Raw genomic sequence first — 72,089 nt, forward strand, 5'->3', positions numbered from 1 at the left:
AATGTAATGATGCTGCTGAGGTAATGATGCTGCTGAGGACCCTGCTGAGGTGATGATGCTGCTGAAGGGAAATGCTGCTGAGGGTGATGATGCTGCTGAGGGGATGATGCTGCTGAGGTGATGATGCTGCTTAGGTGAATTTGCTGCTGAGTTAAGGATGCTTCTCAGGTGATGCTGCTGAGGGGATGATGCTGATGAGTGTATGATGCTGCTGAGGCGATGATGCTGCTGAGGCGATGCTGCTGAGGTGATGATGCTGCTGAGAGGATGATGCTGCTGAGGGGATGCTGCTGAGGGGATGATGCTGCTGAGATGATGCTGCTGAGGGGATGATACTGCTGAGGTAATGATGCTGCTTTGGCGATATAGCTGCTGAGGGTATCATGCTTCTGCTGAGGTGATGATGCTGCTGAGGTAATGATGCTGCTGAGGGAATGATGCTGCTGAGGTAATGATGCTGCTGAGGTGATGTAGCTGCTGAGGGGATGATGCTGCTGAGGATTCTACTGAGGTGATGACCCTGCTGACGGGATTTTGCTGATGAGGGGATGATGCCTCTGATGTTATGAAGCTGCTGAGGTGATGCTGCTGCTGAGGTGATGATGCTGCTGAGTTAATGGTGCTGCTGAGGGGATGATGCTGCTCAGGTGTTGATGCTGCTGAGGGGATGATGCTGCTGACGTAATGGTGCTGCTGAGGTGATGATGATGCTGAAGTAATGGTGCTGATGCTGAGGTGATGATGCTGATGAGGTGATGATGCTGCTACTGAGGTGATGATGCTGCTGAGGTGATGATTCTGCTGAGGGGATGATGCTGCTGAGGTAATGATGCTGCTGAGGTGATGATGCTGCTGAGGTGAGGAAACTGCTGAGAGAATGATGATGCTGAGGGGATGATGCTGCTGAGGTAATGATGCTGCTGAGGGGATAATGCTGCTGAGGAAATGATGCTGCTGAGGTAATGATGCTGCTGAGGGGATGATGTTGCTGGTGAGGGCATGATGCTGCTGCTGAGGTGATGATGCTGCTGAGGGGATGATGCTGCTACTGAGGGCATGATGTTGCTGAGGTGATGATAATGCTGCTGAGGGGATGATGCTGCTGAAGTGATGTTGCTGCTGCTGAGGTGATGATGCTGCTGAGGTGATGAAGATGCTGCTGAGGTCTTGATGCTGCTGATGGGATGATGCTGCTGCTGAGATGATGATGCTGCTGAAGTGATGATGCTGCTGCTGAGGTGATGATTCTGCTGGGGAGATGATGTTGCTGCTGAGGTGATGCTGCTGCTGAGGGGATGATGCTGCTGCTGAGGGGATGATGCTGGTGCTGTTGTGATGATGCTGCTGAATGGATGATGCTGCTGCTGAGGGGATGATGCTGCTGAGGAGATGATAATGCTGCGGCGGGAATGATGCTGCTGAGGTGATGATGTTGCTGCTGAGTTGATGATGCTGCTGCTGAGGACACGATGTTGCTGAGGGGATGATGCTGCTGCTGAGGGGATGATGCTGCTGAGGGGATGATATCGTTGAGCGGATGCTGCTGCTGAGGTGATGAGGCTGCTTAGGTGATTATGCTGCTGAGGTAGTGATGCTGCTGACGTAATTTTGCTGCTGAGTGCATGATTCTGTTTAGTTGATGATGCAGCTGGGGTAATGATGCTGCTGATGTGATGCTGCTGAGGGGATGTTGCTGCTGAGGGGATGCTGCTGAGGGGATGATGCTGCTGAGGGCATGCGCTGCTGAGGGGATGATGCTGCTGAGGTAATGATGCTGCTGAGGTAATGGTGCTGCTGTCAGGATGCTGCTGAGGGGATGATGCTGCTGATGTAATGGTGCTGCTGCTGAGGTTATGATGCTGCTGAGGTAATGGTGCTGCTGTAAAGATGCTGCTGAGGGATTGATGCTGATGAAGTGCAGGAGATGCTGCAGAGATGATGATGCTGATGAGGTGATGATGCTGCTGCTGGGGTGATGATGCTGCTGAGGTGATGCTGAAGCTGAGGGGATGATGCTGCTGAGGTAATGATGCTGCTGAGGTGATGATGCTGCTGAGGGGATGATGCAGCTGAGGGGATGATGCTGCTGAGGTCATGATGCTGCTCAGGTGTTGATGAAGCTGAGGGGATGATGCTGCTGATGTAATGGTGCTGCTGCTGAGGGGATGATGCTGCCGAGCTAATGATGCTGCTGAGGTGATGATGATGCTGAAGTAATGGTGCTGCTGCTGAAGTGATGATGCTGATGAGGTGATGATGCTGCTGCTGAGGTGATGATGCTGCTGAGGGGATGGTGCTGCTGAGGGGATGATGCTGCTGAGGGGATGCTGCTGAGTGGATGTTGCTGCTGAGATAATGCTGCTGAGGGGATGATACTGCTGAGGTGATGATGCAACTGCTGAGGTGATGATGCTGCTGAGATGATGATGCTGCTGAGGGGATGATGCTGCTGAGGTAATGATGCTGCTTAGGTGATGAAGCTGCTGAGGGGATGATGCTGCTGAGGATTCTGCTGAGGTGATGACCATGCCGAGGGGATGTTGCTGCTGAGGGGATGATGCCTCTGAGGTGATGATGCTGCTGAGGTGATGATGATGTTGAAGTAATGGTGCTGCTGCTGAAGTGATGATGCTGATGAGGTGATGATGCTGCTGCTGAGGTGATGATGCTGCTGAGGGGATGATGCTGCTTAGGGGATGATGCTGATGAGGGGATGCTGCTGAGGGGATGTTGCTGCTGAGATGATGCTGCTGAGGGGATGATAATGCTGAGGTGATGATGCAGCTGCTGAGGTGATGATCCTGCTGAGATGATGATGCTGCTGAGGGAATGATGCTGCTGAGGTAATTATGCTGCTTAGGTGATGAAGCTGCTGAGGGTATGATGCTGCTGAGTATTCTGCTGAGGTGATGACCATGCCGAGGGGATGTTGCTGCTGAGGGGATGATGCCTCTGAGGTGATGATGCTGCTGAGGTGATGCTGCTTCTGTGGTTATGCTGCTAAGGGGATGACGCTGCTGAGGGGATGATGCTGCTGAGGAAATGGTGCTGCTGAGGTGATGATGCTGCTGAGGTGATGATGCTGCTGAGGCGATGATGCTGCTTCTGAGGTGATGATGCTGATGAGGTGATGATGCAGCTGCTGAGGTGATGATGCTGCTGAGGGGATGCTGCTGCTGATGTAATGGTGCTGCTGCTGAGGTGATGATGCTGATGAGGTGATGATGCAGCTGCTGAGGTGATGATGCTGCCGAGGTAATGATGCTGCTGAGGTGATGATGATGCTGATGTAATGGTGCTGCTGCTGAGGTGATGATGCTGATGAGGTGATGATGTTTCTCCTGAGGCGATGATGTTGCTGAGGTGATGATGTTGCTGAGGTGATGATGATGCTGCTGAGGTCTTGATGCTGCTGATGGGATGATGCTGCTGCTGAGATGATGATGCTGCTGAAGCGATGATGCTGCTGCTGAGGTGCTGATGCTGCTGGGGAGATTTTGTTGCTGCTGAGGTGATGCTGCTGCTGAGGGGATGATGCTGCTGCTGCGGGGATGATGCTGGTGCTGTTGTGATGATGCTGCTGAGGGATGATGCTGGTGCTGTTGTGATGATGCTGATGAGGGGATGATGCTGCTGCTGAGAGGATGATGCTGCTGAGGAGATGATAATGCTGCGGTGGGGATGATGCTGCTGAGGTGATGATGTTGCTGCTGAGGTGATGATGCTGCTGCTGAGGAGATGATGCTGCTGAGGGGATGATATCGTTGAGCGGATGCTGCCGCTGAGGTGATGAGGCTGCTTAGGTGATGATGCTGCTGAGGTAGTGATGCTGCTGACGTAATTTTGCTGCTGAGTGCATGATTCTGTTTAGTTGATGATGCAGCTGAGGTAATGATGCTGCTGATGTGATGCTGTTGAGTGGATGTTGCTGCTGAGGGGATGCTGCTGAGGGGATGATGCTGCTGAGGTAATGGCGCTGCTGAGGGAATGATGCTGCTGAGGGGATGATGCTGCTGAGGTAATGGTGCTGCTGTAAAGATGCTGATGAGGTGATGATGCTGCTGCTGAGGTGATGATGCTGCTGAGGTGATGCTGAAGCTGAGGGGATGATGCTGCTGAGGTAATGATGCTGCTGAGGTGATGATGCTGCTGAGGGGATGATGCTGCTGAGGGGATGATGCTGCTGAGGTGATGATGCTGCTCAGGTGTTGATGAAGCTGAGGGGATGATGCTGCCGAGCTAATGATGCTGCTGAGGTGATGATGATGCTGAAGTAATGGTGCTGCTGCTGAAGTGATGACGCTGATGAGGTGATGATGCTGCTGCTGAGGAGATGATGCTGTTGAGGGGATGATGCTGCTTAGGGGATGATGCTGCTGAGGGGATGCTCCTGAGGGGATGTTGCTGCTGCGATGATGCTGCTGAGGGGATGATACTGCTGAGGTGATGATGCAGCTGCTGTGGTGATCTTCCTGCTGAGATGATGATGCTGCTGAGGGGATGATGCTGCTGAGGTAATGATGCTGCTTAGGTGATGAAGCTGCTGAGGGGATGATGCTGCTGAGGATTCTGCTGAGGTGATGACCATGCCGAGGGGATGTTGCTGCTGAGGGGATGATGCCTCTGAGGTGATGATGCTGCTGAGGTGATGCTGCTTCTGTGGTGATGCTGCTAAGGGGATGACGCTGCTGAGGGGATGATGCTGCTGAGGAAATGGTGCTGCTGAGGTGATGATGCTGCTGAGGTATGATGCTGCTGAGGCGATGATGCTGCTTCTGAGGTGATGATGCTGATGAGGTGATGATGCAGCTGCTGAGGTGATGATGCTGCTGAGGGGATGCTGCTGCTGATGTAATGGTGCTGCTGCTGAGGTGATGATGCTGATGAGGTGATGATGCAGCTGCTGAGGTGATGATGCTGCCGAGGTAAAGATGCTGCTGAGGTGATGATGATGCTGAAGTAATGGTGCTGCTGCTGAGGTGATGATGCTGATGAGGTGATGATGTTTCTGCTGAGGCGATGATGCTGCTGAGGTGATGATGCTGCCGAGGGGATGATGCTGCTGTGTTAATGATGCTGCTGAGGTGATGCTGCTTCTGAGGGGATGATGCTGCTGAGGTGATGATGCTGCTGAGGGGATGATGCTGCTTAGGGGATGATGCTGCTGCTGAGCTAATGCTGCTGAGGGTGATGATGCTGCTGAGGTAATGGCGCTGCTGAGGGAATGATGCTGCTGAGGGGATGATGCTGCTGAGGTAATGGTGCTGCTGTAAAGATGCTGATGAGGTGATGATGCTGCTGCTGAGGTGATGATGCTGCTGAGGTGATGCTGAAGCTGAGGGGATGATGCTGCTGAGGTAATGATGCTGCTGAGGTGATGATGCTGCTGAGGGGATGATGCTGCTGAGGGGATGATACTGCTGAGGTGATGATGCTGCTCAGGTGTTGATGAAGCTGAGGGGATGATGCTGCCGAGCTAATGATGCTCCTGAGGTGATGATGATGCTGAAGTAATGGTGCTGCTGCTGAAGTGATGACGCTGATGAGGTGATGATGCTGCTGCTGAGGAGATGATGCTGTTGAGGGGATGATGCTGCTTAGGGGATGATGCTGCTGAGGGGATGCTCCTGAGGGGATGTTGCTGCTGCGATGATGCTGCTGAGGGGATGAAACTGCTGAGGTGATGATGCAGCTGCTGTGGTGATCTTCCTGCTGAGATGATGATGCTGCTGAGGGGATGATGCTGCTGAGGTAATGATGCTGCTTAGGTGATGAAGCTGCTGAGGGGATGATGCTGCTGAGGATTCTGCTGAGGTGATGACCATGCCGAGGGGATGTTGCTGCTGAGGGGATGATGCCTCTGAGGTGATGATGCTGCTGAGGTGATGCTGCTTCTGTGGTGATGCTGCTAAGGGGATGACGCTGCTGAGGTGATGATGCTGCTGAGGAAATGGTGCTGCTGAGGTGATGATGCTGCTGAGGTATGATGCTGCTGAGGCGATGATGCCTCTTCTGTGGTGATGATGCTGATGAGCTGATGATGCAGCTGCTGAGGTGATGATGCTGCTGAGGGGATGCTGCTGCTGATGTAATGGTGCTGCTGCTGAGGTGATGATGCTGATGAGGTGATGATGCAGCTGCTGAGGTGATGATGCTGCCGAGGTAAAGATGCTGCTGAGGTGATGATGATGCTGAAGTAATGGTGCTGCTGCTGAGGTGATGACGCTGATGAGGTGATGATGCTGCTGCTGAGGAGATGATGCTGTTGAGGGGATGATGCTGCTTAGGGGATGATGCTGCTTAGGGGATGCTCCTGAGGGGATGTTGCTGCTGCGATGATGCTGCTGAGGGGATGATACTGCTGAGGTGATGATGCAGCTGCTGTGGTGATCTTCCTGCTGAGATGATGATGCTGCTGAGGGGATGATGCTGCTGAGGTAATGATGCTGCTTAGGTGATGCAGCTGCTGAGGTGATGATGCTGCCGAGGTAAAGATGCTGCTGAGGTGATGATGATGCTGAAGTAATGGTGCTGCTGCTGAGGTGATGATGCTGATGAGGTGATGATGTTTCTGCTGAGGCGATGATGCTGCTGAGGTGATGATGCTGCTGAGGGGATGATGCTGCTGTGTTAATGATGCTGCTGAGGTGATGCTGCTTCTGAGGGGATGATGCTGCTGAGGTGATGATGCTGCTGAGGGGATGATGCTGCTTAGGGGATGATGCTGCTGCTGAGCTAATGCTGCTGAGGGTGATGATGCTGCTGAGGGGATGATGCTGCTGAGGAGATGATGTTGCCGAGGCAATGATGCTGCTGAGGTGATGATGATGCTGAAGTAATGGTGCTGCTGCTGAGGTTATGATGCTGATGAGGTGATGATGTTTCTGCTGAGGTGATGATGCTACTGAGGTGATGATGCTGCTGAGTGTATGATGCTGCTGAGGTAATGATGCTGCTGAGGTGATGATGCTGCTGAGGGGATGATGCTGCTGAGGGGATGATGCTGCTGAGGGAATGCTGCTGCTTAGGGGATGATGCTGCTGCTGAGCTGATGCTGCTGAGGTGAGGATACTGCTAAGAGGATGATGCTGCTGAGGGGATGTTTCTGCTGAGGAGATGATGCTGCTGCTGATGGGATGATGCTAGTGCTGAGGTGATGATAATGCTGCTGAGATGATGATGCTGCTGATTTGATGTTGCTGCTGCTGAGGTGATGATGCTGCTGGGGAGATGATGTTGCTGCTGAGGTGAAGCTGCTGCTGAGGGGATGATGCTGCTGCTGAGGGTATGATGCTGCTGAGGAGATGATAATGCTGCTGTGGGGATGATGCTGCTGAGGTAATGATGCTGCTTAGGTGATGAAGCTGCTGAGGGGATGATGCTGCTGAGGATTCTGCTGAGGTGATGACCATGCCGAGGGGATGTTGCTGCTGAGGGGATGATGCCTCTGAGGTGATGATGCTGCTGAGGTGATGCTGCTTCTGTGGTGATGCTGCTAAGGGGATGACGCTGCTGAGGGGATGATGCTGCTGAGGAAATGGTGCTGCTGAGGTGATGATGCTGCTGAGGTATGATGCTGCTGAGGCGATGATGCCTCTTCTGTGGTGATGATGCTGATGAGCTGATGATTCAGCTGCTGAGGTGATGATGCTGCTGAGGGGATGCTGCTGCTGATGTAATGGTGCTGCTGCTGAGGTGATGATGCTGATGAGGTGATGATGCAGCTGCTGAGGTGATGATGCTGCCGAGGTAAAGATGCTGCTGAGGTGATGATGATGCTGAAGTAATGGTGCTGCTGCTGAGGTGATGATGCTGATGAGGTGATGATGTTTCTGCTGAGGCGATGATGCTGCTGAGGTGATGATGCTGCTGAGGGGATGATGCTGCTGTGTTAATGATGCTGCTGAGGTGATGCTGCTTCTGAGGGGATGATGCTGCTGAGGTGATGATGCTGCTGAGGGGATGATGCTGCTTAGGGGATGATGCTGCTGCTGAGCTAATGCTGCTGAGGGTGATGATGCTGCTGAGGGGATGATGCTGCTGAGGAGATGATGTTGCCGAGGCAATGATGCTGCTGAGGTGATGATGATGCTGAAGTAATGGTGCTGCTGCTGAGGTTATGATGCTGATGAGGTGATGATGTTTCTGCTGAGGTGATGATGCTACTGAGGTGATGATGCTGCTGAGGGTATGATGCTGCTGAGGTAATGATGCTGCTGAGGTGATGATGCTGCTGAGGGGATGATGCTGCTGAGGGAATGATGCTGCTGAGGGAATGCTGCTGCTTAGGGGATGATGCTGCTGCTGAGCTGATGCTGCTGAGGTGAGGATACTGCTAAGAGGATGATGCTGCTGAGGGGATGTTTCTGCTGAGGAGATGATGCTGCTGCTGATGGGATGATGCTAGTGCTGAGGTGATGATAATGCTGCTGAGATGATGATGCTGCTGATTTGATGTTGCTGCTGCTGAGGTGATGATGCTGCTGGGGAGATGATGTTGCTGCTGAGGTGAAGCTGCTGCTGAGGGGATGATGCTGCTGCTGAGGGTATGATGCTGCTGAGGAGATGATAATGCTGCTGTGGGGATGATGCTGCTGAGGCGATGATGCTGCTGCTGAGGTGATGATGCTGCTGCTGAGGAGACGATGCTGCTGAGGGGATGATGCTGCTGCTGAGGGGATGATGCTGCTGAGGGGATGATATCGTTGAGCGGATGCTGCTGCTGAGGTGATGAGGCTGCTTAGGTGATAATGCTGCTGAGGCGATGATGCTGCTTCTGAGGTGATGATGCTGATGAGGTGATGATACAGCTGCTGAGGTGATGATGCTGCTGAGGGGATGCTGCTGCTGATGTAACGGTGCTGCTGCTGAGGTGATTTTGCTGATGTGGTGATGATGCAGCTGCTGAGGTGATGATGCTGCCGAGTTAATGATGCTGCTGAGGTGATGATGATGCTGAAGTAATGGTGCTGCTGCTGAGGTGATGATGCTGATGAGGAGATGATGTTTCTGCTGAGGCGATGATGCTGCAGAGGTGATGATGCTGCTGAGGGGATGATGCTGCCGAGTTAATGATGCTGCTGAGGTGATGCTGCTTCTGAGGGGATGATGCTGCTGAGGTGATGATGCTGCTGAGGGGATGATGCTGCTTAGGGGATGATGCTGCTGCTGAGCTGATGCTGCTGAGGGTGATGATGCTGCTGAGGGGATGATGCTGCTGATGAGATGATGTTGCCGAGGCAATGATGCTGCTGAGGTGATGATGATGCTGAATTAATGGTGCTGCTGCTGAGGTTATGATGCTGATGAGGTGATGATGTTTTTGCTGAGGTGATGATGCTGCTGAGGTGATGATGCTGCTGAGGGGATGATGCTGCTGAGGTAATGATGCTGCTGAGGTGATGATGCTGCTGAGGGGATGATGCTGCTGAGGTGATGATGCTGCTGAGGGAATGCTGCTGCTTAGGGGATGATGCTGCTGCTGAGCTGATGCTGCTGGGTTGAGGATACTGCTGAGAGGATGATGCTGCTGAGGGGATGTTTCTGCTGAGGAGATGATGCTGCTGCTGAGGGGATGATGCTAGTGCTGAGGTGATGATAATGCTGCTGAGATGATGATGCTGCTGAAGTGATGATGCTGCTGCTGAGGTGATGATGCTGCTGGGGAGATAAAGTTGCTGCTGAGGTGATGCTGCTGCTGAGGGGATGATGCTGCTGCTGTGGGGATGATGCTGCTGAGGAGATGATAATGCTGCGGTGGGGATGATGCTGCTGATGCGATGATGCTGCTGCTGAGGTGATGATGCTGCTGCTGAGGAGACGATGCTGCTGAGGGGATGATGCTGTTGCTGAGGGGATGATGCTGCTGAGGGGATGATATCGTTGAGCAGATGCTGCTGCTGAGGTGATGAGGCTGCTTAGGTGATGATGCTGCTGAGGTAGTGATGCTGCTGACGTAATTTTGCTGCTGAGTGCATGATTCTGTTTAGGTGATGATGCAGCTGAGGTAATGATGCTGCTGATGTGATGCTGCTGAGGGGATGGCGCTGCTGAGGGAATGATGCTGCTGAGGTAATGATGCTGCTGAGGTAATGGTGCTGCTGTAAAGATGCTGCTGAGGGGATGATGCTGCTGATGTAATGGTGCTGCTGCTGAGGTTATGATGCTGCTGAGGTAATGGTGTTGCTGTAAAGATGCTGCTGAGGGGATGATGCTGCTGAAGTGCTGGTGATGTTGCAGAGATGATGATGCTGATGAGGTGCTGATGCTGCTGCTGAGGTGATGATGCTGCTGAGGTGATGCTGAAGCTGAGGGGATGATGCTGCTGAGGTAATGATGCTGCTGAGGTGATGATGCTGCTGAGGGGATGATGCTACTGAGGGGATGATGCTGCTGAGGTGTTGATGCTGCTCAGGTGTTGATGAAGCTGAGGGGATGATGCTGCTGATGTAATGGCGCTGCTGCTGAGGGGATGATGCTGCCGAGCTAATGATGCTGCTGAGGTGATGAAGATGCTGAAGTAATGGTGCTGCTGCTGAAGTGATGATGCTGATGAGGTGATGATGCTGCTGCTGAGGAGATGATGCTGCTGAGGGGATGATGCTGCTTAGTGGATGATGCTGCTGAGGGGATGCTCCTGAGGGGATGTTGCTGCTGAGATGATGCTGCTGAGGGAATGATACTGCTGAGGTGATGATGCAGCTGCTGAGCTGATGATCCTGCTGAGATGATGATGCTGCTGAGGGGATGATGCTGCTGAGGTAATGATGCTGCTTAGGTGATGAAGCTGCTGAGGGGATGATGCTGCTGAGGATTCTGCTGAGGTGATGACCATGCCGAGGGGATGTTGCTGCTGAGGGGATGATTCCTCTGAGGTGATGATGCTGCTGAGGTGATGCTGCTTCTGTGGTGATGCTGCTAAGGGGATGACGCTGCTGAGGGGATGATGCTGCTGAGGAAATGGTGCTGCTGAGGTGATGATGCTGCTGAGGTGATGATGCTGCTGAGGCGATGATACTGCTTCTGAGGTGATGATGCTGATGAGGTGATGATGCAGCTGCTTAGGTGATGATGCTGCTGAGGGGTTGCTGCTGCTGATGTAATAGTGCTGCTGCTGAGGTGATGATCCTGATGAGGTGATGATTCAGATGCTGAGGTGATGATGCTGCCGAGGTAATGATGCAGCTGAGGTGATGATGATGCTGAAGTAATGGTACTGCTGCTGAGGTGATGATGCTGATGAGGTGATGTTGTTTCTGCTGAGGCGATGATGCTGCTGAAGGTAATGATGCTGCTGAGGGGTTGATGCTGCTGAGGTGATGATGATGCTGAAGTAATGGTGCTGCTGCTGAGGTTATGATGCTGATGAGGTGATGATGTTTCTGCTAAGGTGATGATGCTGCTGAGGTGATGATGCTGCTGAGGAGATGATGCTGCTGCTGAGGGGATGATGCTAGTGCTGAGGTGATGATAATGCTGCTGAGATGATGATGCTGCTGAAGTGATGATGCTGCTGCTGAGGTGATGCTGCTGCTGAGCGGATGATGCTGCTGCTGAGGGGATGATGCTGCTGAGGAGATGATAATGCTGCGGTGAGGATGATGCTGCTGAGGCGATGATGCTGCTGCTGAGGTGATGATGCTGCTGCTGAGGAGACGATGCTGCTGAGGGGATGATGCTGCTGCTGAGGGGATGATGCTGCTGAGGGGATGATATCGTTGAGCGGATGCTGCTGCTGAGGTGATGAGGCTGCTTAGGTGATGATGCTGCTGAGGTAGTGATGCTGCTGACGTAAGTTTGCTGCTGAGTGCATGATTCTGTTTAGGTGATGATGCAGCTGAGGTAATGATGCTGCTGTGGTAGTGATGCTGCTGACGTAATTTTGCTGTTGAGTGCATGATTCTGTTTAGGTGATGATGCAGCTGAGGTAATGATGCTGCTGATGTGATGCTGCTGAGGGGATGTTGCTGCTGAGGCGATGCTGCTGAGGGGATGATGCTGCTGAAGGGATGGCGCTGCTGAGGGAATGATGCTGCTGAGGTAATGATGCTGCTGAGGTAATGGTGCTGCTGTAAAGATGCTGCTGAGGGGATGATGCTGCTGATGTAATGGTGCTGCTGCTGAGGTTATGATGCTGCTGAGGTAATGGTGCTGCTGTAAAGATGCTGCTGAGGGGATGATGCTGCTGAAGTGCTGGTGATGTTGCAGAGATGATGATGCTGCTGAGGTGATGATGCTGCTGCTGAGTTGATGATGCTGCTGAGGTGATGCTGAAGCTGAGGGGATGATGCTGCTGATGTAATGATGCTGCTGAGGTGATGATGCTGCTGAGGGGATGATGCTACTGAGGGGATGATGCTGCTGAGGTGATGAAGCTGCTCAGGTGTTGATGAAGCTGAGGGGATGATGCTGCTGATGTAATGGTGATGCTGCTGAGGGGATGATGATGCTGAAGTAATGGTGCTGCTGCTGAAGTGATGATGCTGATGAGGTGATGATGCTGCTGCTGAGGAGATGATGCTGCTGAGGGGATGATGCTGCTTAGGGGATGATGCTGCTGAGGGGATGCTCCTGAGGGGATGTTGCTGCTGAGATGATGCTGCAGAGGGGATGATACTGCTGAGGTGATGATGCAGCTGCTGAGGTGATGATCCTGCTGAGATGATGATGCTGCTGAAATAATGATGCTGCTTAGGTGATGAAGCTGCTGAGGGAATGATGCTGCTGAGGATTCTGCTGAGGTGATGACCATGCCGAGGGGATGTTGCTGCTGAGGGGATGATGCCTCTGAGATGATGATGCTGCTGAGGTGATGCTGCTTCTGTGGTGATGCTTCTAAGGGGATGACGCTGCTGAGGGGATGATGCTGCTGAGGAAATGGTGCTTCTGAGGTGATGATGCTGATGAGGTGATGCTGCAGCTGCTGAGGTGATGATGCTGCTGAGGTGTTGCTGCTGCTGATGTAATGGTGCTACTGCTGAGGTGATGATGCTGATGAGGTGATGATGCAGATGCTGAGGTGATGATGCTGCCGAGGTAATGATGCTGCTTTGTTGATGATGATGCTGAAGTAATGGTGCTGCTGCTGTGGTGATGATGCTGATGAGGTGATATTGTTTCTGCTGAGGCGATGATGCTGCTGAGGGTGATGATGCTGCTGAGGGGATGATGCTGCTGAGGTGATGATGATGCTGAAGTAATGGTGCTGCTGCTGAGGTTATGATGCTGATGAGGTGATGATGTTTTTTCTGATGTGATGATGATGCTGAGGTGATGATGCTGCTGAGGGGATGATGCTGCTGAGGTAATGATGCTTCTGAGGTGATGATGCTTCTGAGGGGATGATGCTGCTGAGGTGATGTTGCTGCTGTGGGAATGCTGTTGCTTAGGGGATGATGTTGCTGCTGAGCTGATGCTGCTGAGGTGAGGATACTGCTGAGAGGATGATGCTGCTGAGGGGATGTTTCTGCTGAGGAGATGATGCTGCTGCTGAGGGGATGATGCTGGTGCTGAGGTGATGCTGCTGCTGAGGGGATGATGCTACTGCTGAGGGGATGATGCTGCTGTGCTGATGATGCTGCTGAGGTGATTCTGCTGAAGAAATGATGCTGCTGAGGTAATGATGCAGCTGAGGGGATGAATCTGCTGATGTAATGATGCTGCTGAGGTAATGATGCTGCTGAGGATTCTGATGAGGTGATGATGCTGCTGAAGGGAAATGCTGCTGAGGGTGATGATGCTGCTGAGGTGATGTAGCTGCTGAGGGGATGATGCTGCTGAGGATTCTACTGAGGTGATGACCCTGCTGACGGGACTTTGCTGATGAGGGGATGATGCCTCCGAGGTTATGAAGCTGCTGAGGTGATGCTGCTGCTGAGGTGATGATGCTGCTGAGTTAATGGTGCTGTTGAGGGGATGATGCTGCTCAGGTGTTGATGCTGCTGAGAGGATGATGCTGCTGACGTAATGGTGCTGCTGCTGAGGTGATGATGCTGATGAGGTGATGATGCTGCTGCTGAGATGATGATGCTGCTGAGGCGATGATGCTGCTGATGGGATGATGCTCCTGAGGTAATGCTGCTGCTGTGGTGATGTTGATGCTGAAGTAATGGTGCTGATGCTGAGGTGATGATGCTGATGAGGTGATGATGCTCTTACTGAGGTGATGATGCTGCTGAGGTGATGATTCTGCTGAGGGGATGATGCTGCTGAGGTAATGATGCTGCTGAGGTGATGATGCTGCTGAGGTGAGGATACTGCTGAGAGAATGATGCTGCTGAGGGGATGATGCTGCTGCTGAGGTGATGCTGCTGAGGATGATGCTGAGGGGATGATGCTGCTGAGGTAATGATGCTGCTGAGGGGATAATGCTGCTGAGGAAATGATGCTGCTGAGGTAATGATGCTGCTGAGGGGATGATGTTGCTGATGAGGGCATGATGCTGCTGCTGAGGTGATGATGCTGCTGAGGGGATGATGCTGCTGCTGAGATGATGATGCCGCTGAAGTGATGATGCTGCTGCTGAGGTGATGATGCTGCTGGGGAGATGATGTTGCAGCTGAGGTGATGCTGCTGAGGTGATGATGCTGCTGGGGAGATGATGTTGCAGCTGAGGTGATGCTGCTGCTGAGGGGATGATGCTGTTACTGAGGGTATGATGCTGCTGAGGAGATGATAATGCTGCGGTGGGGATGATGCTGCTTAGGTGATGATGCTGCTGCTGAGGTGATGATGCTGCTGCTGAGGAGACGATGCTGCTGAGGGGATGATGCTGCTGCTGAGGGGATGATGCTGCTGAGGGGATGATATCGTTGAGCGGATGCTGCTGCTGAGGTGATGAGGCTGCTTAGGTGATGATGCTGCTGAGGGGATGATGCTGCTGAGGTGATGATGCCGCTGAGGGGATGATGCAGCTGAGGATTCTGCTGAGGCGATGATGCTGCTGAGGGGATGTTGCTGCTGAGGGGATGATGCCTCTGAGGTGATAATGCTGCTGAGGTGATGCTGATCCTGAGCTGATGCTGCTGAGGGGACGATGCTGCTGCTGAGGGGATGATGCTGCTGCTGAGGGGATGATGCTGCTGAGGGGATGATGCTGCTGAGGGGATGATAATGCTGAAGTAATGGTGCTGCTGCTGAGGTGATGATGCTGATGAGGTGATGATGATGCTACTGGGGTGATGATGCTGCTGAGGTGATGATGCTGCTGAGGGGATGATGCTGCTGAGGTAATGATGCTGCTGAGGTGATGATGCTGCTGAGGGGATGATGCTGCTAAGGGGATGAGTCTGCATTGGGGATGATGCTGCTGCTGAGCTGATGCTACTGAGGTGTGGATACTGCTGAGAGAATGATGCTGCTGAGGGGATGATGCTGCTGCTGAGGTGATGCTGCTGAGGATGGTGCTGAGGGGATGATGCTGCTGAGGGAATGATGCTGCTGAGGTAATGATGCTGCTGAGGGGATGATGCTGCTGATGAGGGCATGAGGCTGCTGCTGAGGTGATGATGCTGCTGAGGGGAAGATGCTGCTGCTGAGGGGATGATGTTGCTGAGGTGACGATAATGCTGCTGAGCGGATGATGCTGCTGAAGTGATGTTGCTGCTGCTGAGGTGATGATGCTGCTGTGGTGATGATGCTGCTGCTGAGGTCTTGATGCTGCCGATGGGATGATGCTGCTGCTGAGATGATGATGCTGCTGAGGTGATGATGCTGCTGCTGAGGTGATGAGGCTGCTGAGGGGATGAAGTTGCTGCTGAGGTGATGATGCTGCTGAGGGGATGATGCTGCTGCTGAGGGTTTGATGATGGTGCTGAGGTGATGATGCCACTGAGGGGAAGATGCTACTGCTGAGGGGATAATGCTGCTGTGCTAATGATGCTGCTGCTGATGTGTTGCCGCTGAGGTGGTGATGCTGCTGAGGTGATGATGCGGCTGAGGGTGATGATGTTGCTGAGGGTGATGATGCTGCTGAGGGGATAATGCTGCTGAGGGAATGATGCTGCTTAGGTGATTATGCTGCTGAGTTAAGGATGCTCCTCAGGTGATGCTGCTGATGGGATGATGCTGATGAGCGGATGATGCTACTGAGGTGATGCTGCGGAGGTGATGATGCTGCTGAGAGGATGATGCTGCAGAGGGGATGCTGCTGAGGGGATGATGCTGCTGAGATGATGCTGCTGAGGGGATGATACTGCTGAGGTGATGATGCAGCTGCTGAGGCGATGATGCTGCTGAGGTGATGATGCTGCTGCGGGGATGATGCTGCTGAGGTAATGATGCTGCTTAGGTGATGAAGGTGCTGAGGGTTGATGCTGCTGAGGATTCTGCTGAGGTGATGACCATGCCGAGGGGAAATTGCTGCTGAGGGGATGATCCCTCTGAGGTGATAATATTGCTGAGGTGATGCTGCTGCTGAGGTGATGCTGCTAAGGGGATGATGCTGCTGAAGGGATGGCGCTGCTGCGGAAATGGTGCTGCTGAGGTGATGATGATGCTGAAGTAATGGTGCTGCTGCTGAGGTGATGATGCTGATGAGGTGATGATGTTTCTGCTCAGGTGATGATGCTGCTGAGGTGATGATGCTGCTGAGGGGATGATGCTGCAGAGGTAATGATGCTGCTGAGGTGATGATGCACTGAGGGGATGATGCTGCTGACGTGATGATGCTGCTGAGGGGAAGATGCTGCTTAGGGGATGATGCTGCTGCTGAGCTGATGCTGCTGAGGTGAGGATACTGCTGAGAGGATGATGCTGCTGAGTGGATGTTTCTGCTGAGGAGATGATGCTGCTGCTGAGGCGATGATTCTACTGCTGAGGGGATGATGCTGCTGAGGGGATGATGCTACTGCTGAGGGGATGATGCTGCTGTGCTGATGATGCTGCTGAGGTGATTCTGCTAAGGTGATGATGCTGCTGAAGTGATGATGCAGCTGAGGGGATGAATCTGCTGATGTACTGATGCTGCTGAGGTAATGATGCTGCTGAGGATTCTGCTGAGGGTGATGATGCTTTTGAGGGGATGATGCTGCTGAGGTAATGATGCTGCTGAGGTGATGATGATGCTGAATTAATGGTGCTGCTGCTGAGGTGATGATGCTGATGAGGTGATGATGTTTCTGCTGAGGTGATGATGCTGCTGAGGTGATGATGCTGCTGAGGGGATGATGCTGCTGAGGTAATGATGCTGCTGAGGTGATGATGCTGCTGAGAAGATGATGCTGCTGAGGGGATGTTTCTGCTGATGTGATGATGCTGCTGCTGAGTGGATGATGCTGGTGCTGAGGTGATGATGCTGCTGAGGGGATGATACTACTGCTGAGGGGATGATGCTGCTGTGCTGATGATGCTGCTGAGGTGATTCTGCTGAGCTGATGATGCTGCTGAGGTGATGATGCAGCTGAGTGGATGAATCTGCTGATGTAATGATGCTGCTGAGGTAATGATGCTGCTGAGGATTCTGCTGATGTGATGATGCTGCAGAAGGGAAATGCTGCTGAGGGTGATGATGCTGCTGAGGGGTTGATGCTGCTGAGGTGATGATGCTGCTTAGCTGAATATGCTGCTGAGTTAAGGATGCTCCTCAGGTGATGCTGCTAAGGGGATGATGCTGATGAGCGGATGATGCTGCTGAGGGGATGATGCTGCTGAGGTGATGCTGCTGAGGTGATGATGCTGCTGAGAGGATGATGCTGCTTAGGGGATGATGCTGAGGGGATGATGCTGCTGAGATGATGCTGCTGAGGGGATGTTACTGCTGAGGTAATGATGCTGCTGAGGTGATGTAGCTGCTGAGGGTATGATGCTGCTGCTGTGGTGCTGATGCTGCTGAGGTAATGATGCTGCTGAGGTGTTGATGAAGCTGTGGGGATGATGCTGCTCATGTAATGGTGCTGCTGCTGAGCTGATGATGCTGATGAGGTTTTGATGCAGCTGCTGAGGTGATGATGCTGCTGAGGGGATGATGCTGCTGATGTAATTGTGCTGCTGCCGAGGTGATGATGCTGATGAGGTGATGATGCAGCTGCTGAGGTGATGATGCTGCCGAGGTAATGATGCTGCTGAGGTGATGCTGCTGAGGTGAGGATACTGCTGGGAGGATGATGCTGCTGAGGGGATGTTTCTGCTGAGGAGTTGATGCTGCTGCTGAGGGGATGATTCTACTGCTGAGGGGATGATGCTGCTGAGGGGATGATGCTACTGCTGAGGGGATGATGCTGCTGTGCTGATGATGCTGCTGAGGTGATTCTGCTGAGGTGATGATGCTGCTGAAATGATGATGCAGCTGAGGGGATGAATCTGCTGATGTACTGATGCTGCTGAGGTAATGATGCTGCTGAGGATTCTGCTGAGGTGATGATGCTTTTGAGGGGATGATGCTGCTGAGGTAATGATGCTGCTGAGGTGATGATGATGCTGAATTAATGGTGCTGCTGCTGAGGTGATGATGCTGATGAGGTGATGATGTTTCTGCTGAGGTGATGATGCTGCTGAGGTGATGATGTTGCTCAGGTGTTGATGAAGCTGAGGGGATGATGCTGCTGATGTAATGGTGCTGCTGCCGAGGTGATGATGCTGATGAGGTGATGATGCTGCTGAGTGGATGATGCTGCCGAGCTAATTATGCTGCTGAGGGGATGATGCCTCTGAGGTGATGATGCTGCTGAGGTGATGCTGCTGCTGTGGTGATGCTGCTAGGGGGATGTTGCTGCTGAGGGGATGATGCTCCTGAGGAAATGGTGCTGCTGATGTAATGATGCTGCTGAGGGGATGATGCTGCTGAGGTGATGATGCTGCTGAGGTGTTGATGAATCTGAGGGGACGATGCTGCTGATGTAATGGTGCTGCTGCTGAGGTGATGATGCTGATGAGGTGTTGATGCAGCTGCTGAGGTGATGATGCTGCTGAGGGGATGATGCTGCTGATGTAATGGTGCTGCTGCTGAGGTGATGATGCTGATGAGGTGATGATGCAGCTGCTGAGGTGATGATGCTGCCGCGGTAATGATGCTGGTGAGGTGATGATGATGCTGAAGTAATGGTGCTGCTGCTGAGGTGATGATGCTGATGAGGTGATGATGTTTCTGCTCAGGTGATGATGCTGCTGAGGTGATGATGCTGCTGAGGGGATGATGCTGCAGAGGTAATGATGCTGCTGAGGTGATGATGCACTGAGGGGATGATGCTGCTGACGTGATGATGCTGCTGAGGGGAAGATGCTGCTTAGGGGATGATGCTGCTGCTGAGCTGATGCTGCTGAGGTGAGGATACTGCTGAGAGGATGATGCTGCTGAGGGGATGTTTCTGCTGAGGAGATGATGCTGCTGCTGAGGCGATGATTCTACTGCTGAGGGGATGATGCTGCTGAGGGGATGATGCTACTGCTGAGGTGATGATGCTGCTGTGCTGATGATGCTGCTGAGGTGATTCTGCTAAGGTGATGAGGCTGCTGAAGTGATGATGCAGCTGAGGGGATGAATCTGCTGATGTACTGATGCTGCTGAGGTAATGATGCTGCTGAGGATTCTGCTGAGGGTGATGATGCTTTTGAGGGGATGATGCTGCTGAGGTAATGATGCTGCTGAGGTGATGATGATGCTGAATTAATGGTGCTGCTGCTGAGGTGATGATGTTGATGAGGTGATGATGTTTCTGCTGAGGTGATGATGCTGCTGAGGTGATGATGCTGCTGAGGGGATGATGCTGCTGAGGTAATGATGCTGCTGAGGTGATGATGCTGCTGAGAGGATGATGCTGCTGAGGGGATGTTTCTGCTGATGTGATGATGCTGCTGCTGAGTGGATGATGCTAGTGCTGAGGTGATGATGCTGCTGAGGGGATGATACTACTGCTGAGGGGATGATGCTGCTGTGCTGATGATGCTGCTGAGGTGATTCTGCTGAGCTGATGATGCTGCTGAGGTGATGATGCAGCTGAGTGGATGAATCTGCTGATGTAATGATGCTGCTGAGGTAATGATGCTGCTGAGGATTCTGCTGATGTGATGATGCTGCAGAAGGGAAATGCTGCTGAGGGTGATGATGCTGCTGAGGGGTTGATGCTGCTGAGGTGATGATGCTGCTTAGCTGAATATGCTGCTGAGTTAAGGATGCTCCTCAGGTGATGCTGCTAAGGGGATGATGCTGATGAGCGGATGATGCTGCTGAGGGGATGATGCTGCTGAGGTGATGCTGCTGAGGTGATGATGCTGCTGAGAGGATGATGCTGCTTAGGGGATGATGCTGAGGGGATGATGCTGCTGAGATGATGCTGCTGAGGGGATGTTACTGCTGAGGTAATGATGCTGCTGAGGTGATGTAGCTGCTGAGGGTATGATGCTGCTGCTGTGGTGCTGATGCTGCTGAGGTAATGATGCTGCTGAGGTGTTGATGAAGCTGTGGGGATGATGCTGCTCATGTAATGGTGCTGCTGCTGAGCTGATGATGCTGATGAGGTTTTGATGCAGCTGCTGAGGTGATGATGCTGCTGAGGGGATGATGCTGCTGATGTAATTGTGCTGCTGCCGAGGTGATGATGCTGATGAGGTGATGATGCAGCTGCTGAGGTGATGATGCTGCCGAGGTAATGATGCTGCTGAGGTGATGATGATGCTGAAGTAATGGTGCTGCTGCTGAGGTGATGATGCTGATGAGGTGATGATGTTTCTGCTCAGGTGATGATGCTGCTGAGGTGAGGATGCTGCTGAGGGGATGATGCTGCTGAGGTAATGATGCTGCTTATGTGATGATGCTGCTGAGGGGATGATGCTGCTGACGTGATGATGCTGCTGAGGGGATGATGCTGCTTAGGGGATGATGCTGCTGCTGAGCTGATGCTGCTGAGGTGATAATACTGCTGAGAGGATGATGCTGCTGCGGGGATGTTTCCCCTGAAGAGATGATGCTGCTGCTGAGGGGATGATGCTGGTGCTGAGGGGATGATGCTGCTGTGCTGATGATGCTGCTGAGGTGATTGTGCTGAGGTGATGATGCTGCTGAGGTGATGATGCAGCTGAGGGGATGAATCTGCTGATGTACTGATGCTGCTGAGGTAATGATGCTGCTGAGGATTCTGCTGAGGTGATGATGCTGCTGAAGGGAAAGGCTGCTGAGGGTGATGATGCTGCTGAGGGGATGATGCTGCTGAGGGGATGATGCTGCCGAGGTAATGATGCTGCTGAGGTGACGATGATGCTGAGGTAATGGTGCTGCTGCTGAGGTGATGATGCTAATGAGGTGATGATGTTTCTGCTGAGGTGATGATGCTGCTGAGGTGATGATGCTTCTGTGGGGATGATGCTGCTGAGGTAATGATGCTGCTGAGGTGATGATGCTGCTGAGGGGATGCTGCTGCTGAGGTGATGATGCTGCTGAGGGGTTGCTGTTGCTTAGGGGATGCTGCTGCTTAGGGGATGATGCTGCTGCTGAGCTGATGCTGCTGATGTGAGGATACTGCTGAGAGGATGATGCTGCTGAGGGGATGTTTCTGCTGAGGTAATGATGCTGCTGAGGTGATGATGCTGCTGAGGGGATGATGCTGGTGCTGAGGTGATAATGCTGCTGAGGGGATGATGCTACTGCTGAGGGGATGATGCTGCTGTGCTGATGATGCTGCTGAGGTGATTCTGCTGAGGTGATGAAGCTGCTGAGGTGATGATGCAGCTGAGGGGATGAATCTGCTGATGTAATGATGCTGCTGAGGTAATGATGCTGCTGAGGATTCTGCTGAGGTGATGATGCTGCTGAAGTGAAATGCTGCTGAGGGTGATGATGCTGCTGAGGGGATGATGCTGCTGAGGTGATGATGCTGCTTAGGTGAATATGCTGCTGTGTTAAGGATGCTCCTCAGGTGATGCTGCTGAGGGGATGATGCTGATGAGCGGATGGTGCTGCTGAGGGGATGATGCTGCTGAGGTGATGCTGCTGAGGTGATGATGCTGCTGAGAGGATGATGCTGCTGAGGGGACGCTGCTGAGGGGATGATGCTGCTGAGATGATGCTGCTGAGGGGATGATACTGCTTAGGTAATGATGCTGCTGAGGCGATGTAGCTGCTGAGGGGATGATGCTGCTGCTGAGGTGATGCTGCTGCTGAGGTAATGATGCTGCTGAGGGAATGATGCTGCTGAGGTAATGATGCTGCTGAGGTAATGCAGCTGCTGAGGGGATGATGCTGCTGAGGATTCTACTGCGTGTTGAACCTGATAACGGGATTTTGCTGATGAGGGGATGATGCCTCTGTGGTTATGAAGCTGCTGAGGTGATGCTGCTGCTGAGGTGATGATGCTGCTGAGTTAATGATGCTGCTGAGGGGATGATAATGCTGAAGTAATGGTGCTGCTGCTGAGGTGATGATGCTGATGAGGTGATGATGCTGCTACTGAGGTGATGATGCTGCTGAGCTGATGATGCTGCTGAGGGGATGATGCTGCTGAGGTAATGATGCTGCTGAGGTGATGATGCTGCTGAGGGGATGATGCTGCTGAGGTGATGATGCTGCTGAGTGGATGATGCTGCTTTGGGGATGATGATGCTGCTGAGCTCATGCTGCTGAGGTGAGGATACTGCTGAGAGAATGATGCTGCTGAGGGGATGATGCTGCTGCTGAGGTGATGCTGCTGAGGATGATGCTGAGGGGTTGATGTTACTGCGGTGATGGTGCTGCTGAGGGGATAATGCTGCTGAGGGAATGATGCTGCTGAGGTTATGATGCTGCTGAGGGGATGATGCTGCTGCTGAGGGGATGATGTTGCTGAGGTGATGATAATGCTGCTGAGCGGATGATACTGCTGAAGTGATGTTGCTGCTGCTGAGGTGATGATGCTGCTGAGGTGATGAGGATGCTGCTGAGGTCTTGATGCTGCTGATGTGATGATGCTGCTGCTGAGATGATGATGCTGCTGAAGTGATGATGCTGCTGCTGAGGTGATGATGCTGCTGGGGAGATGATGTTGCTGCTGAGGTGATGCTGCTGCTGAGGGGATGATGCTGCTGCTGCGGGGATGATGCTGGTGCTGTTGTGATGATGCTGCTGAGGGATGATGCTGCTGCTGAGGGGATGATGCTTCTGAAGTGATGATAATGCTGCGGTGGGGATGATGCTGCTGAGGTGATGATGCTGCTGCTGAGGTGATGATGCTGCTGCTGAGGAATCGATGCTGCTGAGGGGATGATGCTGCTGCTGAGGGGATGTTGCTGCTGAGGGGATGCTGCTGAGGGGATGACGCTGCTGAGGGGACGGCGCTGATGAGGGGATGATGCTGCTGAGGTAATGATGCTGCTGAGGTAATGGTGCTGCTGTAAAGATGCTGCTGAGGGGATGATGCTGCTGAAGTGCTGGTGATGCTGCAGAGATGATGATGCTGATGAGGTGATGATGCTGCTGCTGAGGTGATGATGCTGCTGAGGTGATGCTGAAGCTGAGGGGATGATGCTGCTGAGGTAATGATGCTGCTGCTGAGGTGATGATGCTGCTGAGGGGATAATGCTGCTGAGGGGATGATGCTGCTGAGGTGATGATGCTACTCAGGTGTTGATGAAGCTGAGGGGATGATGCTGCTGATGTAATGGTGCTGCTGCTGAGGTGATGATGCTGATGAGGTGATGATGCAGCTGCTGAGGTAATGATGCTGCTGAGGTGATGATGCTGCTGAGGGGATGATGCTGCCGTGCTAATGATGCTGCTGAGGTGATGATGATGCTGAAGTAATGGTGCTGCTGCTGATGTGATGATGTTGCTGAGGTGATGATAATGCTGCTGAGGGGATGATGCTGCTGAAGTGATGTTGCTGCTGCTGAGGTGATGATGCTGCTGAGGTGATGATGATGCTGCTGAGGTCTTTATGCTGCCGATGGGATGATGCTGCTGCTGAGATGATGATGCTGCTGTGGTGATGATGCTGCTGCTGAAGTAATGGTGCTGCTGCTGACCTGATGATGCTGATCAGGTGATGATGCTGCTTAGGGGATGATGCTGCTGAGGTGATGATGCAGCTGCTGAGGGGATGATGCTGCTGAGATGATGCTGCTGAGGGGATGATACTGCTGAGGTGATGATGCAGCTGCTGAGGTGATGATGCTGCTGAGATGATGATGCTGCTGAGGGGATGATGCTGCTGAGGTAATGATGCTGCTTAGATGATGAAGCTGCTGAGGGGATGATGCTGCTGAGGATTCTGCTGAGGTGATGACCATGCTGAGGGGATGTTGCTGCTGAGGGGAATATGCCTCTGAGGTGATGATGCTGCTGAGGTGATGCTGCTTCTGTGGTGATACTGCTAAGGGGATGACGCTGCTGAGGGGATGATGCTGCTGAGGAAATGGTGCTGCTGAGGTGATGATGCAGCTGAGGTGATGATGCTGCTGAGGTGATGATGCTGCTGAGGTGTTGATGAAGCTGAGGGGATGATGCTGCTGATGTAATGGTGCTGCTGCTGAGGTGATGATGCTTTTGAGGTGATGATGCAGCAGCTGAGGAGATGATGCGGCTGAGGGGATGATGCTGCTGATGTAATGATGCAGCTGCTGAGGTGATGATGCTGCCGAGGAGATGATGCTGCTGAGGTGATGATGATGCTGAAGTAATGGTGCTGCTGCTGAGGTGATGATGCTGCCGAGGTAATGATGCTGCTGAGGTGATGATGCTGCTGAGGTGATGATGCTGCCGAGGAGATGATGCTGCTGAGGGGATGATGCTGCTTTGGAGATGATGCTGCTGAGGTAATGATGCTGCTGAGGTAATCGTGCTGCTGTAAAGATGCTGCTGAGGGGTGATGCTGCGGAAGTGCTGGTGATGCTGCAGAGATGATGATGCTGATGAGGTGATAATGCAGTTGCTGAGGTGATGATGCTGCTGAGGTGCTGATGATGCTGAAGTAATGGTGCTGCTGCTGAGGACATCATGCTGATGAGGTGATGATGCAGCTGCTGAGGTGATGATGCTGCTGAGGGTATGATGCTGCTGATGTAATGATTCAGCTGCTGAGGTGATGATGCTGCCGAGGTGATGATGCTGCTTAGGTGACGATGATGCTGAAGTGTTGATGAAGCTGAGGGAATGATGCTGCTGAGGAAATGGTGCTGCTGAGGTGTTTATGAAGCTGAGGGGATGATGCTGCTGATGTAATGGTGCTGCTGCTGAGGTGATGATGCTGATGAGGTGATGATGCAGCAGCTGAGGAGATGATGCTGCTGAGGGGATGATGCTGCTGAAGTGATGATGATGCTGAAGTAATGGTGCTGCTGCTGAGGTGATGATGCTGATGAGGTGATGATGTTTCTGCTGAGGCGATGATGCTGCTGAGGTGATGTTGCTGCTGAGGGGATGATGCTGCTGAGGTAATGATGCTGCTGAGGTGATGATGCTGCTGAGGGGATGATGCTTCTGAGGTGATGATAATGCTGCGGTGGGGATGATGCTGCTGAGGTGATGATGCTGCTGCTGAGGTGATGATGCTGCTGCTGAGGAATCGATGCTGCTGAGGGGATGATGCTGCTGCTGAGGGGATGATGCTGCTGAGGGGATGATATCGTTGAGCGGATGCTGCTGCTGAGGTGATGAGGCTGCTTAGGTGATGATGCTGCTGACGTAGTGATGCTGCTGACGTAATTTTGCTGCTGAGTGCATGATTCTGTTTAGGTGATGATGCAGCTGAGGTAATGATGCTGCTGATGTGATGCTGCTGAGGGGATGTTGCTGCTGAGGGGATGCTGCTGAGGGGATGATGCTGCTGAAGGGACGGCGCTGCTGAGGTGATGATGCTGCTGAGGTAATGGTGCTGCTGTAAAGATGCTGCTGAGGGGATGATGCTGCTGAAGTGCTGGTGATGCTGCAGAGATGATGATGCTGATGAGGTGATGATGCTGCTGCTGAGGTGATGATGCTGCTCAGGTGATGCTGAAGCTGAGGGGATGATGCTGCTGAGGTAATGATGCTGCTGCTGAGGTGATGATGCTGCTGAGGGGATAATGCTGCTGAGGGGATGATGCTGCTGAGGTGATGATGCTACTCAGGTGTTGATGAAGCTGAGGGGATGATGCTGCTGATGTAATGGTGCTGCTGCTGAGGTGATGATGCTGATGAGGTGATGATGCAGCTGCTGAGGTAATGATGCTGCTGAGGTGATGATGCTGCTGAGGGGATGATGCTGCCGTGCTAATGATGCTGCTGAGGTGATGATGATGCTGAAGTAATGGTGCTGCTGCTGATGTGATGATGTTGCTGAGGTGATGATAATGCTGCTGAGGGGATGATGCTGCTGAATTGATGTTGCTGCTGCTGAGGTGATGATGCTGCTGAGGTGATGATGATGCTGCTGAGGTCTTGATGCTGCCGATGGGATGATGCTGCTGCTGAGATGATGATGCTGCTGTGGTGATGATGCTGCTGCTGAATTAATGGTGCTGCTGCTGACCTGATGATGCTGATGAGGTGATGATGCTGCTTAGGGGATGATGCTGCTGAGGTGATGATGCAGCTGCTGAGGGGATGATGCTGCTGAGATGATGCTGCTGAGGGGATGATACTGCTGAGGTGATGATGCAGCTGCTGAGGTGATGATGCTGCTGAGATGATGATGCTGCTGAGGGGATGATGCTGCTGAGGTAATGATGCTGCTTAGATGATGAAGCTGCTGAGGTGATGATGCTGCTGAGGTGATGCTGCTTCTGTGGTGATACTGCTAAGGGGATGACGCTGCTGAGGGGATGATGCTGCTGAGGAAATGGTGCTGCTGAGGTGATGATGCAGCTGAGGTGATGATGCTGCTGAGGTGATGATGCTGCTGAGGTGTTGATGAAGCTGAGGGGATGATGCTGCTGATGTAATGGTGCTGCTGCTGAGGTGATGATGCTTTTGAGGTGATGATGCAGCAGCTGAGGAGATGATGCGGCTGAGGCGATGATGCTGCTGATGTAATGATGCAGCTGCTGAGGTGATGATGCTGCCGAGGAGATGATGCTGCTGAGGTAATGATGATGCTGAAGTAATGGTGCTGCTGCTGAGGTGATGATGCTGCCGAGGTAATGATGCTGCTGAGGTGATGATGCTGCTGAGGTGATGATGCTGCCGAGGAGATGATGCTGCTGAGGGGATGATGCTGCTTAGGAGATGATGCTGCTGAGGTAATGATGCTGCTGAGGTAATCGTGCTGCTGTAAAGATGCTGCTGAGGGGTGATGCTGCGGAAGTGCTGGTGATGCTGCAGAGATGATGATGCTGATGAGGTGATGATGCAGCTGCTGAGGTGATGATGCTGCTGAGGTGCTGATGATGCTGAAGTAATGGTGCTGCTGCTGAGGACATCATGCTGATGAGGTGATGATGCAGCTGCTGAGGTGATGATGCTGCTGAGGGGATGATGCTGCTTAGGTGACGATGATGCTGAAGTGTTGATGAAGCTGCGGGAATGATGCTGCTGAGGAAATGGTGCTGCTGAGGTGTTGATGAAGCTGAGGGGATGATGCTGCTGATGTAATGGTGCTGCTGCTGAGGTGATGATGCTGATGAGGTGATGATGCAGCAGCTGAGGAGATGATGCTGCTGAGGGGATGATGCTGCTGATGTAATGATGCAGCAGCTGAGGTGATGATGCTGCCGAGGTGATGATGCTGCTGAGGTGATGATGATGCTGAAGTAATGGTGCTGCTGCTGAGGTGATGATGCTGATGAGGTGATGATGTTTCTGCTGAGGCGATGATGCTGCTGAGGTGATGTTGCTGCTGAGGGGATGATGCTGCTGAGGTAATGATGCTGCTGAGGTGATGATGCTGCTGAGGGGATGATGCTTCTGAGGTGATGATAATGCTGCGGTGGGGATGATGCTGCTGAGGTGATGATGCTGCTGCTGAGGTGATGATGCTGCTGCTGAGGAATCGATGCTGCTGAGGGGATGATGCTGCTGCTGAGGGGATGATGCTGCTGAGGGGATGATATCGTTGAGCGGATGCTGCTGCTGAGGTGATGAGCCTGCTTAGGTGATGATGCTGCTGACGTAGTGATGCTGCTGACGTAATTTTGCTGCTGAGTTCATGATTCTGTTTAGGTGATGATGCTGCTGAGGTAATGATGCTGCTGCTGAGGTGATGATGCTGCTGAGGGGATAATGCTGCTGAGGGGATGATGCTGCTGAGGTGATGATGCTACTCAGGTGTTGATGAAGCTGAGGGGATGATGCTGCTGATGTAATGGTGCTGCTGCTGAGGTGATGATGCTGATGAGGTGATGATGCAGCTGCTGAGGTAATGATGCTGCTGAGGTGATGATGCTGCTGAGGGGATGATGCTGCCGTGCTAATGATGCTGCTGAGGTGATGATGATGCTGAAGTAATGGTGCTGCTGCTGATGTGATGATGTTGCTGAGGTGATGATAATGCTGCTGAGGGGATGATGCTGCTGAAGTGATGTTGCTGCTGCTGAGGTGATGATGCTGCTGAGGTGATGATGATGCTGCTGAGGTCTTTATGCTGCCGATGGGATGATGCTGCTGCTGAGATGATGATGCTGCTGTGGTGATGATGCTGCTGCTGAAGTAATGGTGCTGCTGCTGACCTGATGATGCTGATGAGGTGATGATGCTGCTTAGGGGATGATGCTGCTGAGGTGATGATGCATCTGCTGAGGGGATGATGCTGCTGAGATGATGCTGCTGAGGGGATGATACTGCTGAGGTGATGATGCAGCTGCTGAGGTGATGATGCTGCTGAGATGATGATGCTGCTGAGGGGATGATGCTGCTGAGGTAATGATGCTGCTTAGATGATGAAGCTGCTGAGGGGATGATGCTGCTGAGGATTCTGCTGAGGTGATGACCATGCTGAGGGGATGTTGCTGCTGAGGGGAATATGCCTCTGAGGTGATGATGCTGCTGAGGTGATGCTGCTTCTGTGGTGATACTGCTAAGGGGATGACGCTGCTGAGGGGATGATGCTGCTGAGGAAATGGTGCTGCTGAGGTGATGATGAAGCTGAGGGGATGATGCTGCTGATGTAATGGTGCTGCTGCTGAGGTGATGATGCTTTTGAGGTGATGATGCAGCAGCTGAGGAGATGATGCGGCTGCGGGGATGATGCTGCTGATGTAATGATGCAGCTGCTGAGGTGATGATGCTGCCGAGGAGATGATGCTGCTGAGGCGATGATGATGCTGAAGTAATGGTGCTGCTGCTGAGGTGATGATGCTGCCGAGGAGATGATGCTGCTGAGGGGATGATGCTGCTTTGGAGATGATGCTGCAGAGGTAATGATGCTGCTGAGGTAATCGTGCTGCTGTAAAGATGCTGCTGAGGGGTCATGCTGCGGAAGTGCTGGTGATGCTGCAGATATGATGATGCTGATGAGGTGATGATGCAGTTGCTGAGGTGATGATGCTGCTGAGGTGCTGATGATGCTGAAGTAATGGTGCTGCTGCTGAGGACATCATGCTGATGAGGTGATGATGCAGCTGCTGAGGTGATGCTGCTGATGAGGTGATGATGTTTCTGCTGAGGCGATGATGCTGCTGAGGTGATGTTGCTGCTGAGGGGATGATGCTGCTGAGGTAATGATGCTGCTGAGGTGATGATGCTGCTGAGGGGATGATGCTTCTAAGGTGATGATAATGCTGCGGTGGGGATGATGCTGCTGAGGTGATGATGCTGCTGCTGAGGTGATGAGGCTGCTGCTGAGGAATCGATGCTGCTGAGGGGATGATGCTGCTGCTGAGGGGATGATGCTGCTGAGGGGATGATATCGTTGAGCGGATGCTGCTGCTGAGGTGATGAGGCTGCTTAGGTGATGATGCTGCTGACGTAGTGATGCTGCTGACGTAATTTTGCTGCTGAGTGCATGATTCTGTTTAGGTGATGATGCAGCTGAGGTAATGATGCTGCTGATGTGATGCTGCTGAGGGGATGTTGCTGCTGAGGGGATGCTGCTGAGGGGATGATGCTGCTGAAGGGACGGCGCTGCTGAGGTGATGATGCTGCTGAGGTAATGATGCTGCTGAGGTAATGGTGCTGCTGTAAAGATGCTGCTGAGGGGATGATGCTGCTGAAGTGCTGGTGATGCTGCAGAGATGATGATGCTGATGAGGTGATGATGCTGCTGCTGAGGTGATGATGCTGCTCAGGTGATGCTGAAGCTGAGGGGATGATGCTGCTGAGGTAATGATGCTGCTGCTGAGGTGATGATGCTGCTGAGGGGATAATGCTGCTGAGGGGATGATGCTGCTGAGGTGATGATGCTACTCAGGTGTTGATGAAGCTGAGGGGATGATGCTGCTGATGTAATGGTGCTGCTGCTGAGGTGATGATGCTGATGAGGTGATGATGCAGCTGCTGAGGTAATGATGCTGCTGAGGTGATGATGCTGCTGAGGGGATGATGCTGCCGTGCTAATGATGCTGCTGAGGTGATGATGATGCTGAAGTAATGGTGCTGCTGCTGATGTGATGATGTTGCTGAGGTGATGATAATGCTGCTGAGGGGATGATGCTGCTGAATTGATGTTGCTGCTGCTGAGGTGATGATGCTGCTGAGGTGATGATGATGCTGCTGAGGTCTTGATGCTGCCGATGGGATGATGCTGCTGCTGAGCTGATGATGCTGCTGTGGTGATGATGCTGCTGCTGAAGTAATGGTGCTGCTGCTGACCTGATGATGCTGATGAGGTGATGATGCTGCTTAGGGGATGATGCTGCTGAGGTGATGATGCAGCTGCTGAGGGGATGATGCTGCTGAGATGATGCTGCTGAGGGGATGATACTGCTGAGGTGATGATGCAGCTGCTGAATTGATGATGCTGCTGAGATGATGATGCTGCTGAGGGGATGATGCTGCTGAGGTAATGATGCTGCTTAGATGATGAAGCTGCTGAGGGGATGATGCTGCTGAGGATTCTGCTGAGGTGATGACCATGCTGAGGGGATGTTGCTGCTGAGGGGAATATGCCTCTGAGGTGATGATGCTGCTGAGGTGATGCTGCTTCTGTGGTGATACTGCTAAGGGGATGACGCTGCTGAGGGGATGATGCTGCTGAGGAAATGGTGCTGCTGAGGTGATGATGCAGCTGAGGTGATGATGCTGCTGAGGTGATGATGCTGCTGAGGTGTTGATGAAGCTGAGGGGATGATGCTGCTGATGTAATGGTGCTGCTGCTGAGGTGATGATGCTTTTGAGGTGATGATGCAGCAGCTGAGGAGATGATGCGGCTGAGGCGATGATGCTGCTGATGTAATGATGCAGCTGCTGAGGTGATGATGCTGCCGAGGAGATGATGCTGCTGAGGTAATGATGATGCTGAAGTAATGGTGCTGCTGCTGAGGTGATGATGCTGCCGAGGTAATGATGCTGCTGAGGTGATGATGCTGCTGAGGTGATGATGCTGCCGAGGAGATGATGCTGCTGAGGGGATGATGCTGCTTAGGAGATGATGCTGCTGAGGTAATGATGCTGCTGAGGTAATCGTGCTGCTGTAAAGATGCTGCTGAGGGGTGATGCTGCGGAAGTGCTGGTGATGCTGCAGAGATGATGATGTTGATGAGGTGATGATGCAGCTGCTGAGGTGATGATGCTGCTGAGGTGCTGATGATGCTGAAGTAATGGTGCTGCTGCTGAGGACATCATGCTGATGAGGTGATGATGCAGCTGCTGAGGTGATGATGCTGCTGAGGGGATGATGCTGCTGATGTAATGATTCAGCTGCTGAGGTGATGATGCTGCCGAGGTGATGATGCTGCTTAGGTGACGATGATGCTGAAGTGTTGATGAAGCTGAGGGAATGATGCTGCTGAGGAAATGGTGCTGCTGAGGTGTTGATGAAGCTGAGGGGATGATGCTGCTGATGTAATGGTGCTGCTGCTGAGGTGATGATGCTGATGAGGTGATGATGCAGCAGCTGAGGAGATGATGCTGCTGAGGGGATGATGCTGCTGATGTAATGATGCAGCTGCTGAGGTGATGATGCTGCTGAGGTGATGATGCTGCTGAAGTGATGATGATGCTGAAGTAATGGTGCTGCTGCTGAGGTGATGATGCTGATGAGGTGATGATGTTTCTGCTGAGGCGATGATGCTGCTGAGGTGATGTTGCTGCTGAGGGGATGATGCTGCTGAGGTAATGATGCTGCTGAGGTGATGATGCTGCTGAGGGGATGATGCTTCTGAGGTGATGATAATGCTGCGGTGGGGATGATGCTGCTGAGGTGATGATGCTGCTGCTGAGGTGATGAGGCTGCTGCTGAGGAATCGATGCTGCTGAGGGGATGATGCTGCTGCTGAGGGGATGATGCTGCTGAGGGGATGATATCGTTGAGCGGATGCTGCTGCTGAGGTGATGAGGCTGCTTAGGTGATGATGCTGCTGACGTAGTGATGCTGCTGACGTAATTTTGCTGCTGAGTGCATGATTCTGTTTAGGTGATGATGCAGCTGAGGTAATGATGCTGCTGATGTGATGCAGCTGAGGGGATGTTGCTGCTGAGGGGATGCTGCTGAGGGGATGATGCTGCTGAAGGGACGGCGCTGCTGAGGTGATGATGCTGCTGAGGTAATGATGCTGCTGAGGTAATGGTGCTGCTGTAAAGATGCTGCTGAGGGGATGATGCTGCTGAAGTGCTGGTGATGCTGCAGAGATGATGATGCTGATGAGGTGATGATGCTGCTGCTGAAGTGATGATGCTGCTCAGGTGATGCTGAAGCTGAGGGGATGATGCTGCTGAGGTAATGATGCTGCTGCTGAGGTGATGATGCTGCTGAGGGGATAATGCTGCTGAGGGGATGATGCTGCTGAGGTGATGATGCTACTCAGGTGTTGATGAAGCTGAGGGGATGATGCTGCTGATGTAATGGTGCTGCTGCTGAGGTGATGATGCTGATGAGGCGATGATGCAGCTGCTGAGGTAATGATGCTGCTGAGGTGATGATGCTGCTGAGGGGATGATGCTGCCGTGCTAATGATGCTGCTGAGGTGATGATGATGCTGAAGTAATGGTGCTGCTGCTGATGTGATGATGTTGCTGAGGTGATGATAATGCTGCTGAGGGGATGATGCTGCTGAATTGATGTTGCTGCTGCTGAGGTGATGATGCTGCTGAGGTGATGATGATGCTGCTGAGGTCTTGATGCTGCCGATGGGATGATGCTGCTGCTGAGCTGATGATGCTGCTGTGGTGATGATGCTGCTGCTGAAGTAATGGTGCTGCTGCTGACCTGATGATGCTGATGAGGTGATGATGCTGCTTAGGGGATGATGCTGCTGAGGTGATGATGCAGCTGCTGAGGGGATGATGCTGCTGAGATGATGCTGCTGAGGGGATGATACTGCTGAGGTGATGATGCAGCTGCTGAATTGATGATGCTGCTGAGATGATGATGCTGCTGAGGGGATGATGCTGCTGAGGTAATGATGCTGCTTAGATGATGAAGCTGCTGAGGGGATGATGCTGCTGAGGATTCTGCTGAGGTGATGACCATGCTGAGGGGATGTTGCTGCTGAGGGGAATATGCCTCTGAGGTGATGATGCTGCTGAGGTGATGCTGCTTCTGTGGTGATACTGCTAAGGGGATGACGCTGCTGAGGGGATGATGCTGCTGAGGAAATGGTGCTGCTGAGGTGATGATGCAGCTGAGGTGATGATGCTGCTGAGGTGATGATGCTGCTGAGGTGTTGATGAAGCTGAGGGGATGATGCTGCTGATGTAATGGTGCTGCTGCTGAGGTGATGATGCTTTTGAGGTGATGATGCAGCAGCTGAGGAGATGATGCGGCTGAGGCGATGATGCTGCTGATGTAATGATGCAGCTGCTGAGGTGATGATGCTGCCGAGGAGATGATGCTGCTGAGGTAATGATGATGCTGAAGTAATGGTGCTGCTGCTGAGGTGATGATGCTGCCGAGGTAATGATGCTGCTGAGGTGATGATGCTGCTGAGGTGATGATGCTGCCGAGGAGATGATGCTGCTGAGGGGATGATGCTGCTTAGGAGATGATGCTGCTGAGGTAATGATGCTGCTGAGGTAATCGTGCTGCTGTAAAGATGCTGCTGAGGGGTGATGCTGCGGAAGTGCTGGTGATGCTGCAGAGATGATGATGTTGATGAGGTGATGATGCAGCTGCTGAGGTGATGATGCTGCTGAGGTGCTGATGATGCTGAAGTAATGGTGCTGCTGCTGAGGACATCATGCTGATGAGGTGATGATGCAGCTGCTGAGGTGATGATGCTGCTGAGGGGATGATGCTGCTGATGTAATGATTCAGCTGCTGAGGTGATGATGCTGCCGAGGTGATGATGCTGCTTAGGTGACGATGATGCTGAAGTGTTGATGAAGCTGAGGGAATGATGCTGCTGAGGAAATGGTGCTGCTGAGGTGTTGATGAAGCTGAGGGGATGATGCTGCTGATGTAATGGTGCTGCTGCTGAGGTGATGATGCTGATGAGGTGATGATGCAGCAGCTGAGGAGATGATGCTGCTGAGGGGATGATGCTGCTGATGTAATGATGCAGCTGCTGAGGTGATGATGCTGCTGAGGTGATGATGCTGCTGAAGTGATGATGATGCTGAAGTAATGGTGCTGCTGCTGAGGTGATGATGCTGATGAGGTGATGATGTTTCTGCTGAGGCGATGATGCTGCTGAGGTGATGTTGCTGCTGAGGGGATGATGCTGCTGAGGTAATGATGCTGCTGAGGTGATGATGCTGCTGAGGGGATGATGCTTCTGAGGTGATGATAATGCTGCGGTGGGGATGATGCTGCTGAGGTGATGATGCTGCTGCTGAGGTGATGAGGCTGCTGCTGAGGAATCGATGCTGCTGAGGGGATGATGCTGCTGCTGAGGGGATGATGCTGCTGAGGGGATGATATCGTTGAGCGGATGCTGCTGCTGAGGTGATGAGGCTGCTTAGGTGATGATGCTGCTGACGTAGTGATGCTGCTGACGTAATTTTGCTGCTGAGTGCATGATTCTGTTTAGGTGATGATGCAGCTGAGGTAATGATGCTGCTGATGTGATGCAGCTGAGGGGATGTTGCTGCTGAGGGGATGCTGCTGAGGGGATGATGCTGCTGAAGGGACGGCGCTGCTGAGGTGATGATGCTGCTGAGGTAATGATGCTGCTGAGGTAATGGTGCTGCTGTAAAGATGCTGCTGAGGGGATGATGCTGCTGAAGTGCTGGTGATGCTGCAGAGATGATGATGCTGATGAGGTGATGATGCTGCTGCTGAAGTGATGATGCTGCTCAGGTGATGCTGAAGCTGAGGGGATGATGCTGCTGAGGTAATGATGCTGCTGCTGAGGTGATGATGCTGCTGAGGGGATAATGCTGCTGAGGGGATGATGCTGCTGAGGTGATGATGCTACTCAGGTGTTGATGAAGCTGAGGGGATGATGCTGCTGATGTAATGGTGCTGCTGCTGAGGTGATGATGCTGATGAGGCGATGATGCAGCTGCTGAGGTAATGATGCTGCTGAGGTGATGATGCTGCTGAGGGGATGATGCTGCCGTGCTAATGATGCTGCTGAGGTGATGATGATGCTGAAGTAATGGTGCTGCTGCTGATGTGATGATGTTGCTGAGGTGATGATAATGCTGCTGAGGGGATGATGCTGCTGAATTGATGTTGCTGCTGCTGAGGTGATGATGCTGCTGAGGTGATGATGATGCTGCTGAGGTCTTGATGCTGCCGATGGGATGATGCTGCTGCTGAGATGATGATGCTGCTGTGGTGATGATGCTGCTGCTGAAGTAATGGTGCTGCTGCTGACCTGATGATGCTGATGAGGTGATGATGCTGCTTAGGGGATGATGCTGCTGAGGTGATGATGCAGCTGCTGAGGGGATGATGCTGCTGAGATGATGCTGCTGAGGGGATGATACTGCTGAGGTGATGATGCAGCTGCTGAATTGATGATGCTGCTGAGATGATGATGCTGCTGAGGGGATGATGCTGCTTAGATGATGAAGCTGCTGAGGGGATGATGCTGCTGAGGATTCTGCTGAGGTGATGACCATGCTGAGGGGATGTTGCTGCTGAGGGGAATATGCCTCTGAGGTGATGATGCTGCTGAGGTGATGCTGCTTCTGTGGTGATACTGCTAAGGGGATGACGCTGCTGAGGGGATGATGCTGCTGAGGAAATGGTGCTGCTGAGGTGATGATGCAGCTGAGGTGATGATGCTGCTGAGGTGATGATGCTGCTGAGGTGTTGATGAAGCTGAGGGGATGATGCTGCTGATGTAATGGTGCTGCTGCTGAGGTGATGATGCTTTTGAGGTGATGATGCAGCAGCTGAGGAGATGATGCGGCTGAGGCGATGATGCTGCTGATGTAATGATGCAGCTGCTGAGGTGATGATGCTGCCGAGGAGATGATGCTGCTGAGGTAATGATGATGCTGAAGTAATGGTGCTGCTGCTGAGGTGATGATGCTGCCGAGGTAATGATGCTGCTGAGGTGATGATGCTGCTGAGGTGATGATGCTGCCGAGGAGATGATGCTGCTGAGGGGATGATGCTGCTTAGGAGATGATGCTGCTGAGGTAATGATGCTGCTGAGGTAATCGTGCTGCTGTAAAGATGCTGCTGAGGGGTGATGCTGCGGAAGTGCTGGTGATGCTGCAGAGATGATGAAGTTGATGAGGTGATGATGCAGCTGCTGAGGTGATGATGCTGCTGAGGTGCTGATGATGCTGAAGTAATGGTGCTGCTGCTGAGGACATCATGCTGATGAGGTGATGATGCAGCTGCTGAGGTGATGATGCTGCTGAGGGGATGATGCTGCTGATGTAATGATTCAGCTGCTGAGGTGATGATGCTGCCGAGGTGATGATGCTGCTTAGGTGACGATGATGCTGAAGTGTTGATGAAGCTGAGGGAATGATGCTGCTGAGGAAATGGTGCTGCTGAGGTGTTGATGAAGCTGAGGGGATGATGCTGCTGATGTAATGGTGCTGCTGCTGAGGTGATGATGCTGATGAGGTGATGATGCAGCAGCTGAGGAGATGATGCTGCTGAGGGGATGATGCTGCTGATGTAATGATGCAGCTGCTGAGGTGATGATGCTGCTGAGGTGATGATGCTGCTGAAGTGATGATGATGCTGAAGTAATGGTGCTGCTGCTGAGGTGATGATGCTGATGAGGTGATGATGTTTCTGCTGAGGCGATGATGCTGCTGAGGTGATGTTGCTGCTGAGGGGATGATGCTGCTGAGGTAATGATGCTGCTGAGGTGATGATGCTGCTGAGGGGATGATGCTTCTGAGGTGATGATAATGCTGCGGTGGGGATGATGCTGCTGAGGTGATGATGCTGCTGCTGAGGTGATGAGGCTGCTGCTGAGGAATCGATGCTGCTGAGGGGATGATGCTGCTGCTGAGGGGATGATGCTGCTGAGGGGATGATATCGTTGAGCGGATGCTGCTGCTGAGGTGATGAGGCTGCTTAGGTGATGATGCTGCTGACGTAGTGATGCTGCTGACGTAATTTTGCTGCTGAGTGCATGATTCTGTTTAGGTGATGATGCAGCTGAGGTAATGATGCTGCTGATGTGATGCTGCTGAGGGGATGTTGCTGCTGAGGGGATGCTGCTGAGGGGATGATGCTGCTGAAGGGACGGCGCTGCTGAGGTGATGATGCTGCTGAGGTAATGATGCTGCTGAGGTAATGGTGCTGCTGTAAAGATGCTGCTGAGGGGATGATGCTGCTGAAGTGCTGGTGATGCTGCAGAGATGATGATGCTGATGAGGTGATGATGCTGCTGCTGAGGTGATGATGCTGCTCAGGTGATGCTGAAGCTGAGGGGATGATGCTGCTGAGGTAATGATGCTGCTGCTGAGGTGATGATGCTGCTGAGGGGATAATGCTGCTGAGGGGATGATGCTGCTGAGGTGATGATGCTACTCAGGTGTTGATGAAGCTGAGGGGATGATGCTGCTGATGTAATGGTGCTGCTGCTGAGGTGATGATGCTGATGAGGTGATGATGCAGCTGCTGAGGTAATGATGCTGCTGAGGTGATGATGCTGCTGAGGGGATGATGCTGCCGTGCTAATGATGCTGCTGAGGTGATGATGATGCTGAAGTAATGGTGCTGCTGCTGATGTGATGATGTTGCTGAGGTGATGATAATGCTGCTGAGGGGATGATGCTGCTGAATTGATGTTGCTGCTGCTGAGGTGATGATGCTGCTGAGGTGATGATGATGCTGCTGAGGTCTTGATGCTGCCGATGGGATGATGCTGCTGCTGAGATGATGATGCTGCTGTGGTGATGATGCTGCTGCTGAAGTAATGGTGCTGCTGCTGACCTGATGATGCTGATGAGGTGATGATGCTGCTTAGGGGATGATGCTGCTGAGGTGATGATGCAGCTGCTGAGGGGATGATGCTGCTGAGATGATGCTGCTGAGGGGATGATACTGCTGAGGTGATGATGCAGCTGCTGAATTGATGATGCTGCTGAGATGATGATGCTGCTGAGGGGATGATGCTGCTGAGGTAATGATGCTGCTTAGATGATGAAGCTGCTGAGGGGATGATGCTGCTGAGGATTCTGCTGAGGTGATGACCATGCTGAGGGGATGTTGCTGCTGAGGGGAATATGCCTCTGAGGTGATGATGCTGCTGAGGTGATGCTGCTTCTGTGGTGATACTGCTAAGGGGTTGACGCTGCTGAGGGGATGATGCTGCTGAGGAAATGGTGCTGCTGAGGTGATGATGCAGCTGAGGTGATGATGCTGCTGAGGTGATGATGCTGCTGAGGTGTTGATGAAGCTGAGGGGATGATGCTGCTGATGTAATGGTGCTGCTGCTGAGGTGATGATGCTTTTGAGGTGATGATGCAGCAGCTGAGGAGATGATGCGGCTGAGGCGATGATGCTGCTGATGTAATGATGCAGCTGCTGAGGTGATGATGCTGCCGAGGAGATGATGCTGCTGAGGTAATGATGATGCTGAAGTAATGGTGCTGCTGCTGAGGTGATGATGCTGCCGAGGTAATGATGCTGCTGAGGTGATGATGCTGCTGAGGTGATGATGCTGCCGAGGAGATGATGCTGCTGAGGGGATGATGCTGCTTAGGAGATGATGCTGCTGAGGTAATGATGCTGCTGAGGTAATCGTGCTGCTGTAAAGATGCTGCTGAGGGGTGATGCTGCGGAAGTGCTGGTGATGCTGCAGAGATGATGATGCTGATGAGGTGATGATGCAGCTGCTGAGGTGATGATGCTGCTGAGGTGCTGATGATGCTGAAGTAATGGTGCTGCTGCTGAGGACATCATGCTGATGAGGTGATGATGCAGCTGCTGAGGTGATGATGCTGCTGAGGGGATGATGCTGCTGATGTAATGATTCAGCTGCTGAGGTGATGATGCTGCCGAGGTGATGATGCTGCTTAGGTGACGATGATGCTGAAGTGTTGATGAAGCTGAGGGAATGATGCTGCTGAGGAAATGGTGCTGCTGAGGTGTTGATGAAGCTGAGGGGATGATGCTGCTGAAGTAATGGTGCTGCTGCTGAGGTGATGATGCTGATGAGGTGATGATGCAGCAGCTGGGGAGATGATGCTGCTGAGGGGATGATGCTGCTGATGTAATGATGCAGCTGCTGAGGTGATGATGCTGCCGAGGTGATGATGCTGCGGAGGTGATGATGATGCTGAAGTAATGGTGCTGCTGCTGAGGTGATGATGCTGATGAGGTGATGATGTTTCTGCTGAGGCGATGATGCTGCTGAGGTGATGTTGCTGCTGAGTGGATGATGCTGCTGAGGTAATGATGCTGCTGAGGTGATGATGCTGCTGAGGGGATGATGCTTCTGAGGTGATGATAATGCTGCGGTGGGGATGATGCTGCTGAGGTGATGATGCTGCTGCTGAGGTGATGATGCTGCTGCTGAGGAATCGATGCTGCTGAGGGGATGATGCTGCTGCTGAGGGGATGATGCTGCTGAGGGGATGATATCGTTGAGCGGATGCTGCTGCTGAGGTGATGAGGCTGCTTAGGTGATGATGCTGCTGACGTAGTGATGCTGCTGACGTAATTTTGCTGCTGAGTGCATCATTCTGTTTAGGTGATGATGCAGCTGAGGTAATGATGCTGCTGATGTGATGCTGCTGAGGGGATGTTGCTGCTGAGGGGATGCTGCTGAGGGGATGATGCTGCTGAAGGGATGGCGCTGCTGAGGTGATGATGCTGCTGAGGTAATGATGCTGCTGAGGTAATGGTGCTGCTGTAAAGATGCTGCTGAGGGGATGATGCTGCTGACGTGCTGGTGATGCTGCAGAGATGATGATGCTGATGAGGTGATGATGCTGCTGCTGAGGTGATGATGATGCTGAGGTGATGCTGAAGCTGAGGGGATGATGCTGCTGAGGTAATGATGCTGCTAAGGTGATGATGCTGCTGAGGGGATAATGCTGCTGAGGGGATGATGCTGCTGAGGAGATGATGCTGCTTTGGGGATGATGCTGCTGCTGAGCTGATGCTGCTGAGGTGAGGATACTGCTGAGAGAATGATGCTGCTGAGGGGATGATGCTGCTGCTGAGGTGATGCTGCTGAGGATGATGCTGAGGGGATGATGCTGCTGCGGTGATGATGCTGCTGAGGGGATAATGCTGCTGAGGGAATGATGCTGCTGAGTTAATGATGCTGCTGAAGGGATGATGTTGCTGATGAGGGCATGATGCTGCTGCTGAGGTGATGATGCTGCTGATGGGATGATGTTGCTGCTGAGCGGATGATGTTGCTGAGGTGATGATAATGCTGCTGAAGGGATGATGCTGCTGAAGTGATGTTGCTGCTGCTGAGGTGATGATGCTGCTGAGATGATGATGCTGCCTAAGTGATGATGCTGCTGCTGAGGTGATGATGCTGCTGGGGAGATGATGTTTCTGCTGAGGTGATGATAATGCTCCGGTGGGGATGATGCTGCTGAGGTGATGATGCTGCTGCTGAGGTGATGATGCTGCTGCTGAGGAATCGATGCTGCTGAGGGGATGATGCTGCTGCTGAGGAGATGATGCTGCTGAGGGGATGATATCGTTGAGCGGATGCTGCTGCTGAGGTGATGAGGCTGCTTAGGTGATGATGCTGCTGATGTAGTGATGCTGCTGACGTAATTTTGCTGTTGAGTGCATGATTCTGTTTAGGTGAAGATGCAGCTGAGGTAATGATGCTGCTGATGTGATGCTGCTGAGGGGATGTTGCTGCTGAGGGGATGCTGCTGAGGGGATAATGCTGCTGAGGGGATGACGCTGCTGAGGTGATGATGCTACTCAGGTGTTGATGAAGCTGAGGGGATGATGCTGCTGATGTAATGGTGCTGCTGCTGAGGTGATGATGCTGATGAGGTGATGATGCAGCTGCTGAGGTAATGATGCTGCTGAGGTGATGATGCTGCTGAGGGGATGATGCTGCCGAGCTAATGATGCTGCTGAGGTGATGATGATGCTGAGGTAATGGTTCTGCTGCTGATGTGATGATGCTGATGAGGTGGTGATGCTGCTGCTGAGGTGATGATGCTGCTGAGGGGATGATGCTGCTTAGGGGATGATGCTGCTGAGGGGATGCTGCTGAGGGGATGATGCTGCTGAGATGATGCTGCTGAGGGGATGATACTGCTGAGGTGATGATGCAGCTGCTGAGGTGATGATGCTGCTGAGATGATGCTGCTGCTGAGGGGATGATGCTGCTGAGGTAATGATGCTGCTTAGGTGATGAAGCTGCTGAGGGGATGATGCTGCTGAGGTGATGATGCAGCTGCTGAGGTGATGATCCTGCTGAGATGATGATGCTGCTGAGGGGATGCTGCTGCTGAGGTAATGATGCTGCTTAGGTGATGAAGCTGCTGAGGGGATGATGCTGCTGAGGATTCTGCTGAGGTGATGACCATGCCGAGGGGATGTTGCTGCTGAGGGGATGATGCCTCTGAGGTGATGATGCTGCTGAGGTGATGCTGCGTCTGTGGTGATGCTGCTAAGGGGATGACGCTGCTGAGGGGATGATGCTGCTGAGGAAATGGTGCTGCTGAGGTGATGATGCTGCTGAGGTGATGATGCAGCTGCTGAGGTGATGATGATGCTGAGGGGATGCTGCTGCTAATGTAATGGTGCTGCTGCTGAGGTGATGATGCTGATGAGGAGATGATGCAGCTGCTGAAGTGATGATGCTGCCGAGGTAATGATGCTGCTGAGGTGATGATGATGCTGAATTAATGGTGCTGCTGCTGAGGTTATGATGCTGATGAGGTGATGATGTTTCTGCTGAGGTGATGATGCTGCTGAGGTGATGTTGCTGCTGAGGGGATGATGCTGCTGAGGTAATGATGCTGCTGAGGTGATGATGCTGCTGAGGGGATGATGCTGCTGAGGTGATGATGCTGCTGAGGGAATGCTGCTGCTTAGGGGATGATGCTGCTGCTGAGCTGATGCTGCTGAGGTGAGGATACTGCTGAGAGGATGATGCTGCTGAGGGGATGTTTCTGCTGAGGAGATGATGCTGCTGCTGAGGGGATGATGCTAGTGCTGAGGTGATGATAATGCTGCTGAGATGATGATGCTGCTGAAGTGATGATGCTGCTGCTGAGGTGATGATGCTGCTGGGGAGATGATGTTGCTGCTGAGGTGATGCTGCTGCTGAGGGGACGATGCTGCTGCTGAGGGGATGATGCTGCTGAGGAGATGATAATGCTGCGGTGGGGATGATGCTGCTGAGGCGATGATGCTGCTGCTGAGGTGATGATGCTGCTGCTGAGGAGACGATGCTGCTGAGGTGATGATGCTGCTGCTGAGGGGATGATGCTGCTGAGGGGATGATATCGTTGAGCGGATGCTGGTGCTGAGGTGATGAGGCTGCTTAGGTGATGATGCTGCTGAGGTAGTGATGCTGCTGACGTAATTTTGCTGCTGAGTGCATGATTCTGTTTAGGTGATGATGCAGCTGAGGTAATGATGCTGCTGAGGTAGTGATGCTGCTGACGTAATTTTGCTGCTGAGTGCATGATTCTGTTTAGGTGATGATGCAGCTGAGGTAATGATGCTGCTGATGTGATGCTGCTGAGGGGATGTTGCTGCTGAGGGGATGCTGCTGAGGGGATGATGCTGCTGAGTGGATGGCGCTGCTGAGGGAATGTTGCTACTGAGGTAATGATGCTGCTGAGGTAATGGTGCTGCTGTAAAGATGCTGCTGAGGGGATGATGCTGCTGAAGTAATGGTGCTGCTGCTGAGGTTATGATGCTGCTGAGGTAATGGTGCTGCTGTAAAGATGCTGCTGAGGGGATGATGCTGCTGAAGTGCTGGTGATGTTGCAGAGATGATGATGCTGATGAGGTGATGATGCTGCTGCTGAGGTGATGATGCTGTGGTGTTGATGAAGCTGAGGGGATGATGCTGCTGATGAAATGGTGCTGCTGAGGTGATAATGCAGCTGTGGAGATGATGCTGCTGAGGTGATGATGCTGCTGAGGTGTTGATGAAGCTGAGGGGATGATGCTGCTGATGTAATGGTACTGCTGCTGAAGTGATGATGCTGATGAGGTGATGATGCAGCTGCTGAGGTGATGATGCTGCTGAGGGGATGATGCTGCTGATGTAATGATTCAGCTGCTGAGGTGATGATGCTGCCGAGCTGATGATGCTTCTTAGGTAATGATGATGCTGAGGTGTTGATGAAGCTGAGGGGATGATGCTGCTGAGGAAATGGTGCTGCTGAGGTGATGATGCAGCTGAGGAGATGATGCTGCTGAGGTGATGCAGCTGCTGAGGTGATGATGCTGCCGAGGTGATGATGCTGCTGAGGTGATGATGCTGCTGCTGAGGTGATGATGCTGCTGAGGTGATGCTGAAGCTGAGGGGATGATGCTGCTGATTTAATGGTGCTGCTGCTGAGGGGATGATGCTGCCGAGCTAATGATGCTGCTGAGGTGATGAGGATGCTGAAGTAATTCTGCTGCTGCTGAAGTGATGATGCTGATGAGGTGATAATGCTGCTGCTGAGGTGATGATGCTCTTGAGGGGATGATGTTGCTGATGAGGACATGATGCTGCTGCTGAGGTGATGATGCTGCTGAGGGGATGATGTTGCTGCTGAGGGGATGATGTTGCTGAGGTGATGATAATGCTGCTGAGGGGATGATGCTGCTGAAGTGATGTTGCTGCTGCTGAGGTGATGATGCTGCTGAGGTGATGATGCTGCTGAGGTGATGATGATGCTGCTGAGGTCTTGATGCTGCTGATAGGATGATGCTGCTGCTGAGATGATGATGCTGCTGAAGTGATGATGCTGCTGCTGAGGTGATGATGCTGCTGGGGAGACGATGTTGCTGCTGAGGTGATGCTGCTGCTGAGGGGATGATGCTGCTGCTGAGGGGATGATGCTGGTGCTGTTGTGATGATGCTGCTGCTGAGGAATCGATGCTGCTGAGGGGATGATGCTGCTGCTGAGGGGATGATGCTGCTGAGGGGATGATATCGTTGAGCGGATGCTGCTGCTGAGGTGATGAGGCTGCTAAGGTGATGATGCTGCTGACGTAGTGATGCTGCTGACGTAATTTTGCTGCTGAGTGCATGATTCTGTTTAGGTGATGATGCAGCTGAGGTAATGATGCTGCTGAGGTAGTGATGCTGCTGAGGTAATGGTGCTGCTGTCAGGATGCTGCTGAGGGGATGATGCTGCTGAAGTGCTGGTGATGCTGCAGAGATGATGATGCTGATGAGGTGATGATGCTGCTGATGAGGTGATGATGCTGCTGAGGTGATGATGATGCTGAGGTAATGGTGCTGCTGGTGAGCTGGTGATGCTGATGATGTGGTGATGCTGCTGCTGAGGTGATGATGCTGCTGAGGGGATGATGCTGCTTAGGGGATGATGCTGCTGAGGCGATGCTGCTGAGGGGATGATGCTGCTGAGAGGATGCTGCTGAGGGGATGATACTGCTGAGGTGATGATGCAGCTGCTGAGGTGATGCTGCTGCTGAGATGATGATGCTGCTGAGGGGATGATGCTGCTGAGGTAATGATGCTGCTTAGGTGATGAAGCTGCTGAGGGGATGATGCTCCTGAGGATTCTGCTGAGGTGATGACCATGCCGAGGGGATGTTGCTGCTGAGGGGCTGATGCCTCTGAGGTGATGATGCTGCTGAGGTGATGCTGCTGAGGTGATGCTGAAGCTGAGGGGATGATGCTGCTGAGGTAATGATGCTGCTAAGGTGATTATGCTGCTGAGGGGATGATGCTGCTGAGGGGATGATGCTGCTGAGGTGATCATGCTGCTCAGGTGTTGATGAAGCTGAGGGGATGATGCTGCTGATGTAATGGTGCTGCTTCTGATGTGATGATGCTGATGAGGTGATGATGCAGCTGCTGAGGTAATGATGCTGCTGAGGTGATGATGCTGCTGCTGAGGGGATGATGCTGCCGTGCTAATGATGCTGCTGAGGTGATGATGATGCTGAAGTAATGGTGCTGCTGCTGAGGTGATGATGCTGCTGAGGGGATGCTGCTGAGGGGATGATGCTGCTGAGATGATCCTGCTGAGGGGATGATACTGCTGAGGTGATGATGCAGCTGCTGAGGTGATGATGCTGCTGGGATGATGATGCTGCTGAGGGGATGATGCTGCTGAGGTAATGATGCTGCTTAGGTGATCAAGCTGCTGAGGGGATGATGCTGCTGAGGATTCTGCTGAGGTGATGACCATGCTGAGGGGATGTTGCTGCTGAGGGGAATATGCATCTGAGGTGATGATGCTGCTGAGGTGATGCTGCATCTGTGGTGATGCTACTAAGGGGATGACGCTGCTGAGGGGATGATGCTGCTGAGGAAATGGTTCTGCTGAGGTGATGATGCAGCTGAGGTGATGATGCTGCTGAGGTGATGATGCTGCTGAGGTGATGATGCTGCTGAGGTGTTGATGAAGCTGAGGGGATGATGCTGCTGATGTTATGGTGCTGCTGCTGATGTGATGATGCTGATGAGGTGATAATGCAGCAGCTGAGGAGATGATGCTGCTGAGGGGATGATGCTGCTGATGTAATGATGCAGCTGCTGAGGTGATGATGCTGATGAGGTGATGATGTTTCTGCTGAGGCGATGATGCTGCTGAGGTGATGTTGCTGCTGAGGGGATGATGCTGCTGAGGTAATGCTACTGCTGAGGTGATGATGCTGCTGAGGGGATGATGCTGCTGAGGTGATGATGCTGCTGAGGGGATGATGCTGCTTAGGGGATGATGCTGCTGCTGAGCTGATGCTGCTGAGGTGGGGATACTACTGAGAGGATGATGCTGCTGAGGGGATGTTTCTGCTGAGGAGATGATGCTGCTACTGAGGGGATGATGCTGGTGCTGAGGTGATGACGCTGCTGAGGGGATGATGCTACTGCTGAGGGGCTGATGCTGCTGTGCTGATTATGTTGCTGAGGTGATTCTGCTGTGGTGATGATGCTGCTGAGGTGATGATGCAGCTGAGGGGATGAATCTGCTGATGTCATGATGCTGCTGAGGTAATGATGCTACTGAGGATTCTGCTGAGGTGATGATGCTGCTGAAGGGAAATGCTGCTGAGGGTGATGATGCTACTGAGGGGATGATGCTGCTGAGGTTTTGATGCTGCCGAGGCAATGATGCTGCTGAGGTGATTATGCTGCTGAGGGGATGATGCTGCTGAGGTAATGATGCTGCTGAGGTGATGATGCTGCTGAGGGGATGATGCTGCTGAGGTGATGATGCTGCTGAGGGGATGATGCTGCTTTGGGGATGATGCTGCTGCTGAGGTGATGCTGCTGAAGATGCTGCTGAGGGGAAGATGCTGCTGCGGTGATGATGCTGCTGAGGGGATAATGCTGCTGAGGGAATGATGCTGCTGAGTTAATGATGCTGCTGAGGGGATGATGTTGCTGATGAGGGCATGATGCTGCTGCTGAGGTGATGATGCTGCTGAGGGGATGATGTTGCTGCTGAGGGGATGATGTTGCTGAGGTGATGATAATGCTGCTGAGGGGATGATGCTGCTGCAGTGATGTTGCTGCTGCTGAGGTGATGATGCTGCTGAGGTGATGATGATGCTGCTGTGGTCTTGATGCTGCTGATGGGATGATGCTGCTGCTGAGATGCTGATGCTGCTGAAGTGATGATGCTGCTGCTGAGGTGATGATGCTGCTGGGGAGATGATGTTGCTGCTGAGGTGATGCTGCTGCTGAGGGGATGATGCTCATGCTGAGGGGATGATTCTTCTGAGGTGATGATAATGCTGCTGAGATGACGATGCTGCTGGGGAGATGATGTTGCTGCTGAGGTGATGCTGCTGCTGAGGGGATGATGCTGCTGCTGAGGGGATGATGCTTCTGAGGTGATGATAATGCTGCGGTGGGGATGATGCTGCTGAGGTGATGATGCTGCTGCTGAGGTGATGATGCTGCTGCTGAGGAATCGATGCTGCTTAGGGGATGATGCTGCTGCTGAGGGGATGATGCTGCTGAGGGGATGATATCGTTGAGCGGATGCTGCTGCTGAGGTTGATGAGGCTGCTTAGGTGATGATGCTGCTGACGTAGTGATGCTGCTGACGTAATTTTGCTGTTGAGTGCATGATTCTGTTTAGGTGATGATGCAGCTGAGGTAATGATGCTGCTGATGTGATGCTGCTGAGGGGATGTTGCTGCTGAGGGGATGCTGCTGAGGGGATGATGCTGCTGAGGGGACGGCGCTGCTGAGGGGATGATGCTGCTGATGTAATGATGCTGCTGAGGTAATGGTGCTGCTGTCAGGATGCTGCTGAGGGGATGATGCTGCTGAAGTGCTGGTGATGCTGCAGAGATGATGATGCTGATGAGGTGATGATGCTGCTGCTGAGGTGATGATGCTGCTGAGGTGATGCTGAAGCTGAGGGGATGATGCTGCTCAGGTACTGATGCTGCTGAGGTGATGATGCTGCTGAGGGGATAATGCTGCTGAGGGGATGATGCTGCTGAGGTGATGATGCTGCTCAGGTGTTAATGAAGCTGAGGGGATGATGCTGCTGATGTAATGGTGCTGCTGCTGAGGTGATGATGCTGATGAGGTGATGATGCAGCTGCTGAGGTAATGATGCTGCTGAGGTGATGATGCTGCTGAGGGGATGATGCTGCCGAGCTAATGATGCTGCTGAGGTGATGATGATGCTGAGGTAATGGTGCTGCTGCTGAGGTGATGATGCTGATGAGGTGGTGATTCTGCTGCTGAGGTGATGATGCTGCTGAGATGATGCTGCTGAGGGGATGATACTGCTGAGGTGATGATGCAGCTGCTGAGGTGATGATGCTGCTGAGATGATGATGCTGCTGAGGGGATGATGCTGCTGAGGTAATGATGCTGCTTAGGTGATGAAGCTGCTGAGGGGATGATGCTGCTGAGGATTCTGCTGAGGTGATGACCATGCCGAGGGGATGTTGCTGCTGAGGTGATGATGCCTCTGAGGTAATGATGCTGCTGAGGTGATGCTGCTTCTGTGGTGATGCTGCTAAGGGGATGACGCTGCTGAAGGGATGATGCTGCTGAGGAAATGGTGCTGCTGAGGTGATGATGCTGCTGAGGTGATGATGCTGCTGAGGTGTTGATGAAGCTGAGGGGATGATGCTGCTCATGTAATGGTTCTGCTGCTGAGGTGATGATGCTGATGAGGTGATGATGCAGCTGCTGAGGTGATGATGCTGCTCAGGGGATGATGCTGCTGATGTAATGATTCAGCTGCTGAGGTGATGATGCTGCCGAGGTGATGATGCTGCTGAGGTGATGATGATGCTGAGGTGTTGATGAAGCTGAGGGGATGATGCTGCTGAGGAAATGGTGCTGCTGAGATGATGATGCAGCTGAGGTGATGATGCTGCTGAGGTGATGATGCTGCTGAGGTTTTGATGAAGCTGAGGGGATGATGCTGCTGATGTATTGGTGCTGCTGCTGAGGTGATGATGCTGATGAGGTGATGATGCAGCAGCTGAGGAGATGATGTTGCTGAGGGGATGATGCTGCTGATGTAATGATGCAGCTGCTGAGGTGATGATGCTGCCGAGGTGATGATGCTGCTGAGGTGATGATGATGCTGAAGTAATGGTGCTGCTGCTGAGGGGATGATGCTGCTGAGGTAATGATGCTGCTGAGGTGATGATGCTGCTGAGGGGATGATGCTTCTGAGGTGATGATAATGCTGCGGTGGGGATGATGCTGCTGAGGTGATGATGCATCTGCTGAGGTGGTGATGCTGCTGCTGAGGAATCGATGCTGCTGAGGGGATGATGCTGCTGCTGAGGGGATGATACTGCTGAGGGGATGATATCGTTGAGCGGATGCTGCTGCTGAGGTGATGAGGATGCTTAGGTGATGATGCTGCTGACGTAGTGATGCTGCTGACGTAATTTTGCTGCTGAGTGCATGATTCTGTTTAGGTGATGATGCAGCTGAGGTAATGATGCTGCTGATGTGATGCTTCTGAGGGGATGATGCTGCTGAGGGGATGCTGCTGAGGGGATGATGCTGCTGAGGGGACGGCGCTGCTGAGGGGCTGATGCTGCTGAGGTAATGATGCTGCTGAGGTAATGGTGCTGCTGTAAAGATGCTGCTGAGGGGATAATGTTGCTGAAGTGCTGGTGATGCTGCAGAGATGATGATGCTGATGAGGTGATGATGCTGCTGCTGAGGTGATGATGCTGCTTAGGTGATGCTGAAGCTGAGGGGATGATGCTGCTGAGGTAATGATGCTGCTAAGGTGATGATGCTGCTGAGGTGATGATGCTGATGAGGTGATGATGCAGCTGCTGAGGTAATGATGCTGCTGAGGTGATGATGCTGCTGCTGAGGGGATGTTGCTGCCGTGCTAATGATGCTGCTGAAGTGATGATGATGCTGAAGTAATGGTGCTGCTGCTGAGGTGATGATGCTGATGAGGTGATGATGCTGCTGAGGGGATGATGCTGCTGAGGGGATGCTGCTGAGGGGATGATGCTGCTGAGATGATGCTGCTGAGGGGATGATATTGCTGAGGTGATGATGCAGCTGCTGAGTTGATGATGCTGCTGAGAAGATGATGCTGCTGAGGGGATGATGCTGCTGAGGTAATGATGCTGCTGAGGTGATGAAGCTGCTGAGGGGATGATGCTGCTGAGGATTCTGCTGAGGTGATGACCATGCTGAGGGGATGTTGCTGCTGAGGGGAATATGCCTCTGAGGTGATGATGCTGCTGAGGTGATGCTGCATCTGTGGTGATGCTGCTAAGGGGTTGACGCTGCTGAGGGGATGATGCTGCTGAGGAAATGGTGCTGCTGAGGTGATGATGCAGCTGAGGTGATGATGCTGCTGAGGTGATGATGCTGCTGAGGGGATGATGCTGCTGATGTAATGATGCAGCTGCTGAGGTGATGATGCTGCCAAGAGATGATGCTGCTGAGGTGATGATGATGCTGAAGTAATGGTGCTGCTGCTGAGGTGATGATGCTGCTGAGGGGATGATGCTGCTGAGGTGATGATGCTGCTGAGGGGATGATGCTGCTTAGGGGATGATGCTGCTGCTGAGCTGATGCTGCTGAGGTGGGGATACTACTGAGAGGATGATGCTGCTGAGGGGATGTTTCTGCTGAGGAGATGATGCTGCTACTGAGGGGATGATGCTGGTGCTGAGGTGATGACGCTGCTGAGGGGATGATGCTACTGCTGAGGGGCTGATGCTGCTGTGCTGATGATGCTGCTGAGGTGATTCTGCTGAGGTGATGATGCTGCTGAGGTGATGATGCAGCTGAGGGGATGAATCTGCTGATGTAATGATGGTGCTGAGGTAATGATGCTGCTGAGGATTCTGCTGAGGTGATGATGCTGCTGAAAGGAAATGCTGCTGAGGGTGATGATGCTACTGAGGGGATGTTGCTGCTGAGGGGATGATGCTGCGAGGCAATGATGCTGCTGAGGTGATTATGCTGCTGAGGGGATGATGCTGCTGAGGTAATGATGCTGCTGAGGTGATGATGCTGCTGAGGGGATGATGCTGCTGAGGTGATGATGCTGCTGAGGGGATGATGCTGCTCTGGGGATGACGCTGCTGCTGAGCTGATGCGGCTGAGGTGAGGATACTGCTCAGAGAATGATGCTGCTGAGGGGATGATGCTGCTGCTGAGGTGATGCTGCTGAGGATGATGCTGAGGGGATGATGCTGCTGCGGTGATGATGCTGCTGGGGATAATGCTGCTGAGGGAATGATGCTGCTGAGTAAATGATGCTGCTGAGGGGAAGATGTTGCTGATGAGGGCATGATGTTGCTGCTGAGGGGATGATGTTGCTGAGGTGATGACAATGCTGCTGAGGGGATGTTGCTGCTGAAGTGATGTTTCTGCTGCTGAGGTGATGATGCTGCTGAGGTGATGATGATGCTGCTGAGGTCTTGATGCTGCTGATGGGATGATGCTGCTGCTGAGATGATGATGCTGCTGAAGTGATGATGATGCTGCTGAGGTGATGATGCTGCTGGGGAGATGATGTTGCTGCTGAGGTGATGCTGCTGCTGAGGGGATGATGCTGCTGCTGAGGGGATGATTCTTCTGAGGTGATGATAATGCTGCTGAGATGATGATGCTGCTGAAGTGATGATGCTGCTGCTGAGGTGATGATGCTGCTGGGGAGATGATGTTGCTGCTGAGCTGATGCTGCTGCCGAGGGGATGATGCTGCTGCTGAGGGGATGATGCTTCTGAGGTGATGATAATGCTGCGGTGGGGATGATGCTGCTGAGGTGATGATGCTGCTGCTGAGGTGATGATGCTGCTGCTGAGGAATCGATGCTGCTGAGGGGATGATGCTGCTGCTGAGGGGATGATGCTGCTGAGGGGATGATATCGTTGAGCGGATGCTGCTGCTGAGATGATGAGGCTGCTTAGGTGATGATGCTGCTGACGTAGTGATGTTGCTGACGTAATTTTGCTGTTGAGTGCATGATTCTGTTTAGGTGATGATGCAGCTGAGGTAATGATGCTGCTGATGTGATGCGGCTGAGGGGATGTTGCTGCTGAGGGGATGCTGCTGAGGGGATGATGCTGCTGAGGGGACGGCGCTGCTGAGGGGATGCTGCTGCTGAGCTAATGATGCTGCTGAGGTAATGGTGCTGCTGTCAGGATGCTGCTGATGGGATGATGCTGCTGAAGTGCTGGTGATGCTGCAGAGATGATGATGCTGATGAGGTGATGATGCTGCTGCTGAGGTGATGATGCTGCTGAGGTGATGCTGAAGCTGAGGGGATGATGCTGCTGAGGTAATGATGCTGCTGAGGTGAGGATGCTGCTGAGGGGATAATGCTGCTGAGGGGATGATACTGCTGAGGTGATGATGCTGCTCAGGTGTTGATGAAGCTGGGGGGATGATGCTGCTGATGTAATGGTGCTGCTGCTGAGGTGATGATGCTGATGAGGTGATGATGCAGCTGCTGAGGTAATGATGCTGCTGAGGTGATGATGCTGCTGAGGGGATGATGCTGCCGAGCTAATGATGCTGCTGAGGTGATGATGATGCTGAGGTAATGGTGCTGCTGCTGAGGTGATGATGCCGATGAGGTGGTGATGCTGCTGCTGAGGTGATGATGCTGCTGAGGGGATGATGCTGCTTAGGGAATGATGCTGCTGAGGGGATGTTGCTGAGGGGATGATGCTGCTGAGGAGATGATGCTGCTGAGGGGATGATGCTGCTTAGGGGATGATGCGGCTGAGGTGAAAATACTACTGAGAGGATGATGCTGCTGAGGGGATGTTTCTGCTGAGCAGATGATGCTGCTACTGAGGGGATGATGCTGGTGCTGAGGTGATGACGCTGCTGAGGGGATGGTGCTACTGCTGAGGGGCTGATGCTGCTGTGCTGATGATGCTGATGAGGTGATTCTGCTGAGGGGATGATGCTGCTGAGGTGATGATGCTGCTGAGGGGATGATGCTGCTTTGGGGATGATGCTGCTGCTGAGCTGATGCGGCTGAGGTGAGGATACTGCTGAGAGAATGATGCTGCTGAGGGGATGATGCTGCTGCCGATGTGATGCTGCTGAGGATGATGCTGAGGGGATGATGCTGCTGAGGTGATGATGCTGCTGAGGGGATAATGCTGCTTTGGGGATGATGCTGCTGAGTTAATGATGCTTCTGAGTGGATGATACTGCTGAGGTGATGATGCAGCTGCTGAGGTGATGATGCTGCTGAGATGATGATGCTGCTGAGGGGATGATGCTGCTGAGGTAATGATGCTGCTTAGGTGATGAAGCTGCTGAGGGGATGATGCTGCTGAGGATTCTGCTGAGGTGATGACCATGCCGAGGGGATGTTGCTGCTGAGGGGATGATTCCTCTGAGGTGATGATGCTGCTGAGGTGATGCTGCTTCTGTGGTGATGCTGCTAAGGGGATGACGCTGCTGAGGGGATGATGCTGCTGAGGAAATGGTGCTGTTGAGGTGATGATGCTGCTGAGGTGATGATGCTGCTGAGGTGATGATGCTGCTGAGGTAATGATGCTGCTGAGGATTCTGCTGAGGTGATGATGATGCTGAAGGGAAATGCTACTGAGTGTGATGATGCTGCTGAGGGGATGATGCTGCTGAGGTGATGATGCTGCTTAGGTGAATATGCTGCTGAGTTAAGGATGCTTCTCATGTGATGCTGCTGAGGGAATGATGCTGCTGAGGTAATGATGCTGCTGAGGTGATGTAGCTGCTGAGGGGATGATGCTGCTGAGGATTCTACTGAGGTGATGACCCTGCTGTCGGTATTTTGCTGATGAGGGGATGATGCCACTGATGTTATGAAGCTGCTGAGGTGATGCTGCTGCTGAGGTGATGATGCTGCTGAGTTAATGGTGCTGCTGAGGGGATGATGCTGCTCAGGTGTTGATGCTGCTGAGAGGATGATGCTGCTGACGTAATGGTGCTGCTGCTGAGGTGATGATGCTGATGAGGTGATGATGCTGCTGCTGAGGTGATGATGCTGCTGAGGCGAAGATGCTGCTGAGGGGATGATGCTCCTAAGGTAATGCTGCTGCTGAGGTGATGATGATGCTGAAGTAATGGTGCTGATGCTGAGGTGATGATGCTGATGAGGTGATGATGCTGCTACTGAGGTGATGATGCTGCTGAGGTGATGATTCTGCTGAGGAGATGATGCTGCTGAGGTAATGATGCTGCTGAGGTGATGATGCTGCTGAGGTGAGGATACTGCTGAGAGAATGATGATGCTGAGGGGATGATGCTGCTGAGGTAATGATGCAGCGGAGGGGATAATGCTGCTGAGGAAATGATGCTGCTGAGGTAATGATGCTGCTGAGGGGATGATGCTGCTGCTGAGGGGATGATGCTGGTGCTGTTGTGATGATGCTGCTGAATGGATGATGCTGCTGCTGAGGGGATGATGCTGCTGAGGAGATGATAATGCTGTGGCGGGAATGATGCTGCTGAGGTGATGATGTTGCTGCTGAGTTGATGATGCTGCTGCTGAGGACACGATGTTGCTGAGGGGATGATGCTGCTGCTGAGGGGATGATGCTGCTGAGGGGATGATATCGTTGAGCGGATGCTGCTGCTGAGGTGATGAGGCTGCTTAGGTGATTATGCTGCTGAGGTAGTGATGCTGCTGACGTAATTTTGCTGCTGAGTGCATGATTCTGTTTAGTTGATGATGCAGGTGGGGTTATGATGCTGCTGATGTGATGCTGCTGAGGGGATGTTGCTGCTGAGGGGATGCTGCTGAGGGGATGATGCTGCTGAGGGCATGGCGCTGCTGAGGGAATGATGCTGCTGAGGTAATGATGCTGCTGAGGTAATGGTGCTGCTGTCAGGATGCTGCTGAGGGGATGATGCTGCTGATGTAATGGTGCTGCTGCTGAGGTTATGATGCTGCTGAGGTAATGGTGCTGCTGTAAAGATGCTGCTGAGGGGATGATGCTGATGAAGTGCAGGAGATGCTGCAGAGATGATGATGCTGATGAGGTGATGATGCTGCTGCTGGGGTGATGATGCTGCTGAGGTGATGCTGAAGCTGAGGGGATGATGCTGCTGAGGTAATGATGCTGCTGAGGTGATGATGCTGCTGAGGGGATGATGCAGCTGAGGGGATGATGCTGCTGAGGTCATGATGCTGCTCAGGTGTTGATGAAACTGAGGGGATGATGCTGCTGATGTAATGGTGCTGCTGCTGAGGGGATGATGCTGCCGAGCTAATGATGCTGCTGAGGTGATGATGATGCTGAAGTGATTGTGGTGCTGCTGAAGTGATGATGCTGATGAGGTAATGATGCTGCTGCTGAGGTGATGATGCTGCTGAGGGGATGATGCTGCTGAGGGGATGATGCTGCTGAGGGGATGCTGCTGAGTGGATGTTGCTGCTGAGATAATGCTGCTGAGGGGATGATACTGCTGAGGTGATGATGCAGCTACTGAGGTGATGATGCTGCTGAGATGATAATGCTGCTGAGGGGATGATCCTGCTGAGGTAATGATGCTGCTTAGGTGATGAAGCTGCTGAGGGGATGATGCTGCTGAGGGGATGATGCCTCTGAGGTGATGATGCTGCTGAGGTGATGATGATGTTGAAGTAATGGTGCTGCTGCTGAAGTGATGATGCTGATGAGGTGATGATGCTGCTGCTGAGGTGATGATGCTGCTGAGGGAATGATGCTGCTTAGGGGATGATGCTGATGAGGGGATGCTGCTGAGGGGATGTTGCTGCTGCGATGATGCTGCTGAGGGGATGATACTGCTGAGGTGATGATGCAGCTGCTGAGGTGATGATCCTGCTGAGATGATGAAGCTGCTGAGGGAATGATGCTGCTGAGATAATTATGCTGCTTAGGTGATGAAGCTGCTGAGGGTATGATGCTGCTGAGTATTCTGCTGAGGTGATGACCATGCCGAGGGGATGTTGCTGCTGAGGGGATGATGCCTCTGAGTTGATGATGCTGCTGAGGTGATGCTGCTTCTGTGGTTATGCTGCTAAGGGGATGACGCTGCTGAGGGGATGATGCTGCTGAGGAAATGGTGCTGCTGAGGTGATGATGCTGCTGAGGTGATGATGCTGCTGAGGCGATGATGCTGCTTCTGAGGTGATGATGCTGATGATTTGATGATGCAGCTGCTGAGGTGATGATGCTGCTGAGGGGATGCTGCTGCTGATGTAATGGTGCTGCTGCTGAGGTGATGATGCTGCTGAGGTGATGATGCAGCTGCTGAGGTGATGATGCTGCCGAGGTAATGATGCTGCTGAGGTGATGATGATGCTGAAGTAATGGTGCTGCTGCTGAGGTGATGATGCTGATGAGGTGATGATGTTTCTCCTGAGGCGATGATGCTGCTGAGGTGATGATGTTGCTGAGGTGATGATGATGCTGCTGAGGTCTTGATGCTGCTGATGGGATGATGCTGCTGCTGAGATGATGAAGCTGCTGAAGTGATGATGCTGCTGCTGAGGTGATGATGCTGCTGGGGAGATTTTGTTGCTGCTGAGGTGATGCCGCTGCTGAGGGGATGATGCTGCTGAGGTGATGATGCTGCTGAGGGGATTATGCTGCTTTGGGGATGATGCTGCTGAGTTAATGATGCTGCTGAGTGGATGATACTGCTGAGGTGATGATGCAGCTGCTGAGGTGATGATGCTGCTGAGATGATGATGCTGCTGAGGGGATGATGCTGCTGAGGTAATGATGCTGCTTAGGTGATGAAGCTGCTGAGGGGATGATGCTGCTGAGGATTCTGCTGAGGTGATGACCATGCCGAGGGGATGTTGCTGCTGAGGGGATGATTCCTCTGAGGTGATGATGCTGCTGAGGTGATGCTGCTTCTGTGGTGATGCTGCTAAGGGGATGACGTTGCTGAGGGGATGATGCTGCTGAGGAAATGGTGCTGCTGAGGTGATGATGCTGCTGAGGTGATGATGCTGCTAAGGTGATGATGCTGCTGAGGTGTTGATGAAGCTGAGGGGATGATGCTGCTGATGTAATGGTGCTGCTGCTTAGGTGATGATGCTGATGAGGTGATGATGCTGCTGAGGGGATGATGCTGCTGATGTAATGATTCAGCTGCTGAGGTGATGATGCTGCCGAGGTGATGATGCTGCTGAGGTGATGATGATGCTGAGGTGTTGATGAAGCTGAGGGGATGATGCTGCTGAGGAAATGGTGCTGCTGAGGTGATGATGCTGCTGAGGGGATGATGCTGCTGATGTAATGGTGCTGCGGCTGAGGTGATGACGCTGATGAGGTGATGATGCAGCAGCTGACTAGATGATGCGGCTGACGGGATGATGCTGCTGATGTAATGATGCAGCTGCTGAGGTGATGATGCTGCCGAGGTGATGATGCTGCTGAGGTGATGATGATGCTGAAGTAATGGTGCTGCTGCTGAGGTGATGTTGCTGATGAGGTGATGATGCTGCTGAGGGGATGATGCTGCTGAGGGGATGATGCTGCTGAGGGGATGATGCTGCTGAGGGGATGATGCTGCTGAGGGGATGCTGCTGAGTGGATGTTGCTGCTGAGATAATGCTGCTGAGGGGATGATACTGCTGAGGTGATGATGCAGCTACTGAGGTGATGATGCTGCTGAGATGATGATGCTGCTGAGGGGATGATCCTGCTGAGGTAATGATGCTGCTCAGGTGTTGATGCTGCTGAGAGGATGATGCTGCTGACGTAATGGTGCTGCTGCTGAGGTGATGATGCTGATGAGGTGATGATGCTGCTGAGGCGATGCTGCTGCTTAGGGGATGATGCTGCTGAGGTGATGATGATGCTGAAGTGATTGTGGTGCTGCTGAAGTGATGATGCTGATGAGGTAATGATGCTGCTGCTGAGGTGATGATGCTGCTGAGGGGATGATGCTGCTGAGGGGATGATGCTGCTGAGGGGATGCTGCTGAGTGGATGTTGCTGCTGAGATAATGCTGCTGAGGGGATGATACTGCTGAGGTGATGATGCAGCTACTGAGGTGATGATGCTGCTGAGATGATAATGCTGCTGAGGGGATGATCCTGCTGAGGTAATGATGCTGCTTAGGTGATGAAGCTGCTGAGGGGATGATGCTGCTGAGGGGATGATGCCTCTGAGGTGATGATGCTGCTGAGGTGATGATGATGTTGAAGTAATGGTGCTGCTGCTGAAGGAATGATGCTGATGAGGTGATGATGCTGCTGCTGAGGTGATGATGCTGCTGAGGGAATGATGCTGCTTAGGGGATGATGCTGATGAGGGGATGCTGCTGAGGGGATGTTGCTGCTGCGATGATGCTGCTGAGGGGATGATACTGCTGAGGTGATGATGCAGCTGCTGAGGTGATGATCCTGCTGAGATGATGATGCTGCTGAGGGAATGATGCTGCTGAGATAATTATGCTGCTTAGGTGATGAAGCTGCTGAGGGTATGATGCTGCTGAGTATTCTGCTGAGGTGATGACCATGCCGAGGGGATGTTGCTGCTGAGGGGATGATGCCTCTGAGGTGATGATGCTGCTGAGGTGATGCTGCTTCTGTGGTTATGCTGCTAAGGGGATGACGCTGCTGAGGGGATGATGCTGCTGAGGAAATGGTGCTGCTGAGGTGATGATGCTGCTGAGGTGATGATGCTGCTGAGGTGATGATGTTTCTCCTGAGGCGATGATGCTGCTGAGGTGATGATGTTGCTGAGGTGATGATGATGCTGCTGAGGTCTTGATGCTGCTGATGGGATGATGCTGCTGCTGAGATGATGAAGCTGCTGAAGTGATGATGCTGCTGCTGAGGTGATGATGCTGCTGGGGAGATTTTGTTGCTGCTGAGGTGATGCCGCTGCTGAGGGGATGATGCTGCTGAGGTGATGATGCTGCTGAGGGGATTATGCTGCTTTGGGGATGATGCTGCTGAGTTAATGATGCTGCTGAGTGGATGATACTGCTGAGGTGATGATGCAGCTGCTGAGGTGATGATGCTGCTGAGATGATGATGCTGCTGAGGGGATGATGCTGCTGAGGTAATGATGCTGCTTAGGTGATGAAGCTGCTGAGGGGATGATGCTGCTGAGGATTCTGCTGAGGTGATGACCATGCCGAGGGGATGTTGCTGCTGAGGGGATGATTCCTCTGAGGTGATGATGCTGCTGAGGTGATGCTGCTTCTGTGGTGATGCTGCTAAGGGGATGACGTTGCTGAGGGGATGATGCTGCTGAGGAAATGGTGCTGCTGAGGTGATGATGCTGCTGAGGTGATGATGCTGCCAAGGTGATGATGCTGCTGAGGTGTTGATGAAGCTGAGGGGATGATGCTGCTGATGTAATGGTGCTGCTGCTTAGGTGATGATGCTGATGAGGTGATGATGCTGTTGAGGGGATGATGCTGCTGATGTAATGATTCAGCTGCTGAGGTGATGATGCTGCCGAGGTGATGATGCTGCTGAGGTGATGATGATGCTGAGGTGTTGATGAAGCTGAGGGGATGATGCTGCTGAGGAAATGGTGCTGCTGAGGTGATGATGCTGCTGAGGGGATGATGCTGCTGATGTAATGGTGCTGCGGCTGAGGTGATGACGCTGATGAGGTGATGATGCAGCAGCTGACTAGATGATGCGGCTGACGGGATGATGCTGCTGATGTAATGATGCTGCTGCTGAGGTGATGATGATGCTGAAGTAATGGTGCTGCTGCTGAGGTGATGTTGCTGATGAGGTGATGATGCTGCTGAGGGGATGATGCTGCTGAGGGGATGATGCTGCTGAGGGGATGATGCTGCTGAGGGGATGATGCTGCTGAGGGGATGCTGCTGAGTGGATGTTGCTGCTGAGATAATGCTGCTGAGGGGATGATACTGCTGAGGTGATGATGCAGCTACTGAGGTGATGATGCTGCTGAGATGATGATGCTGCTGAGGGGATGATCCTGCTGAGGTAATGATGCTGCTTAGGTGATGAAGCTGCTGAGGTGATGATGCTGCCGAGGTAATGATGCTGCTGAGGTGATGATGATGCTGAAGTAATGGTGCTGCTGCTGAGGTGATGATGCTGATGAGGTGATGATGTTTCTCCTGAGGCGATGATGCTGCTGAGGTGATGATGTTGCTGAGGTGATGATGATGCTGCTGAGGTCTTGATGCTGCTGATGGGATGATGCTGCTGCTGAGATGATGATGCTGCTGAAGTGATGATGCTGCTGCTGAGGTGATGATGCTGCTGGGGAGATTTTGTTGCTGCTGAGGTGATGCTGCTGCTGAGGGGATGATGCTGCTGAGGTGATGATGCTGCTGAGGGGATTATGCTGCTTTGGGGATGATGCTGCTGAGTTAATGATGCTGCTGAGTGGATGATACTGCTGAGGTGATGATGCAGCTGCTGAGGTGATGATGCTGCTGAGATGATGATGCTGCTGAGGGGATGATGCTGCTGAGGTAATGATGCTGCTTAGGTGATGAAGCTGCTGAGGGGATGATGCTGCTGAGGATTCTGCTGAGGTGATAACCATGCCGAGGGGATGTTGCTGCTGAGGGGATGATTCCTCTGAGGTGATGATGCTGCTGAGGTGATGCTGCTTCTGTGGTGATGCTGCTAAGGGGATGACGTTGCTGAGGGGATGATGCTGCTGATGAAATGGTGCTGCTGAGGTGATGATGCTGCTGAGGTGATGATGCTGCTGAGGTGATGATGCTGCTGAGGTGTTGATGAAGCTGAGGGGATGATGCTGCTGATGTAATGGTGCTGCTGCTTAGGTGATGATGCTGATGAGGTGATGATGCTGCTGAGGGGATGATGCTGCTGATGTAATGATTCAGCTGCTGAGGTGATGATGCTGCCGAGGTGATGATGCTGCTGAGGTGATGATGATGCTGAGGTGTTGATGAAGCTGAGGGGATGATGCTGCTGAGGAAATGGTGCTGCTGAGGTGATGATGCTGCTGAGGGGATGATGCTGCTGATGTAATGGTGCTGCGGCTGAGGTGATGACGCTGATGAGGTGATGATGCAGCAGCTGACTAGATGATGCGGCTGACGGGATGATGCTGCTGATGTAATGATGCAGCTGCTGAGGTGATGATGCTGCCGAGGTGATGATGCTGCTGAGGTGATGATGATGCTGAAGTAATGGTGCTGCTGCTGAGGTGATGTTGCTGATGAGGTGATGATGCTGCTGAGGGGATGATGCTGCTGAGGTAATGATGCTGCTGAGGTGATGATGCTGCTGAGGTGATGATGCTGCTGAGGGGATGATGCTGCTTAGGGGATGATGCTGCTGCTGAGCTGATGCAGCTGAGGTGAGGATACTACTGAGAGGATGATGCTGCTGAGGGGATGTTTCTGCTGAGGAGATAATGATGCTGCTGAGGGGATGATGCTACTGCTGAGGGGATGATGCTGCTGTGCTGATGATGCTGCTGAGGTGATTCTGCTGAGGTGATGATGCTGCTGATGTGATGATGCAGCTGAGGGGATGAATCTGCTGATGTAATGATGGTGATGAGGTAATGATGCTGCTGAGGATTCTGCTGAGGCGATGATGCTGCTGAAGGGAAATGCTGCTGAGGGTGATGATGCTGCTGAGGGGATGATGCTGCTGAGGGGATGATGCTGCCGAGGCAATGATGCTGCTGAGGTGATGATGATGCTGAAGTAATGGTGCTGCTGCTGAGGAGATGATGCTGATGAGGTGATGATGTTTCTGCTGAGGTGATGATGCTGCTGAGGGGATGATGCTGCTGAGGTAATGATGCTGCTGAGGTGATGATGCTGCTGAGGGGATGATGCTGCTGAGGTCATGATGCTGCTGAGGGAATGCTGCTGCTTAGGGGATGATGCTGCTGCTGTGCTGATGCTGCTGAGGTGAGGATACTGCTGAGAGGATGATGCTGCTGAGGGGATGTTTCTGCTGAGGAGATGACGCTGCTGCTGAGGGGATGATGCTGGTGCTGAGGTGATGCTGCTGCTGAGGGGATGATGCTACTGCGGAGGGGATGATGCTGCTGTGCTGATGATGCTGCTGAGGTGATTCTGCTGAGGTGATGATGCTGCTGAGGTGATGATGCAGCTGAGGGGATGAATCTGCTGAGGGGATGATGCTGCTGAGGTGATGATGCTGCTTAGGTGAATATCCTGCTGAGTTAAGGATGCTTCTCAGGTGATGCTGCTGAGAGGATGATGCTGATGAGTGTATGATGCTGCTGAGGCGATGATGCTGCTGAGGCGATGCTGCTGAGGTGATGATGCTGCTGAGAGGATGATGCTGCTGAGGGGATGCTGCTGAGGGGATGATGCTGCTGAGATGATGCTGCTGAGGGGATGATACTGCTGAGGTAATGATGCTGCTTTGGCGATATAGCTGCTGAGGGTATCATGCTTCTGCTGAGGTGATGATGCTTTGAGGTAATGATGCTGCCTAGGGAATGATGCTGCTGAGGTAATGATGCTGCTGAGGTGATGTAGCTGCTGAGGGGATGATGCTGCTGAGGATTCTACTGAGGTGATGACCCTGCTGACGGGATTTTGCTGATGAGGGGATGATGCCTCTGATGTTATGAAGCTGCTGAGGTGATGCTGCTGCTGAGGTGATGATGCTGCTGAGTTAATCGTGCTGCTGAGGGGATGATGCTGCTCAGGTGTTGATGCTGCTGGGAGGATGATGCTGCTGACGTAATGGTGCTGCTGCTGAGGTGATGATTTTGATGAGGTGATGATGCTGCTGCTGAGGTGATGATGCTGCTGAGGCGAAGATGCTGCTGAGGGGATGATGCTCCTAAGGTAATGCTGCTGCTGAGGTGATGATGATGCTGAAGTAATGGTGCTGATGCTGAGGTGATGATGCTGATGAGGTGATGATGCTGCTACTGAGGTGATGATGCTGCTGAGGTGATGATTCTGCTGAGGGGATGATGCTGCTGAGGTAATGATGCTGCTGAGGTGATGATGCTGCTGAGGTGAGGAAACTGCTGAGAGAATGATGGTGCTGAGGGGATGATGCTGCTGAGGTAATGATGCTGCTGAGGGGATAATGCTGCTGAGGAAATGATGCTGCTGAGGTAATGATGCTGCTGAGGGGATGATGTTGCTGGTGAGGGCATGATGCTGCTGCTGAGGTGATGATGCTGCTGAGGGGATGATTCTGCTGCTGAGGGGATGATGTTGCTGAGGTGATGATAATGCTGCTGAGGGGATGATGCTGCTGAAGTGATGTTGCTGCTGCTGAGGTGATGATGCTGCTGAGGTGATGAAGATGCTGCTGAGGTCTTGATGCTGCTGATGGGATGATGCTGCTGCTGAGATGATGATGCTGCTGAAGTGATGATGCTGCTGCTGAGGTGATGATGCTGCTGGGTAGATGATGTTGCTGCTGAGGTGATGCTGCTGCTGAGGGGATGATGCTGCTGCTGAGGGGATGATGCTGGTGCTGTTGTGATGATGCTGCTGAATGGATGATGCTGCTGCTGAGGGGATGATGCTGCTGAGGAGATGATAATGCTGCGGCGGGAATGATGCTGCTGAGGTGATGATGTTGCTGCTGAGTTGATGATGCTGCTGCTGAGGACACGATGTTGCTGAGGGGATGATGCTGCTGCTGAGGGGATGATGCTGCTGAGGGGATGATATCGTTGAGCGGATGCTGCTGCTGAGGTGATGAGGCTGCTTAGGTGATTATGCTGCTGAGGTAGTGATGCTGCTGACGTAATTTTGCTGCTGAGTGCATGATTCTGTTTAGTTGATGATGCAGCTGGGGTAATGATGCTGCTGATGTGATGCTGCTGAGGGGATGTTGCTGCTGAGGGGATGCTGCTGAGGTGATGCTGAAGCTGAGGGGATGATGCTGCTGAGGTAATGATGCTGCTGAGGTGATGATGCTGCTGAGGGGATGATGCAGCTGAGGGGATGATGCTGCTGAGGTCATGATGCTGCTCAGGTGTTGATGAAGCTGAGGGGATGATGCTGCTGATGTAATGGTGCTGCTGCTGAGGGGATGATGCTGCCGAGCTAATGATGCTGCTGAGGTGATGATGATGCTGAAGTAATGGTGCTGCTGCTGAGGTGATGATGCTGATGAGGTGATGATGCTGCTGCTGAGGTGATGATGCTGCTGAGGGGATGATGCTGCTGAGGGGATGATGCTGCTGAGGGGATGCTGCTGAGTGGATGTTGCTGCTGAGATAATGCTGCTGAGGGGATGATACTGCTGAGGTGATGATGCAGCTGCTGAGGTGATGATCCTGCTGAGATGATGATGCTGCTGAGGGGATGATGCTGCTGAGGTAATGATGCTGCTTAGGTGATGAAGCTGCTGACGGGATGATGCTGCTGAGGATTCTGCTGAGGTGATGACCATGCCGAGGGGATGTTGCTGCTGAGGGGATGATGCCTCTGAGGTGATGATGCTGCTGAGGTGATGATGATGTTGAAGTAATGGTGCTGCTGCTGAAGTGATGATGCTGATGAGGTGATGCTGCTGCTGCTGAGGTGATGATGCTGCTGAGGGGATGATGCTGCTTCGGGGATGATGCTGATGAGGGGATGCTGCTGAGGGGATGTTGCTGCTGAGATGATGCTGCTGAGGGGATGATACTGCTGAGATGATGATGCAGCTGCTGAGGTGATGATCCTGCTGAGATGATGATGCTGCTGAGGGAATGATGCTGCTGAGGTAATTATGCTGCTTAGGTGATGAAGCTGCTGAGGGTATGATGCTGCTGAGTATTCTGCTGAGGTGATGACCATGCCGAGGGGATGTTGCTGCTGAGGGGATGATGCCTCTGAGGTGATGATGCTGCTGAGGTGATGCTGCTTCTGTGGTTATGCTGCTAAGGGGATGACGCTGCTGAGGGGATGATGCTGCTGAGGAAATGGTGCTGCTGAGGTGATGATGCTGCTGAGGTGATGATGCTGCTGAGGCGATGATGCTGCTTCTGAGGTGATGATGCTGATGAGGTGATGATGCAGCTGCTGAGGTGTAATGAAGCTGAGGGGATGATGCTGCTGATGCAATGGTGATGCTGCTGAGGGGATGATGCTGCCGAGCTAATGATGCTGCTGAGGTGATGATGATGCTGAAGTAATGGTGCTGCTGCTGAAGTGATGATGCTGATGAGGTGATGATGCTGCTGCTGAGGAGATGATGCTGCTGAGGGGATGATGCTGCTTAGAGGATGATGCTGCTGAGGGGATGCTCCTGAGGGGATGTTGCTGCTGAGATGATGCTGCTGAGGGGATGATTCTGCTGAGGTGATGATGCAGCTGCTGAGGTGATGATCCTGCTGCTGAGGAGACGATGCTGCTGAGGGGATGATGCTGCTGCTGAGGGGATGATGCTGCTGAGGAGATGATATCGTTGAGCGGATGTTGCTGCTGAGGTGATGAGGCTGCTTAGGTGATGATGCTGCTGAGGTAGTGATGCTGCTGACGTAATTTTGCTGCTGAGTGCATGATTCTGTTTAGGTGATGATGCAGCTGAGGTAATGATGCTGCTGAGGTAGTGATGCTGCTGACGTAATTTTGCTGCTGAGTGCATGATTCTGTTTAGGTGATGATGCAGCTGAGTTAATGATGCTGCTGATGTGATGCTGCTGAGGTGATGTTGCTGCTGAGGGGATGCTGCTGAGGGGATGATGCTGCTGAGGGGATGGCGCTGCTGAGGGAATGATGCTGCTGAGGTAATGATGCTGCTGAGGTAATGGTGCTGCTGAGGTGATGATGCTGCTGAGGGGATGATGCTGCTGAGGGGATGATGATGCTGCTGAGGGGATGATGCTAGTGCTGAGGTGATGATCATGCTGCTGGGATGATGATGCTGCAGAAGTGATGATGCTGCTGCTGAGTTGATGATGCTGCTGGGGAGATAAAGTTGCTGCTGAGGTGATGCTGCTGCTGAGGGGATGATGCTGCTGCTGAGTGGATGATGCTGCTGAGGAGATGATAATGCTGCGGTGGGGATGATGCTGCTGATGCGATGATGCTGCTGCTGAGGTGATGATGCTGCTGCTGAGGAGACGATGCTGCTGAGGGAATGATGCTGCTGCTGAGGGGATGATGCTGCTGCGGGGATGATATCGTTGAGCGGATGCTGCTGCTGAGGTGATGAGGCTGCTTAGGTGATGATGCTGCTGAGGTAGTGATGCTGCTGACGTAATTTTGCTGCTGAGTGCATGATTCTGTTTAGGTGATGATGCAGCTGAGTTAATGATGCTGCTGAGGTAGTGATGCTGCTGACGTAATTTTGCTGCTGAGTGCATGATTCTGTTTAGGTGATGATGCAGCTGAGGTAATGATGCTGCTGATGTGATGCTGCTGAGGGGATGGCGCTGCTGAGGGAATGATGCTGCTGAGGTGATGATGCTGCTGAGTGGATGATGCTACTGAGGGGATGATGCTGCTGAGGTGATGATGCTGCTCGGGTGTTGATGAAGCTGAGGGGATGATGCTGCTGATGTAATGGTGCTGCTGCTGAGGGGATGATGCTGCCGAGCTAATGATGCTGCTGAGGTGATGAAGATGCTGAAGTAATGGTGCGGCTGCTGAAGTGATGATGCTGATGAGGTGATGATGCTGCTGCTGAGGAGATGATGCTGCTGAGGGGATGATGCTGCTTAGGGGATGATGCTGCTGAGGGGATGCTCCTGAGGGGATGTTGCTGCTGAGATGATGCTGCTGAGGGGATGATACTGCTGAGGTGATGATGCAGCTGCTGAGGTGATGATCCTGCTGAGATGATGATGCTGCTGAGGGGATGATGCTGCTGAGGTAATGATGCTGCTTAGGTGATGAAGCTGCTGAGGGGATGATGCTGCTGAGGATTCTGCTGAGGTGATGGCCATGCCGAGGGGATGTTGCTGCTGAGGGGATGATGCCTCTGAGGTGATGATGCTGCTGAGGTGATGCTGCTTCTGTGGTGATGCTGCTAAGGTGATGACGCTGCTGAGGGGATGATGCTGCTGAGGAAATGGTGCTGCTGAGGTGATGATGCTGCTGAGGTGATGATGCTGCTGAGGCGATGATGCTGCTTCTGAGGTGATGATGCTGATGAGGTGATGATGCAGCTGCTTAGGTGATGATGCTGCTGAGGGGTTGCCGCTGCTGATGTAATGGTGCTGCTGCTGAGGTGATGATGCTGATGAGGTGATGATGCAGATGCTGAGGTGATGATGCTGCCGAGGTAATGATGCTGCTGAGGTAATGATGCTGCTGAGGTGATGATGCTGCTGAGGGGATGATGCTACTGAGGGGATGATGCTGCTGAGGTGATGATGCTGCTCGGGTGTTGATGAAGCTGAGGGAATGATGCTGCTGATGTAATGGTGCTGCTGCTGAGGGGATGATGCTGCCGAGCTAATGATGCTGCTGAGGTGATGAAGATGCTGAAGTAATGGTGCTGCTGCTGAAGTGATGATGCTGATGAGGTGATGATGCTGCTGCTGAGGAGATGATGCTGCTGAGGGGATGATGCTGCTTAGGGGATGATGCTGCTGAGGGGATGCTCCTGAGGGGATGTTGCTGCTGAGATGATGCTGCTGAGGGGATGATACTGCTGAGGTGATGATGCAGCTGCTGAGGTGATGATCCTGCTGAGATGATGATGCTGCTGAGGGGATGATGCTGCTGAGGTAATGATGCTGCTTAGGTGATGAAGCTGCTGAGGGGATGATGCTGCTGAGGATTCTGCTGAGGTGATGACCATGCCGAGGGGATGTTGCTGCTGAGGGGATGATGCCTCTGAGGTGATGATGCTGCTGAGGTGATGCTGCTTCTGTGGTGATGCTGCTAAGGGGATGACGCTGCTGAGGGGATGATGCTGCTGAGGAAATGGTGCTGCTGAGGTGATGATGCTGCTGAGGTGATGATGCTGCTGAGGCGATGATGCTGCTTCTGAGGTGATGATGCTGATGAGGTGATGATGCAGCTGCTTAGGTGATGATGCTGCTGAGGGGTTGCTGCTGCTGATGTAATGGTGCTGCTGCTCAGGTGATGATGCTGATGAGGTGATGATGCAGATGCTGAGGTGATGATGCTGCCGAGGTAATGATGCAGCTGAGGTGATGATGATGCTGAAGTAATGGTGCTGCTGCTGAGGTGATGATGCTGATGAGGTGATGTTGTTTCTGCTGAGGCGATGATGCTGCTGAGGGTGATGATGCTGCTGAGGGGATGATGCTGCTGAGGTGATGATGATGCTGAAGTAATGATGCTGCTGCTGAGGTTATGATGCTGATGAGGTGATGATGTTTCTGCTAAGGTGATGATGCTGCTGAGGTGATGATGCTGCTGAGGGGATGATGCTGCTGAGGTAATGATGCTGCTGAGGTGATGATGCTGCTGAGGGGATGATGGTGCTGAGGTGATGATGCTGCTGAGGGAATGCTGCTGCTTAGGGGATGATGCTGCTGCTGAGCTGATGCTGCTGAGGTGAGGATACTGCTGAGAGGATGATGCTGCTGAGGGGATGTTTCTGCTGAGGAGATGATGCTGCTGCTGAGGGGATGATGCTAGTGCTGAGGTGATGATAATGCTGCTGAGATGATGATGCTGCTGAAGTGATGATGCTGCTGCTGAGGTGATGCTGCTGCTGAGCGAATGATGCTGCTGCTGAGGGGATGATGCTGCTGAGGAGATGATAATGCTGCGGTGGGGATGATGCTGCTGAGGCGATGATGCTGCTGCTGAGGTGATGATGCTGCTGCTGAGGAGACGATACTGCTGAGGGGATGATGCTGCTGCTGATGCGATGATGCTGCTGAGGGGATGATATCGTTGAGCGGATGCTGCTGCTGAGGTGATGAGGCTGCTTAGGTGATGATGCTGCTGGGGTAGTGATGCTGCTGACGTAAGTTTGCTGCTGAGTGCATGATTCTGTTTAGGTGACGATGCAGCTGAGGTAATGATGCTGCTGTGGTAGTGATGCTGCTGACGTAATTTTGCTGCTGAGTGCATGATTCTGTTTAGTTGATGATGCAGCTGAGGTAATGATGCTGCTGATGTGATGCTGCTGAGGGGATGTTGCTGCTGAGGGGATGCTGCTGAGGGGATGATGCTGCTGAGGGGATGGCGCTGCTGAGGGAATGATGCTGCTGAGGTAATGATGCTGCTGAGGTAATGGTGCTGCTGAGGTAATGGTGCTGCTGTAAAGATGCTGCTGAGGGGATGATGCTGCTGAAGTGCTGGTGATGTTGCAGAGATGATGATGCTGCTGAGGTGATGATGCTGCTGCTGAGGTGATGATGCTGCTGAGGTGATGCTGAAGCTGAGGGGATGATGCTGCTGAGGTAATGATGCTGCTGAGGTGATGATGCTGCTGAGGGGATGATGCTGCTGAGGGGATGATGCTGCTGAGGTGATGATGCTTGCTCAGGTGTTGATGAAGCTGAGGGGATGATGCTGCTGATGCAATGGTGATGCTGCTGAGGGGATGATGCTGCCGAGCTAATGATGCTGCTGAGGTGATGATGATGCTGAAGTAATGGTGCTACTGCTGAAGTGATGATGCTGAAGAGGTGATGATGCTGCTGCTGAGGAGATGATGCTGCTGAGGGGACGATGCTGCTTAGAGGATGATGCTGCTGAGGGGATGCTCCTGAGGGGATGTTGCTGCTGAGATGATGCTGCTGAGGGGATGATTCTGCTGAGGTGATGATGCAGCTGCTGAGGTGATGATCCTGCTGCTGAGGAGACGATGCTGCTGAGGGGATGATGCTGCTGCTGAGGGGACGATGCTGCTGAGGGGATGATATCGTTGAGCGGATGCTGCTGCTGAGGTGATGAGGCTGCTTAGGTGATGATGCTGCTGAGGTAGTGATGCTGCTGACGTAATTTTGCTGCTGAGTGCATGATTCTGTTTAGGTGATGATGCTGCTGAGGTAGTGATGCTGCTGACGTAATTTTGCTGCTGAGTGCATGATTCTGTTTAGGTGATGATGCAGCTGAGTTAATGATGCTGCTGATGTGATGCTGCTGAGGTTATGTTGCTGCTGAGGGGATGCTGCTGAGGGGATGATGCTGCTGAGGGGATGGCGCTGCTGAGGGAATGATGCTGCTGAGGTAATGATGCTGCTGAGGTAATGGTGCTGCTGCTGTGGTGATGATGCTGATGAGGTGATGTTGTTTCTGCTGAGGCGATGATGCTGCTGAGGGTGATGATGCTGCTGAGGGGATGATGCTGCTGAGGTGATGATGATGCTGAAGTAATGGTGCTGCTGCTGAGGTTATGATGCTGATGAGGTGATGATGTATTTTCTGATGTGATGATGCTGCTGAGGTGATGATGCTGCTGAGGGGATGATGCTGCTGAGGTAATGATGCTGCTGAGGTGATGATGCTGCTGAGGGGATGATGCTGCTGAGGTGATGTTGATGCTGAGGGAATGCTGCTGCTTAGGGGATGATGTTGCTGCTGAGCTGATGCTGCTGAGGTGAGGATACTGCTGAGAGGATGATGCTGCTGAGGGGATGATTCTGCTGAGGAGATGATGCTGCTGCTGAGGGGATGATGCTGGTGCTGAGGTGATGCTGCTGCTGAGGGGATGATGCTACTGCTGAGGGGATGATGCTGCTGTGCTGATGATGCTGCTGAGGTGATTCTGCTGAGGTGATGATGCTGCTGAGGTGATGATGCAGCTGAGGGGATGAATCTGCTGATGTAATGATGCTGCTGAGGTAATGATGCTGCTGAGGATTCTGATGAGGTGATGATGCTGCTGAAGGGAAATGCTGCTGAGGGTGATGATGCTGCTGAGGTGATGTAGCTGCTGAGGGGATGATGCTGCTGAGGATTCTACTGAGGTGATGACCCTGCTGACGGGATTTTGCTGATGAGGGGATGATGCCTCCGAGGTTATGAAGCTGCTGAGGTCTTGCTGCTGCTGAGGTGATGATGCTGCTGAGTTAATGGTGCTGCTGAGGGGATGATGCTGCTCAGGTGTTGATGCTGCTGAGAGGATGATGCTGCTGACGTAATGGTGCTGCTGCTGAGGTGATGATGCTGCTGAGGTGATGATGCTGCTGCTGAGGGGATGATGCTGCCGTGCTAATGATGCTGCTGAGGTGATGATGATGCTGAAGTAATGGTGCTGCTGCTGAGGTGATGATGCTGATGAGGTGATGATTTTGCTGAGGGGATGATGCTGCTGAGGGGATGCTGCTGAGGGGATGATGCTGCTGAGATGATCCTGCTGAGGGGATGATACTGCTGAGGTGATGATGCAGCTGCTGAGGTGATGATGCTGCTGGGATGATGATGCTGCTGAGGGGATGATGCTGCTGAGGTAATGATGCTGCTTAGGTGATGAAGCTGCTGAGGGGATGATGCTGCTGAGGATTCTGCTGAGGTGATGACCATGCTGAGGGGATGTTGCTGCTGAGGGGAATATGCATCTGAGGTGATGATGCTGCTGAGGTGATGCTGCATCTGTGGTGATGCTGCTAAGGGGATGACGCTGCTGAGGGGATGATGCTGCTGAGGAAATGGTTCTGCTGAGGTGATGATGCAGCTGAGTTGATGATGCTGCTGAGGTGATGATGCTGCTGAGGTGATGATGCTGCTGAGGTGTTGATGAAGCTGAGGGGATGATGCTGCTGATGTTATGGTGCTGCTGCTGATGTGATGATGCTGATGAGGTGATAATGCAGCAGCTGAGGAGATGATGCTGCTGAGGGGATGATGCTGCTGATGTAATGATGCAGCTGCTGAGGTGATGATGCTGATGAGGTGATGATGTTTCTGCTGAGGCGATGATGCTGCTGAGGTGATGTTGCTGCTGAGGGGATGATGCTGCTGAGGTAATGCTGCTGCTGAGGTGATGATGCTGCTGAGGGGATGATGCTGCTGAGGTGATGATGCTGCTGAGGGGATGATGCTGCTTAGGGGATGATGCTGCTGCTGAGCTGATGCTGCTGAGGTGGGGATACTACTGAGAGGATGATGCTGCTGAGGGGATGTTTCTGCTGAGGAGATGATGCTGCTACTGAGGGGATGATGCTGGTGCTGAGGTGATGACGCTGCTGAGGGGATGATGCTACTGCTGAGGGGCTGATGCTGCTGTGCTGATTATGTTGCTGAGGTGATTCTGCTGTGGTGATGATGCTGCTGAGGTGATGATGCAGCTGAGGGGATGAATCTGCTGATGTCATGATGCTGCTGAGGTAATGATGCTACTGAGGATTCTGCTGAGGTGATGATGCTGCTGA

This window comes from Carcharodon carcharias, chromosome 2 (genome assembly GCF_017639515.1).
Source record: "Carcharodon carcharias isolate sCarCar2 chromosome 2, sCarCar2.pri, whole genome shotgun sequence".
In the NCBI taxonomy this organism is placed as follows: domain Eukaryota; kingdom Metazoa; phylum Chordata; class Chondrichthyes; order Lamniformes; family Lamnidae; genus Carcharodon; species Carcharodon carcharias.